The sequence below is a fragment of the Neovison vison genome, chromosome 3 (genome assembly GCF_020171115.1).
Source record: "Neovison vison isolate M4711 chromosome 3, ASM_NN_V1, whole genome shotgun sequence".
In the NCBI taxonomy this organism is placed as follows: domain Eukaryota; kingdom Metazoa; phylum Chordata; class Mammalia; order Carnivora; family Mustelidae; genus Neogale; species Neogale vison.
In genome coordinates, this window is record NC_058093.1 from 155,193,443 (window position 1) to 155,265,531 (window position 72,089).

Below are 72,089 nucleotides of genomic sequence, written 5' to 3' on the forward strand. Positions count from 1 at the left end.
AATTTAGGCACATGGTATACGCTTTAAGAAAACTTTTAAGTCATTGAAAATCTGATTCAAAACCTCTCATAAAAACCAAAGACATATTCTCACTAATATTGTTTCTTATGAATATATACTCTGGCCTGTGGCCATGCCACTTCTGGCTAAAATCTCATCAGGTTTTATAAACAAAACAAAATTAACTTGGTCAATATGAATGAAGACGTTTAATGGAAAAAGAAAAACAAAACAATTAGAACCAGGATAAGAAAATGGATGGTTGACTGTTTATCACTTTGATAAATATATTGTATTATATATGAAGTCACATTCCCAGAAGGTAAAAATATGTTCTTGCAAGACTTGATACTTTTGTAGGTTTGACTGAAGCTCTCCTGGTTCATAGAACTACCTCTAGTTATTTTGTGCAGGGATCCTGTGTAATATACTGGTTTGATATGATGAAATAAGACTTTAATTCTAAGTAACAGTTCTTGTTATTATCTTGGGGGCAAGTGTGTGCCGTAGGGAGGAGAGAACAGGGTAGTTCTGCCAATAGGCATGTCACTCATCCATCCATTCATCCATTCAGCCTTCCAACATGGATTCAAGTTAGTTAAATATTTATCTTGCACTTACTATGTGCCATGCTCCATAAGTAGCTTTCAAGTTCTACCAACCAGTGAACAAGAAAGATGGGTTCTATCCATGGGAAACATAGTTTTGCAAAATGGATCTTCCTACTTGATGGGTAATATAATCAGGCATAAACATGTCAAGGTTATAAGAGTTCTTTCCAGTCATGACATGATCACACTCCATAGCTGGAGGTATGAAAGCTAGAATCTCTGAAGATTTGGCGCTCAAATTTTGATACATCATAAGAAAACCATAGCTGTGCCCAGGGCTACTAATCAGAGCAGGATGGGTAAGGGATAGCTAGGAGAGAGGGAGGCAGCAGTTTTGTGGATGGTTCTGATGCATGATGTGAGAAGCACTGCCCTATTTGGAGGGCTAGTGAGAGCAAGGCAGACATATTTACCCTAGCTGAAGCTCCTGGCATGGCCTCAAGAGAAGAAGAGAGAATGGAGAGAATGATGAAATGGGATTCAGGGCAGGGCTGAGGGTGCTACTTTAATCAGGATATGGTGCTGGCAGTGGAAGGAGTAGCAAAGGGGATCCAGAGGGAGAACGGCTGCAGCTGTAAGTTCTTCCAACAAAATCCAGATGCTGTGTGTATTTGTGGAGGGGTCATTAAACCTCACCTTGTGGCTGAACTTGGTGACCAGTTCCTCTGGAACTGGACAATGGCCTGAGAACTGAGGTAGTGATTTAGATGTACCTAAGTTTGCTCCCAGTTGATATAGTTCATGTGAAAACAGGCACTGGAAGGACAAAGCTACAGCAGACCGCTGATCATTTCTGCATCTTAACCATTTCAGAGATGTTTAAAGACTTTGATCTAAGGCAGCAGGAAGAGAGCTATTTAGAGGGAGACTGTAGTAATGTCAATACTAGCTTTAGGGTCTGAGACCTGGCTTGAATTCCTGCTCTGACTATGTAACCATGTGACTTTGGTGAAAGTTACTCAATCTCACTAAGCCCCAGTCTCCTCATTATTAAAGGAAATTCTTTTTGAAATAATTTGCATTTTATATGGTTGCCGAGATTCTTTTTTTTTTTTTTTTTTTTAATGGTTGCTGAGATTCTTAAGATTCTTTCTAAAGTTCTTGGAACAAAGTAAAGGGTAACTACCATTAAGCCCTCCTTCCTTCCATTCGCAATAAAATGTATCTTTTAGGTCAGTGCTTTGCACAAATTAGTCCAATAAATTACTGGTGAACAGAATGATTATGCTAATTTCTTTGCTTTTACATACTTTTGCCAACATATACAAATACAGTCACTCTTCTTGTTGGCTGACAAGTAATAGAGACATGTAATTCAACCACCTTGAAAGTGGTTGTATTTTGATGATAGCTGGAAAGAAGTGTTCTCTGGCAGAGTAGGTATGATCACTTTGTAAATCATCAAAGAATGGAGGAGAATAAAATGTTTGATGGGATTTTCATGGCATTATCATATAGATTACAACATAAAGAAGAGTTTGAATATATCTGAAGAAGTGTTTCAGGATTTACATAATGAATTAAAATAAAAAGGCAGACTTAGATCTGAATCCTTTAACCAATACTCATCCATAGCAGAGTCAATGGTCTTCATTGAATTCCATCAGCAGTAAAGGGATCTGATGTGTCTTGTTAGTGGTGTTAATGGCGGAAGAGTATGTTAAATCTAGAAATGACACAATGCTCTTAACCTTTAGAAGGGCAGATAAATGGAAGGAGTTCAGTTACTGAACTGTCTCTAAACAGTATAAAATTTCAGCTATCTCAGGTAAACTGCATAGGCAGGCCATTGGCCAGATTGTGAAGTTTAAAAAACAAATAAATAAATAAGTCATTACAGTATTAAACGCTTTCTTTTAAAAACGCCTCCTTTCCCAAATACCCATAAGATAGCTTGTGAACCTTTTTGAATTTCCAGTATTGATCTCCCAAATAAATACTTTCTGTCTCAACTACATCTTTTTTAATTCTTCAGCCTCATTAAAAAATGTGTCTAACTTAAAGGAGAACTCTAACTGTAGGTTTTATATCAACCAAAACCTGAAGTTGCTGATGCACATGGATATCATTCTACAGGAAGAGCAGTTACATTTGCGTGTATATCTCACACAGAGGTGACTGATGCAGGTTTTTTTTTTTTTTTTTTAAGATTTTATTTATTTATTTGACAGAGAGAGATCACAAGTAGACGGAGAGGCAGACAGAGAGAGAGAGAGAGAGGGAAGCAGGCTCCCGGCTGAGCAGAGAGCCCGATGCGGGACTCGATCCCAGGACCCTGAGATCATGACCTGAGCCGAAGGCAGCGGCTTAACCCACTGAGCCACCCAGGCGCCCGATGCAGGGGGTTTTAATTGCAGGGAATGACACTTTTGCAAATCATTTAGGAATTGGGGTGTATCTCTAATACCTCATATTACACAGCCACCTTCTCATCCAATATGTAGAGCTAGACCTAGGTTTGAGTTAGGGCCTGAGTTGGATAACCTGCTTATTTGTTTCTTTTGTTGATATATACTTATATGTTTGCATTATATGGAGGAAGTGACCAGGAGTGGTGTCTTCATTGATGAGATGTTTCTATTGGTAAAGTGATTGCTCCACCATGAGAACATGGATAACCTTCTTGCCAGATGGAGAACAAACTGGTTTACATTGTATTTGTTACATGATACACCTGAGAACCAGAAAGGGGTGGTTTCCATCAATATGGTTACACTGAACTTGGAGGGGAAACCAAAAACCGCTACTTGGAGTTCATCTGTGGCTGTGAAATAGGTGAAAATATCACTAGGAGGATCTTATAACAAATAAGAAAAACACAAGCCTTGAAAAAATGCAAAGGTAGGGACAGAAAGAATAGTAAGAGGTGCCCCAGAAGAAGCCATGAGGTTGGCTGTACCTATTACATTTGCTCTTGATTTAGGGTGTGGTTGCCAGATTATGGGGGTAGAAGTAGGTCATCTTTTTGGCTTCCATGATTCATTTCCTTTGTGACCTGATGGTTATAGTCAGTGCCTAAATAAAAATGTAACATTCTTTTCACTTGAAGCTCACCAAGCTGATTTATATTTGTCAGATTTGGTTTTGTGCCATTGTAATACACTGATAAAAACAAAAACAAAAAACAAACAAAAATAACCCACTCTAAGCACCCAATTCACAAATAAATCCTCACAGCTTATACATTTAACGTTTTAACATTCTAATAGGTGTGCTGAAACTTGTCTTTAAATTTGGGAGGCAGTTTGTTATAGGAATTGAAGTACTTATTAGCTAAGGCATTACCTGCTACATACTTATGTATTTCCTTATATTTTTACTCGTGAACTTCTATTGCTTTTTTATTATTAATAAAGCTTTCAAATGATTAAGTCTAATCTCTATAGCAGGATTTTAAGTATTTTGAAAGGGAGGCATTATTATAAATTTCTTGGTGTCTACAAAGCACCAAATTGGTTCTTTTTATAGCATGGGTTCAATATATATTTGCTGTGAATAGCATGTGCTCAATAGATATTTGTTGCAGGTAGCCAGTACTTAATATGTAATTGTTCAGTAAGTGTCCAGATGAGATAGGAGCTTGGGTTTGAATCCTCCCTCTGACATCAAAATTGATCAATGACATCTAGCTCATGAATAGAAGTGATTGTGGCTCTTGATTTAATTTTTAATTAGTTCAATAAGTAGATTCATAACTGAATTTCATTTATTTTATTAAAAAATTATTGAATAATACCTGTTATATTCTGGCTCTGTGTAGGAGCCTATATACCAAAAATGAAAGTTAGAGTGAAAATGCTACATTCATTAGGATGTCAGTGGTGCTTATACCCTGCCCCTTCTTGGATGGCTGTCTGTAGCTTCATTATGAATACAGTTCAATCTTCCCCTCTGGTATTTGAAGTTCTGCTCACCTATTCTGCATTATAGATACTCAGTCAAACCACCATAGAGTGCTTAGCATTCTTTAAACACCCATGTTTACTTTCAGTGCCGTATAATTGACCACACATAAGTATGGTGCATTGGAATAGAGCCAACTTTGAAGAAAGATGGGTCACTTCCAAGGTGTGTCACATGTTTTGTAACCTAGATTGATGAATATTAACTTTCAGCTTTGTGAATGAAGATCAGAGATAAGATACAATATGTCTAGCACAGGATCCAGACAAAACATAATCTGCTAAATACAAATCTGTTTATGAGGACAGCAGGTAAGAAATAAGGTCATACCCAGATAATTTAGGGAGGTGAGTACATAAGCTAAAGGAAAGGACTACACACACATACACATCCTCCCCAGACTTGATTTTCTCATACCAGTTTATTCCCAGTTGTGCTCAAATCTCAAATTTTCTGAACCCAGTGCCTTACATTGTACGTGCTTTTATTTTTTATTTCCATTGCTTTAGCTACTAAAGTTAAGTAAGAATTCAAAAATGCTAATAGATTCAGCATAATTTTTATTTATTTGACTGTTGACAAGAAAGATGATCCAAAAGACACACTTTGGTGGTTTCAAGAATCTGATTCACAAAGTTTCTATTAAAATGAAGGAGTTTGTCAAATTGTATAAATCAGGGGTAGGGGGGAGGAAATAGAGTGAAAAAGAAAAAGCTCATTTAGAGACCTTGATAATTTTAATCCCATTTATCTAGCATCTAGTATTTGTCAGATTTTTCTTCATTTCCTGCTGCTTAGTTTCAGATGTTTGGTTTCTTTAATAAAGTAGGAAGATTGTGGTCTGATCAATTGTAGCAAAGCAGAATGGAGTCCTAAGGTAATTTTCAGGTAAGTTGAAGCAAGAAATAAAAAGTAAAACTCTCTAAACTGAAGTACATAACTCTCTAAATAAAGCATTTTTAGGGTCTAAAGTCTCTGGGTGATGCCCTCAATTCCCAAGTAGACTGTATATAGAGACCTGTCCTGAGCACAGAAATTCTAAAGAAGAAAATGAGACTGTGTGTAACTCCTGACCTTGACCTCATCCCCTTCCCTTTTAAAGATAGGGATGAGGCTCCTCAAATAGACTCAGATGAGAAAGAACAATCAATGTCCCAGCTACAAGAGGTTTCTCTGGGGTTAATCTTGCTAGTTATTGAAAGCCACCCAGGACAATTGCTATTCACTCTTTTCTTAAGGGACAGAGGACTGACTCCATATCTTACTGTTGTCTTGGGAAAAAGCTGTGGTCAGTCACAGTACCATTTCACTGCCATCTAACTTCGGGGGGCAGGGTGCAGTGGGATACAAAGATAAGTGAACAGGCAAACAAACAGAAAACTGCAAGGCAATCAAGGTCTCCCCCTTGGGACACTTTGTGGCAAAATGATGCTAGGTCACGTCACCCGGGACTCTTGCTTGCCATACTGTCCACCTGCTCATTTCTCTCTTTTTAAAATCACTCTTCTAAGTTTTAATAATCACTGAAGACCTAGAAGTTCATATATTCCTTTAATTATTCATCTGCGATCCAGATTTTTATATAGATAGGTTCCAGTTAACAGCCAGGACAGGACTAGAGATGTCAGTGTATGTGCATTGTAGATTTTATTGTTTTTTATTTTTATAGTTTCCTATATTTGGTGAATGCAGTTAACATTATAAAGGGAGAAAGAGAGAACCCAGACAGACACACCTCTGTGATCAAAGACATTTAAAATGAGCATAATTCCAACCCCATCCTTTTAGAGCGGAGAGTATTGTCCCACTCCTCAGCCAGGGCATTTGGCTGTGAAGTCAAAGACAGGAATATTTAATGACTATCAGCAAACAGAAACCCAGTGAAGAGTATTTGTGTCAGTTAGATGCCAATGAAACTAAGCCTCTCTGAGATGGAGAGGATCGATTTAATTTTTTTCTCCTTCTCCAGATTTTTGCTATGACAGAATGACATACTCTTCATTCAGCCACTCAAGCAAAAGAGTGACTGATGATTCCATGAAGGTCAAATAGTTTTCCAGCCAGCTAATGCTGTTTCAAACAGACTGAATCGTCTTCACAAAACGGCTGGACCAAGAGGTTGTCTCTGAAGACCCTATGGGCTACCTTTCCATAGACAATCTCCCCTTACTTCCTCTATCCTCAAAATACACACCCAAAGAGAATTTTCCAGTAGATGGCTTTACTTCCTCCAAAGGTTCTGCCCTTTCCTTTGTGTGCAGTTGAAACGTCTTGTGACTTTCATTCTACTTTGCTGGCCTTTTCCTGGTCTCACACCATTGTTGGGCTTTGGCTTTATTTCTTATCAATGTCAGTGCGCCCCAGGGAATTAGTTTTTTCTCTTTCCCTGAATGAACAAATGCTTTCCCTAAATGAAATCTGGAAATATACAGCCTTTCTAACAAAGTCATAAGGGAGGACTCTCCAGGAGGTGGGAACATTTACGTAAAGCAAAATCTCAAAGGGATGAGCCAGTCCTTCAGTTCAGAGCTCTGTTAGGAGGCCAGAAGGGATTCTTGCCTCTGACCTCTGATTCCTTAGACTCCACATTTGTCAAAACAGCTTCACATTCTTGAGAGATACACTGAAGTCAGGGAGGATTTTGCCAAGTATCATCAGGTGTGCAAAAAATGTGACAAAGGCAGGTAAATATAGAGGGCCTTTGCATTTTGGGATATTTAATTATAGATATTATTAGCTGAAGTTTGTGGAACCTTGAAGTTTTACTTTTATTGTCTTGGAAATTCAGTGCCAGCCACCATCGGCTTGCCTCAGCACAAATCCCACTTGGCTATTTGGCCCCTAGGACCTTCTGATTCCTCTACCAATCTCTTGGAAGTTATATCTTTTATATCTTCCATTTTTACCTTCCCATTTCCTGATTTTTGCACTTTATAAACGTGACGGATTAATGGTTTCTTTTAAAATGTCTATCAAAGTAAGCCATAGCAATGTGTAACAGTGTGTTTTATATTTAGCTAAAGCACAGACATTCACTCAAGCCTTTGCTCTGTTTTTTAAAGATTAGAACACATGTTGTAACTGATAGATGAGAAAAAAGAACACCTGAGTGGCTGCATTATTTGTACAGTTTCAACTTACAAGTCACTGGTAAGCCAACAATGTGGGTAGAGCTTCCTAACTCCTTGGATAAGATTTCTTCTACTCTGTGTTGGTGGTGCCTCTTTGTTTTCAAGCCTAGTTAAGTATTACTGCATTCAAGAAATGACTCTTCATGTGAGTTTTTATTAACTGTAATTGTACCCAACACTAAAACAAGGAATATGGCACCCCACTGAAGGAGAAAGAGACTCATGGAAAATAACGACAGGTGTGCTGGACAAAAGCTACCAATGGCAGAAGCTCTACCACTTAAAAAACAATGTAATGTTTAGTAATTGAGCTTGCCAAATAACCTCAGTTTCCCTAACCTAAAATTTCTCTTCTCAATTTTAATAAGTTGGAATTGATTGAATATCAATATTATAATATACCCTTGAAGTGAAAGAAACGTTGAGGTTGAAAGGAGGTGATTGTGCCAGGTGGTGAGTGTGCCGCACGTGCCAGTACATGTGGAATGCCCTACTGCTTCTGGTCAAGACATAGAGTCTCGATCAGTGACCAGATGTCTTTTCAGGGGCACCTGAAATAGAAGGGTGTCAATACAAATGTGGGCACTAGTTCCACCTGTGCCATTTTCTAACCGTGTAACTATAAGTAAATCACTTATCAACCTCCACTTGTTTTCACATTTGTAAAATAAGGAAAAGGCCTGGGTGTCACTGGGAGGATTAGGTAAAATAATCTGCATATAGGACTTCGTGTTTAATACGTACCTAGTGGTATAATACTATTATATTATTTTCTCTGTGCATTCTCCCTTTTCCACAAAGACAAAGGAGGCAAAGCACCTGAGATATATCAACACCATTCCTGTGAGCAAACAGCATTTTTCTAGACTTGCCTTTGAATATAGTGCTCTAATCTTGAATCTTTCACCAACTGATTCAAATCATGGGCTACTCAGTTTATTAATTATGCAGCTCATCATACCACGATGCAAAATAGCTGAGAATGTGAATGTCAGTACAATTCCACATAATGTCTTGAGTTGGGGGAAAACGTACTGTATTTTAACCCAGGTGAAATCAGTCTCAAATAGTTTTTACTTTAACAAAAATGAAATTACTGAAAAAATGGGACCTTCTTTTCAGAAGTGCTACAATGTATAGGAATACAAGCAGGGACTAAGAGAGATGGCCTGATGCTATTTTTAGATGATATAAAATACGCGAGACTCATTTATAGGTGAGAATTCTGCGTTTTATCCTTGCAGCATAATACCTGTTGTATTGCTTTGCTTTGTTTCTGTTTGAATCTTCCCTTTCCTGGGGCTCCTGGGTGGCTCAGTGGGTTAAGCCTCTGCCTTCGGCTCAGGTCATAATCTCAGGGTCCTGGGATGGAGCCCTGCATCGGGCTCTCTGCTCAGCAGGGATTCTACTTCCCTCCCCACCCCACCCCTGTCTCTGCCTGCCTCTTTGCCTACTTGTGATCTCTGTAAAATAAATAAACAAAATCTTTAAAAAATTTTTTTTCTTTTGGAAATTGCCCCATTCCACCAGTAACATGACAGCCATTGGAGCTGCCCTGTGAGTATAAACATTGTGTTAACTCCAGGTGATGTCTTCCGCAATGTTTATGAATAGTTTATTGTGTAAATGGTAACCCATATGACGATACAAGTGGTGGCCTCTCTGCAGTATGACCCTGTCCTTGACCATAATTGATTGATCCAGGGATTTACACATGATCCTAGAATTAAAGACTGCCAAGAGAGAAGGCCCATTATCTCTAACTGCTAAAACCCATTAATCTGACATAGTTCCTCTCTTTTTGAGGTTTGGATATTCAATACCTGCTTGGATACTCTAAGAAATCCTTGTATGTTTCTGGTAAGTTCTGTTTCTGCATAAAGCAGCAAAATTTGGCACACATACCAGACATGTGGAGAGATGCAATGCCTACTCGTGTTTCAGGACCCAGATCATTGTGATAGAGGATGAAGGTTCTGGGTTCAAGTTTCATGTACCTGAATCCAGATCTCACCATTATCTGTAATGGCCTTTTGCAAAATATGTAAATTTAGCACCTCAGTTTCTTCATTTATAAAATAGGAGTAAGAGTAGTACCTCCTGGGGTTGTTGAAAGGATTAAAGGATTTGAACAGAGCCTAGTTTTCTCTTTATAGAGTCAGTTGTTATATTATTACCATGTGAAAGTCATCTGAAATTTCTTTCATAAATTCTCCAAACCACCATTTGATACAATTACTTTTTTCTTTGTGCTGCCACTCTCTTCTGAACACTTTTTTATTAGATCTCCTGATACATTGTTTTACATATTATTTACTTATGTATCCATCTCCCTTTCCTATTTGTGATCTTCTTGAGGGACAAGATCTAATTCATCTTTTGCCCAAATGCCCAGCTAGAGCAATGTCTAATGATTATGCTCAAAAAATACATTTGAAAAAAATGATAATTACAAAGTTATGGAAAGACTAATATATAAAAATCACATTCTGCTATTATGAGTTTCTCTCTCCATTGATCCAAACTTTCTCTATTCTTCTGTTTATTCATGCAATTATTTGGTAATATTTAGATAGACAACTGAAGTGTGGTATTTCTCTGAAAGTATAAAATAACAGAACAATCTCTCTCCTCTAAAGCAGTTTGCAATCCAGGAGGGGATAAAGCAGGTATCCAAATTGCTGTAATATAAAGTAAAAGGTGATGGGTTTTATAATAGAGGCACTAGGAAATTGCCATAAGATCTAGAAGATGTAGAGATCATTTCAGGCTGCAAAGCTTGAAAAAGACTTCAAGGAGGAAGTGCATCTGAGGCCATTCTTAGAGAAATGAATATGCTGTCAATAGACTGAGAGAATATTGCCCCAAATGGGAAAGGTCTGCAGGTTAATGAATTTCTGCTAAGTATGACTGTTACTGACATTTCCTGTCTGTCAAACGGACTTTGAGGAATGTAATCACAGTCTGTGGCTTGGGTTTGATAAAGGTAGAGGTCAAGCCTAAAGATCTGTGTTTGCTTAGGCTTCTGCTTTCCCAAAGAGCCACTTTAGTACCACCTACATCCCTCTGCAGATTGAATTGAGCAAATTGGTCTGTTTTAGTTTCACTCAGAACAGAAATCAATATTAGAAAAATAATTCTGATATCCATTATGAACAAAAATGATGCAACTGACATTCTTTTTGAGTTGTTTCCTGACTATTGGCTGTAGTTCTTCGGAGGGAAAAAACAATCTCTCTCTGGAAATCTTCCTGGGAATATCATCCCACACAAATTTATTGAGTATTTACTATATACCAAACATATGCTCTCCATTGGACTTTTTTGGTCTGGAATATTTGATTGAGGTATGATTTATGTACTATGAAATGGACAAACTTAAAGAATTCAGTTTTGTAAGTTTTGACAAATGTATATATCTGTGTATCCCATGCCTCTATCAAGATGGAGGACATTTCTATCACCCCAGAAAGTTGTGCTTCCCGGTAAATATCCATCCCACCTCAAATACGACGACTCATCTGATTCTTTTAGCATAGATTCATTCTGCCTGTTTAAACATTTCTTGGAAATGGAATCATACTGTATTCTTTTGTATCATACTCTTTCACTCAATATACCTTTTTTGAGATTCATCTATGTTGCTTCATGTAGCTCCTTTTTATTGCTACATATTATTCCCTTGTGTGAGTAAACTATAGTGTATTTTAATCTGTTTTTTTGCTAATGAGCACTTGGATTGTTTTTAGTGTTTAGCTATTATGACTGAAGTTGCTGTTCACATTCTTATACAAGTTTTTTTGTGGTATTATTATTATTATTATTGTTATTTTGAGTTAAGTACCTAAAAGTACAGTTGTTAGGTCATGGAATATATGCATAATTAACTTTATGAGAAATTGACAGACCTATTTCCAAAGTGTTTGAACAATTTTACACTTCCACCAGCAGTGTTTGAGAGATCTGTTTGCTCAATATTCTTACCAACTACCATCTGGTGTTGTCCGTATTTTTAATATTAGCCATTTTGGTGGGTGTACTGTAGTGTCTCATTGGGATTTTACTTTACAGTTCCCTGATTAGAAATAATCCTGAGTGCTTTTGTCATGCTTTTTATACAGATGTATCTCTTCATTTGTAAAGTGCCTGTTAAAGATTTTTACACATTTTCAAAGTCAGGTTGTTTTTTTATATTGACTTTTCTAAGTGGTTTATTCTAGAGAAATCCTTTGTCACAAACATATATTGCAAATATTTCCCCCCCGATATGTAGCTTACCTTTTAATGTTCTGAACACTGTTTCTTAATGAGAAGTTTTTTTGTTTTGTTTTGAAGATTTTACTTATTTATTTGACAGAGACAGAGATCACAAGTAGGCAGAGAGGCAGGCTCCCTGCTGAGCAGAGAGCCTGATGCGGGGCTTGATCCCAGGACCCTGAGATCATGACCTGAGCTGAAGGCAGAGGCTTTAACCCATTGAGCCACCCAGGTGCCCCTCTTAATGAGAAGTTTTAAATTTTAATAAAATGTATCCATTTTTAATTATGCTTGGAATGTTCTAAGAAGTAATTGCATACCCTGTGACTAACTATGTTTTTTCTAGAGCTTTAATAGATTTAACTTTAGGCTTAAGGTTATGAGCCACCTAGCATTTAATCTTTGTATGGTGTGAGGTAGAGGTTGAGGTTCTCTCTATCTTCTATATATTTATGCAGTTGTTCCCGAATATCTTTGGAATGTTTTATTTTCCTACATTGCATTACCTTAAAATTTGAAATCAATTGAACAAATACAAGTGGGTCTATCTTTGAAATCACCATTCTCTGCCATTAATCTGTGTTTCTTTATGCAGTACCACATTGCCTGAATCAATATGGATTTATATTTGATCTGAATGCCAGCTACTATAAATCCCCCAAATTTTTCTCTCTCTAGATTACTTTGGTCACATTAGGTCTTTTGCATTTTTGTACAAATTTTAGATAATAACTTACCAATTTCTACAAGAGGCTTACTGCAATTTTTGTTTGAGAGTACACCAAACCCATAGAATAATTTGTGGCATAGAATTACAATTGAATTTTGTAATTAATTTGGTGTCCTGCATCTTTGCTATATTAACTTATTAGTTCCAGTGGTGTTTTTTACATGTTATTTAGAGTTTTCTACATACATTATCAATTATCTGCAAACAAAACACTATTTTCATCTTTCGTTCAAATCTATAAGCCTTTTATTTGTGTTCCTATCTTATTGAATATGCATATACCTCTAGTACCATGTTGAATAGAAGTGGCAAGAAGTGAACTCTTTTCTTTATTCTTAATCTTAATTGGAAAGTATTCATTCTTTCACCATTAAATATGAAAGTAGCTTCAGGTTTTGCATACATGTCCTTTATCAGCTTGAAGAAGTCCCCCTCTATTATAGTCCACTGATAGTTTATTTAGTTTTTTAATCATAAATAGATGTTGAATTTTTTTCCCATTGTTTTTCTGCATCTATTGTTATGGCCTATACGTTTTCTCTTATTTTTGTTAATGCGGTGTAAAACACTGGTGTGTTTTTGAATGCTAATCAAATCTTGCATTTCTAGGGTCAACTTCACTTGGTCATTATATGTTACTCTTTATACATGTTACTGAATTGAATTGGAAATTTATCATTAGTAATTTTTATATAGATTCATGAAGACTGTTGGTTTGTAATTTTGTTTCCTTGAAATGATCTTCTCTGGATTTAGTGTCAGGGTTATGTTGACCACATAAAATGAATTTGGAAGTATTTCCTTTTTCCTCTATAGTCTCTGAAATTTGAATAGTTTCTACTACCCTGTCTTCAAATTCACAGATCTTTTTCCTTATAGTTTCTATTAACTTTTAAATGTGTGTGTGTGTGTTCCTCCATATATATTTTGCCTTAAACAAAATTGTAATATCCTTTATAAAACCCTAGTGTGCCAGTTCCATTATTCCATGGTTTATTTCTTCTGGCTTTTATTATTATTGTTTCTTTTTCTGGTTCTTCTCTTGCTACTTCACATATCTAGTAAGTTTTGGTATTGTGTCAGGTATTACAGTTTCTTTGTTGTTGAGTATCTATATTTTGTTATTTTTCTTTGAAGAATGCTAAGTTTCTTTCAAGCAGGAAGTTAATTTGCAGAAGTTACTTTGCAGGTAGGTCAGTTGTTTCTTTAAAGGCTTTGTTTTAAGTTTGAATAGGCTGAGTCTAGGTAAATGTTTACTCTAGGATCAGATAAGCTTGCACTTATGATTTGGTCTTTCTAGGATCTTGACTGATTGCTTGAGCTATTCAATACTTTCTCTTTGGCTGTCAGAACTCAAATCTCTTAGTCCTGTGTGAACCCCATCAATTATTTGGGTCATAGTTCCCCCATAGTTATTCTTTCTATACTAATGCTTCTGCTGGGCCTTGTAGAATTTCATCCTTGGCATACTCTGATTAGCCTTTATTTCAAAGACCCTAAGGGGCCCTACACAGGTTTCTGGAATTCTTTCCTCTTTGGAGCCATGACCTGCAAATTTCAGCTAGCATCATAGCCCCCAAAGTCTTATCTTTGTCCCTTGTCTTATGATGTAAGATCATCATGGTCTGTTTGAGCTCTCCACACATGCTGTGGCCTGGAAAATGTGTCCAAGCAGAAATTATATACAGTTCTAAAACTCTTTCATTGTTTACCTCCTTTTGGGATTGTAGTCATGTATTACATCTTATCCTTTATCTGAAAATAGTATGTTTCATATATTTTGCCCAATTTTGTAACTGGAGAGGCTAACCTGTTACCAATTATTCTATTACAGCATAAGCAAAAGTCTCTGGTGGGTTTTTTAAAATGTTTTGTCAAGCTAGTGATATGGTCTGGACGTAGGGAATTATGGTAAATAATATAACCAAACATAAATTGCCTGGTGAACTCAAAAGTGAACTTGTAGTTTGATGGAAAATGTGGTTACTAGAATCCTTATCACATAAGAACCATGTGCTTTTGGAATTTTTTTTTTTAACACTACTGTGGAAGAACAATAAAAACTCTAAAGGACAACAAAAATTTGCGTCTCATTAAGTGCTTTTTGGATGGCCCTTCACTTCAAAATTTGTAAGGTAGCCAGGTCAATTGTATAGTTTGTCATATTATGACCTAACATTATAATAATTTTATTAGAACATATGTGTTTAACTGTGCTTTCAAAAGGGGGGCCTGAATTAGACCTAACCCAGAAGTTGTTTAGAAAAATGAAAGTTGAACACTCTGGTATTGGGAATCCAGAGAAGAATAGTGGTTTTGTGTTCATGTGTTTATAATTCAGTATGCCCCATTCCAAGAATTATACTCAGAAATTCCTCTTAACTACTATTCCTCTGCATGTACAGAGGGTTAAATAGTGATATTTTTAATGATATTTTCTTGAAGACTGGCTTCTAAGGCAGAAATATTATTCTGCAAAACAGGACTATTTTATTTAAATCTTCAGATTCTGCATATAATGCAGATTTTCTGGGCGTCATGATTTTAGGTATGCTGTACAAAATAGATAGATCTGGATTTCTAGTCTTGGCATGTGAGTTACAAGTTCTATGACTTGGGGAGATGTATTTTACCTGGTTCAGACTTTGTTTCTACATCTGTAAAATTGGAGTCATGAGAAGACCCATATTCTGCTGGATGTTTTGAGCAATAAATGAGGTCATGTATGTAAAACGCTTAGTAGAGTGCTAGGAACCTAATGAAGACTAAGCAGGTGTTTACCTGTATTTTTAGTGCATTAATACAAATACATACAATGAGATAACAAGTGGTTAAATGTTTTTAAAAGATTTTATTTATTTATTTTAGAGAGAGAGAGCATATGTGCAAGTAGGGGGATGGGCAGAGGGAGAGGAAGAGAATCTCAGGCAGACTCTGTGTTAAGTACTGAGCATAGAACCTGGAGCCTAGAACCCAACATAGGGCTCAGTCTCAAAACCCTGATATAATCACCTGAGCTGGAACCAAGAGTTGTTCGCTTAACTGACTGAGCCACCCAGGCACCTCTTGAGTGCTTAAATTGAGAATTTTTACACATACATACACACATGCACACATACATTTATTCAGGAGTCAATTATGTTCTTAAGCAAACCAACTGGGTTGGTTAATTTTGTGTGTCAACTTGACTGAGTCACTGGGTCAACATTATTCTGGGTGTGTCTGTGAAGGCATTTCTTGATGAAATTAACATTTGAACTGGCAGACCGAGTAAAGCAGATTACCCTCCCTAATGTGGTAGACCCCATCCAGTCAATTGAAGACCTGAGCAGAATAAAAAGCCTGAGAAATAAGGAGCTCCTCTTGCCTAAATTGATTGCGCTGGGACATCCGTAATTTCCTGCCTTTAGACTTGAACTGAAAAATATACTCTTCTTGGGTCTCAAGCTTTCTGACTTTCAAAATGGAACTATAGCATTGGCTCTTCTGGGTCTCCAGTTTGCTGACAGCAGATCTGGGGACTTCATTGCCTCCAGATTACATGAACCAATTCCTTATAATAAATCTGTCTGTCTTTGTCTCTGTGTTTCTCACTCCATATGTGTATATCCCATTGGTTCTACTTCTGGAGAATCCTCTTATACCAAGCCTCTAATTTTGTCCATCCAGCCCTATTCTCATAGATCATAGGGAAAGAGGGAATTTCTGATTTTCCAAAACTCCTCAATATCCACACCTATGTCCTGATATTTACTTCAGTTCTTCCCTATTGCTGTTACTCTGAAAATAGAAAGAGATAATGACATATTTATTTACATGTACTGAGCAGTCACGGAGTAAATAGCCTAGAGGGGGGAAATAAAAGTACACCAAGAAACAACTGTTTTTCTTACTCCAGAGACCCACAAGATGAATTTATAATGTGAACTATAGGGAGCAAGCCCCATTTCTGACTTGGAATGCATTTGCCCTGAATACTTATTCAGCCCTTTCTGATAAGAACAGATACTACACTTGATCTTAGCCAAAAGGCCGAGAAGCGATTATTCAGCCCTTTCTGATATCAGACTGTCTTAGTCACTTTTAAAAAACAAAGCAGAGGTCATTTTAAAGGCATTAAGGTGAAAGGCTAGGAGCAATTATTCCTCAGACACATTTAAACTGCCCCATCGACACACAGTTAGCACTTATTAGAGTGGTACAATAACTTGAGACACAGTGCAGTCCTGAATCTGAGGCTGAGAAAAAAAAAACCCGGAAACAAGTATGAAATGCCATGATCGTAAATGACAACTTCATTCTTTAAGAGAAATTTTTTGGAATACACTATTCTGATGAAGGGAAAGATAAATGCATGTTATCTAATGTATTTCTCATATCAACTAATGGCCTGGGCTCTGTATCTGAACCCCAAACCTGGAAATTAGATGTGCTCTGCTGTGACTTAGCTTTCATCTCTCAGAGTTTAGCTCATGTGTTTCTTCCTTGACTTTGAAGCAACAAATAGCCATTGATTTCCATCTATTTACAAAACATTGTTATAAACATGTTAAGGATGTAGATGTGATCACAATATAATCCCCTCTCTTAAAGCAGCTTACAATTCACTGGAACATTTTAACAAGTATTTATTGATCACTCTTATGTGCCTGGTTGTGTTCTAGGTAAAGAGGATACATAGGTATATATGACATATTCTTCGCTCTTGATAAATGTTTATCTACTGAGGGACAGACACACAAAATGAATAATTACTGTAAAATAGAGGTATATACATGGAGCCTAGAATGAAGAGTGAATAATTCAGTCTGGAAGAGGGGATGGGCTTGGTTACAAATAAAATGGTAAGATGAGAGTGGGGAGATGTGTATTTATGAATCCAGCATCTTTCTAGAATTCATATTTTAAAAAAAGAAGAGCATAGAGTATGCATGGGGAAAAAACTTGGGGGAAAAAAAGTATTTATTTATTTATTTGAGAGCGAGAGAGTGAGAGAGAGAGAGTGCACATGTGCACATGAGCTGGGGAGGGGCAGAGGGAGAGGGAGAGAATCTCAAGCAGACTCTGAGTTGAGCATGGAGCCTGACTCAGGGCTCGATCTTATGACCCTGAGATCATGACCTGAGTGAAAATCAGTAGTCAGTTGTTTAATAGACTGAGCCACCCAGGCATCCCACCATGTTGCTTAAATCCAATCCCAGCAAGGGGGATATTGGGAATCCTCCATGGGCCTGGAATACCCCTTCTAATTCTGGATCTGGAAAATGTTCTCTAGGCTTTTTCAGCATGTAACCTTTTTTTTTTTTTCTTTTCTTTTCTTTTTTTTTTTAAGATTTTATTTATTTATTTGAGACAGGGATCACAAGTAGGCAGAGAGAGAAGGGGGAGGGGGGAAGCAGGCTCAATTCCAGGACCCTGGGATAATGACCTGAGCCAAAGGCAGAGGCTTTAACCCACTGAGCCACCCAGGCGCCCCAGTGTGTAACCTTTTTTTTTTTTTTTTCAATTTATTTATTTTCAGAAAAACATTATTCATTATTTTTTCTCCACACCCAGTGCTCCATGCAATCCGTGCCCTCTATAATACCCACCACCTGGTACCCCAACCTCCCACCCCCCCGCCACTTCAAACCCCTCAGATTGTTTTTCAGAGTCCATAGTCTCTCATGGTTCACTTCCCCTTCCAATTAAGATTTTATTTATTTATTCGACAGACAGAGATCACAAGTAGGCAGAGAGGCAGGCAGAGAGAGAGGGGGAAGCAGGCTTCCCGCTGAGCAGAGAGCCTGATACGGGGCTTGATCCCAGGACTCTGGGACCATGACCTGAGCTGAAGGCAGAGGCTTTAACCCACTGAGCCACCCAGGCACCCCAGTGTGTATCCTTCTATATACAATTTACCTCTTACAAATTACTCTTGCCTTATAGGTGCTTAGTCTTAAGATTCTATAGCTTTGCTCAGAATTTGAGGGCAAAAGCTGTGACTTTCTTTTTTTCTTTTACAAGAAACACAATGTTTTGTACAAAACAAATAGGTATAATCAGTTGACTGATAAAGATCGTTTTCCTCCATGACACAAACATTCAAAGTCCACCTTCCTCAGCAGTGATGAGAAGACTTCTCAGGATCCTTCCCTTACTCTTACCCTCTTTGCTATGCAGTGCCCTCAGAGCATTATTCACCATGATTCAAGGGTTTCTGCAGTTACTACATTGGATCATATGTGGGACCAATGGAAACATAAGTGCCCTAGTTAAGAAATAATTCACTGTTCAGGAGCTAAGGAAAGAATATTTTCTTGGAACATAAAGGAAGCATAGAATGCCTTCTAAATGGAGAATATATAAATGATGATTTTTGAGTACCCATTATTCTTTGGCCAAATTAAAAAATAATAAAATGTGGATAAGCATAATAGGGAGAGATAGGGATATATTGGATACATTCCTGGCCTAAGTGATAGTTAAGAGTCACAAGAGTTCTTGGAGCTTAGTTTGCTTCCAGTAAAATAGGGTATATGAAAAATTATGCACCAAAAAAAAGAAGACTTCTATTTCCTCGTTTCAGCTTATGTAAGATTTATAGATACTTAAAATAAATGTAAAAAGCATGTAAATATAGCTGGAAGGTATAAGAGATAATATGAAGATCCTACTTATTTCAGCAGTAGGGACTGGCTAAATATTAAATAGTAAAGATTTAGAAGCAAAAGTGCCTGCTTTTCTGCAGGTCAGATTTATTCAATGACTGGCTCCTTAAGCCATCAAAAAAGATACCAGTGTGAAGTATTTGAGTGCACAAAAACTGGAACACTCATTTTACTCGAAAACTCAATGCAGAAAATCCATAAGTTTTTAAGATTTAAGACCTCATATATACAAAAACACTGTTCTGTCTGTTGGAAGAAGATTCAAATAGGCATGGGATATGCCCTCAAAGAGCTTAGAACCCAGCCGAATTAAAAATATCAGGAATACACACATATATACTAAGATAAGACAGCATCATCCTCTCTAAAGTATATACCTCAGTGAGTGCTTATATAATCAGAACCACAGATTTATAAGAGGGAGTGGATGCTTTACGGAATGGGTTTATCAGGGACGCCCCAGTGGTCTTGGGGATGAAGCATAGAATGCCTACTCTGACTAGAAAGGAATGTTCCTGTATGGGATTATCGGGAGAGAGTTTTAGGAGCAGTTCTGCAAAGACCCTGGTATTAGGGCTGAGAAATATGAAGTTGAATCTGTGAACAATGCAAAGAACTCAGAGGATTTTGAGCAGGGAGTTATTTATTGAAGGAGGCACTTTTGGATTTTGGATCTGGATGAACTATGCAAGGTGATTTTCAGAGAAGAGATAGCAACCCAAATTCGAAGCTATGAAGGTCAGAATTAAAAGCTCCACAGCAGAGTGCATGGAATTGCCTAGATTCTGGAGTTAATCTGAGGTGTCAGAGTGTCCTTTCCACTCTATTTGCAACACTTTTTTTCCCCCTCATAACTTCATAGATTTGGTTATAAAAAATCTAAATTCATTGAAGACACATAATTTTGGGTTTATATTTTTCTCTGATCCTTTCATACTAAAAGACCCAAACTAATCTCCCCAGACAAAGATTTGCTTAGCTTGCCAGCCTTGCCAACTGGCTATGGATTGTGTTCCCAGGATACTTACTGACTCATCCTCATACATCTAAAGATTGGGATTGAGTGGACAGTGGAATTTAAGAAGTCACTCTGTGTCATCCCCCCAGCCCCCACTGTGTCCATCCCTAGTTAGCCAGGGTCATGCTTCCTGGGAGTGAAGCCGTACCTGTCCGGAAAGAATCCAAGACTATTTCACATTCAGAAAGAAATAGTAAGAGCCTTACCAAAGTGCAAACATTATATTTAATTCTCATTTTTTAAAAAACAGACTTCACAGAAACCCACAATTTTTCCCAGTCTCTCATTCATGAAACTGGTGCTATGGTTTATAAACAACCAATAGGAAAATGGCATAGCTGAGGAAGTCTGGAACAGGAATCTGGGACCCTGGGTCAGTGTCAGCCTTCCAGAAGTCCAGGCAGGAAAGCACCAAAGAATGATTCCACGACCTGCTGCATCTTCCTCTGGTCAAGAAAGGATGCTTTCCCCTTGTTTTCCTGATTTCCTTCCCTCTTCTCTTTCCCTCTTTTCTCTCTTGCTCTCTCCTATCTCCTGTGTCAGTCTTCTTTTCTTTTCCCTTTTTTTCTTTGTGTCTCTCTTTCTGAGGGGGGAAATGAATTTATGTTTTAGTTTCATGAACAAAAGGTTTTGAGGATGGAGTACATATTTCTAGTTGTTATGGGTTTTTATATCCTTTAGCAAAAAAGACCTTTCCCTTTAGAAGCCCAAAGGTGGAGCTGTTGCAAAAGGAGAAAGGCAGACAGGCCAGCCGCGCCTGGGAGGCCACCAACACACACAAGGCAAACAGTTACGTGCGGGGTCTGCACGGAGGAGCCACAGATCCTGGAGGCTTTGCTTCCAAAACATAAACATTTCCTTTTTTTTTTTTTTTTTTTTCCCAAAGAGAAATAAAAACCCTGATTACAGCAGATGCATTACTGCCAAACTGTGCAAAATAGAACAAGTATTAAGTGTCTGCTTAACCCCCTTTAATTGTTAATTCCATGCACTTTAGTAGATTCCAGTATTATCAAAATAACTGCAGGGAGAAAAGATTCAAATTCATTTGGGTTCATTAACACCACCATTTATCAGTGTAATGTCCTATAGATAATGATTGGAGGGTCATTCTATTTTCTCCATTTCTACACTTCTGTGTAGTGTGCTGAAATGCTATCGGATGGTTACATTTCTGTGGGAAATACCTGGAAAAAGGCTCATTTCAGCAGCTGAAAAAGAGGCTTCCTGCCTCTGGATTTGATCATTTCTCAAAATATTTCCCACAGAAGCAGCATTTTTTTTCTTCCAGGACCCTAACTTGATATTTTACTTTCATCATGCTAAGATGCAGCAGCAAATTTTGAAAACCCATTTTATGGAGAGAAATGCGCAGAGCTCGCTGCATTATTCTAGTTCCTTCCAGAAATGGGATGAATTGTCACCATCCATTTCCACAGATTTTTAGCTCTTGGCTTTGTCTAATAGTTTTGACTGTTCTGCTTGAAAAACAGAAAGCCCACCTACCCCCTTCCTCTTCCACTTACCTCTTCCTTTGTCCCTATCCCTAGAGCAAAGTGCTCCAGAATGATGTCTCGAAAGCTATCGAAGCCAACAATTTAGCTAATTTCAGAGTGTCCTCATTTACTTTCAGAATATGACTTCACACTCATCACTTTAATGTTTACTTTCAACTCTGAGTTGCTGGTAAAATCAGGGACAAAGTAATCTGGGATGTTTTATGCCGCCGAGACAAAAAGGTATTGATCCTTTTTGCCTCTGGAAAAAAAAATAAAGTTTCTAATAATTTCCAGATATATTGTAAATTGCATTGCTATCTTTAATTAAAACATGACACAAGACAGAAACCAATTATTTACTCTTTTAAACCATAGGGCCACCTTTGTCCTAATGGATTCTGATGTCTCATTTGCAAATGGGCAAGTTTGTTTTTAGTGTGTGTATGTGTGCACTTGTGCTCTCGTGCTTGAATGCAAGCGTGCTTGTGAATTTATTCTTGGCTTTGCTACTGGTGACATTTAAATGTGGGTTTATGTCAGGTAGTTAAGAATATATAAAAGGCTGAGTTATACCAACACTGCCTATCATGCATGCCCCCAAGATGACTGAGGGGGGGAGTTTCCGAAGTGGTTTTATTTATGTAGTGTGGGTGCCCTGTGAAACAGAACTTAAGAGGCAGGGGCTAAAGCAAAGTGGAATAAAAAGAAATGCCTTGAAAGGGAACTGATTTCAGATACAGAAATAAAGCAACCTCATCCTATTACAAGAATAGTTGAACTGGCTCAGTCCCTTCCTTATTTCTTATTCTCTCCCAGCTGTTTCAAAAGGCACATCTCATCTCACGTCTCTGGGGCTTTTCCTCTGATCCAGACCTGGCCTGTGTTCTGTTCTTTCCTTTCAGACACTGCTGGTCTCCAAGACATCTCCTCGGCAGCTTTTGCCATCTGGAGCTGTCTGCTTTCAACTCTGCCGTGCAGACTCAGGCTCCTTGAAACTGTCATCTCGAAACATATTTATTACTTCCTCACGCCCGGGCTTCTTGGTGCCACGTTCCTTCTGCTCTTTGATTATGCAGGGCAGAGGCAGTGTTATTTTACCATCTGAATTAGTGCTGAGGGGGGCTGTTAGTGTGAAGAGCATGGCCTCTGAAGGAGAGAGAGGCATCGCATGAGGCTGCCTTCCCACAGCCCGGGCTGCTGTTGTTAGGGGGCACTTCCTGCAGCTCTGAGGCTGGCAAGCAGGACCACCTTCTCCTCACTTTGCTGCTGCTGTCTATGCTGTGAGATACAGCTGATGTGCAATGAATCTTACGTGGCTGCTCCTCCCTCTCACTAGGCTGATAATGTACCTGGATACCTCAGGTGGCAATACTTTTTAGGTCATTGCCCTTATCGACTCCATCCTGTGAAAGAGGCACACTCACTCACAAAATAGAGGGGAAGTTGTTTTAGAGATCAGAAAACATGGATGTTTTGAAAAGCCCTTTCCCAACAAAATGGCAGACCTGCTAAAGCCTTACAGATGAAGTTAATGTAATCTTCCATGAATGGAGAAATCCATTTGCACATTTGTATTTGCAAAACTATCCTTGGGGTCCATGCCTTATGACCTAGTTATACTTCATCGCCTGGTAAAATCACATTTCGGAGACCCAGGTTAGATACACTCAGTCACAAATTTGAGCGCACCCTGTAATGGCAAGAGTCCTGTATCACAGACATTTTACTTCTTTTTTTTTTCTTTTAATTTTAAACTTCACTTGGCTCAGTATCTTCATTTATACCATGGGTTCTTCGATTATGGTTGCCCCTTAATTGATAACATTAAATGAATGAGCGGGAAAGTAACTGCCAAATGTGTCCCACTGCAATTTTTGACAGATGCTCTGATATGAGCTGCTGTAATAATGGATAAGGAGGGGGGAAAGTTCCAGAAGGATTTTAGAGTTTAGCTTTGGTTCAAGGGGTCTCATTAGTCACGTGTGAGAAATATTAACATTTTCCATGAATTCCAAAGAACTCCCCAATTTTATGTGGGTTTCCATGGCTCGTATTGTGGTGGAGATGTAACAGGAGTCTGAGGAAGAGAAGGAAACTAGTCTTTGAGGGTCTACTAAATGTAGGGACAATCATGTGTCTTGCATTTATAAGGCTGTTGAATCTCATATCATCTTATCAGAACCACAAAACGCAGGCATTTTTAATCACAGTTTTATACATGAAGAAACTGAGGCTTAGAGTACCAAGGTCAAGGTGACCTCCTGATTAAAAAAATCTTGCCCCCAGGGTGTTAGTCTATTATGAAAGGAGCTTTCCTAGTCTCTCCTTTCGGAGATCCTGGCAAAAAAATCGCAATTATATAATTAAGATCCCAAGAGAGCAAATGATGCTAATAGAGACCATGGAGGACAATGAGGCACAGATCTGTTTGGTAAAGTCTGGAGTCCTCAGGTAGCAGGATTAGAGAGCACATAACCTGCTTCATCTGTCACTGTGCTCACACCTCCCTGCCAAGGACCAGGCTGAGGACTAGAGCCATCTGGAAGAAAGTTCTCACAGAGCACTCTCCAGGGGCCATTTCTAAGTGGAATAAAATTGTTTTGCCCAATTGCTGGCTAATCTTCTTTTAGAAAAGAAAGAATTTGTATTGGATGGGGAAATAAAAGGGCAAGTTACTAACACCCTCCTGGACATGAAGGATAGAATCAGGTTTCAAATGTTATTAAATTTTCACTGAAGACTGAAGGGAAGTGAAGAGCCTAATGTGGAGTTATTATTATTTTTTAATCTCTGTTCTCATTCTTTATGCTCTTAAGAAAGAGATGGGTCAATGCCCTCAAAAGTAAAGGAAATATAGAAAAGTGCATTGAAACACTCCAACAAATAAATAAAACATAGGGGAAATATAAATGGTGCTTTGTGAGCAATGGGAAACCCAAATGACCCTTGTTGTCTTGAGATTTATAAGTCTGCATATCACAGATGCCCTGTTGCTTTATTCATACTGTTCGGGGAGAAGGCAACCCCTAACTATCAGCACCCATCATTAAATCATTACAGAAATGCTATTGTTAAAGAGACAAGGCTTTAAAAAAGACACACACACACACACGCACGCACACACACTCATTGTGCAGATTTATTTTACCAGAACTCAGGGTGTGTAGATACTTTTTGTATTGCCTGGGCAACGCATAGAGCCTTCAAAGCCATGATTTTAGAAAAATAAGTACACTCAAAATTTTTATTTGTTTCTTTTTCCAGTATGATCATTGTTTGGAGACCTGGATCAAGGGCAGGTTTAAAATGGGTTGAGGAGAGATAGATGGACTTGGAGTACGATGAATTTATTTTACACCAGTACTACATTTAAAAATGTTAAACTGATCACTGTGCATGTGTCTATTGATTAGGCCAATTCTAAGAAGACTACGGCATACGTGCTTATTGACTACACCAATTTTTAGAAGAATTCTAATCAGGAATACTCCCATCTTCCTTGAGTCCTGACATCATTTCTGACATTTCCTCTCTGCTAATTAGATTACACATACTTTAAAGTTGTCTGGAAAGCCTGATAATATTCGGCACCAATTTCTACTTTCCATCATGTGTCCTGAATCAAAACAAGGATAAATGGTGAAAGTATAATCTATCTTCAGAGAACTGCAGTTGTGATTTCAGAGAGTTGCTTCACTCTAAAAAAAAAGAAAATGCATCTTCATATGTCTTATATTTGTAAAGCAAAGACTGCGCTCATGTTGGTAAATATTATGGTGACATATAAAAATCCTTGGGTTTTTGGCCCTTTTTAAATGAACATTCCTCAGTCAGTAAGATCAAACTCTTTTTAAACGTATATATGGATTTATAGCAAATTTTACACATTCATCAAATGGTAGCTAAGACTTCTCTTCCTGGGAGAGCTTCATGATCTTTCGGCCCCCCATGATTTCTGCATCTTGTATTCTTATAGCATCATTATGCCTACTGTCTACTTTGTTGTCTATGTGGAATTTGGCATAGGTTCAGATATCAATTTAACTGGGTATGGTTTTGAAATCTCAATTATATGTTTAACTTTTCAATAATTAAACCTTTGTCTTAAATTTTCCTTCAGGAAACTCCTGCTGCAATGAATTTCTAGCACAGTGTTTCACAATCTCATTTATTCAAACATCTTTGAGTACCTATTCTCATTGCTTATTGAAAATGGAGCAAGTTGCTACACCCATGTAAATGAGATATTTAAGATAATATAATCTCTATAAAAAATAAAAAGAATACATTTACAGAATGAATTCAGATGTACCCCAATCAGTGTAGAAAGAGGAGAAATTTGATCATCAACTTCATCTGTGGTGGATATCTGCAGAGTCCTCCAAACACCACCGGAAGTTCCACATGAAATTTATAACTGGCGAGACAGTCTTGTTTGCAGATTTATGCCATAGTCTGAGATTTGCAGAAGCTCAAGACACTTACCTTGTTTACCAGATATATCTTTTTTATTCACTGGTCATTCTACCATTTTTATAGGATTTCAAAGGTGAATATACCAAACAAAAGAGAAGCCAAAGTGTTCAAATATTACTTTTCTCCCTCCCTTCCTCTCTCTCTCTCTCTTTCTCTCTTTCTCTTGCTCACTCTTTTGGATGTCCTAGAGGAGAGCCAGCTTAGATAAAAAACTGAAAGTACATTTTAGGTGGCCTTGACCAAAAGAAGAAATGGGCAGAAAAGAGATATACTATGAAATTTTATATCATTTCACCCAATTTAGATCTAGTTGTGGTAAGGATGGGAGGGTGGGAGGAGGTGGAATGTCAGACTGAGGTGTTAGCACTTTTCTGATGAAAGAGAAGACTGTTACTGACGAGGAAGCCTAGGTGCCAATGACCGTGCCATACAACCTGGAGAGATGCCATTTATACTGGAGTCCATGTGGGCAGTGCTTCCTGGGGATGTGCTGCGAGGACATGTCTGCAAGGCCACCCTGTTTCCTCGCCTGGGTCTGATCCTTAGGGTTGATATCTGGGTGTCACCATGACTACTGTTTCAATGCCCTATGTGTGCAAATTTCTATCCAGCGCAGTGATGTTATTAATGCCTAGAATTTAGAGCAAATATCTCTAGAAAAATCCATTCACCTATCATTGCTCCACGAAATTATGTTTCTTTTTTGAAAAATGTTACTGTTCATGTGCATATTCTTTGCTTTTCTATCCCGTGGGTGCCACATACTTGATGTGAAGCTTTTTTTCCTTCCTTTTTGGCAATTAGAGTGCAAAGGTGCCCATGAGGACAGGGTTTGGCGGAATTTTACTAGTGAACACAGGGGTGCCTACTGCTGGCAGACAGAACCACAACTTATTTTGAAAACATACATTTGGGCTAAAAATGATAAATCTGTATTTATCTTCTTAAAATGCTCTCAAAGGGGAAGGAAAGGGGAAAAAAAGCTTGGATTTGGAAAGCGTAGAGACCAGAGAAAAGAAGAAGGCAAAATCTGCTTTTCCCAATAATTTATCTTCTTGGATGCTTCCCAGTGGGCATCGGGTGCATTTCCAGTCTGTATTTTGAATGATAAAATGAATATTTCATTTAACCAACTGTATTCCAGAATATGTAACTATCCGAAGCCTTCGTATGAAGGGCCAGAAAAGGCTGCTTTATCTCATCATATATATGACAGAAAAAAAGTGTTTTCTAAGTAAGAAATGGTAGATGTCTAGAGGGGAAGCTAGGCAGTAACCTCTTCAACATCTGCCACAGCAACTTCTTTCAAGAGATGTCTCCAAAGGCAAAGGAAACAAAAGCAAAAATGAACTTTTGGGACTTCATCAAGATATAAAGCTTCTGCACAGCACAGGAAACAGTCAACAAAACAAAGAGGCAACCCACGGAATGGGAGAAGATATTAGCAAATGACACTACAGATGAAGGGCTGATAGCCAAGATCTATAAAGAACTCCTCAAACTCAACACACACAAAAGAGATAGTCATGTCAAAAAATGGGCAGAACACATGAACAGACACTTCTCCAAAGAAGACATACAAATGGCTAACAGACACATGAAAAAATGTTCATCATCATTAGCCATCAGGGAGATTCAAATCAAAACCACATTGAGATATCACCTTACACCAGTCAGAAAGGCCAAAATTAACAAGACAGCAAACAACATGTGTTAGAGAGGATGTGGAGAAAGGGGAACCCTCTTACACTGTTGGTGGGGGTGCAAGTTGGTGCAGCCACTTTGGAAAACAGTGTGGAGATTCCTTAAGAAATTAAGAATTTAAGAAATTAAAAATAGAACTTCCCTATGACACTGCAATTGCACTGCTGGGTATTTACCCCAAAATTACAGACATAGTGGAAAGGAGGGCCATCTGTACCCCAACGTTCATAGCAGTAATGGCCATTGTCGCCACACTGTGGAAAAAACCAAGATGCCCTTCAACAGACAAATGGATAAAGAAGATAGGGTCCCTATATAAAGTGGAGTATTATGCCTCCATCAGAAAGGATGAATACCCAACTTTTGTATCAACATGCACAGGACTGGAAGAGATTATGCTGAGTGAAATAAGTCAGGCAGAGAGTCTATTATCATATGGTTTCACTTACTTGTGGAGCATAAGGAATAACACGGAGGACATTGGGAGATGGAGAGGAGAAGTGAGTTGGGGGAAATTGGAGAGGAAGAAAAACCATGAGAGTGTGTGGACTCTGAGAAACAAACTGAGGGTTTTGGAGGGGAGGGGGTGGGGGGTTGGGTCAGCCTGGTGGTGGGTATTATGGAGGGCACATATTGCATGGAGCACTTCTTGTGGTGCATAAACAACAAATTCTGGAACACTGAAAAGAAATAAAATAAAATAAAATAAAAAGAAGAAATGGTAGGTGTCATCCCTGGACACCATAAGAGTGACACTTTTTTTTTTTTAAAGATTTATTTATTTATTTATTTGTCAGAGAGAGTGAGCACAGTCAGACAGAATGGTAGACAGAGGCAGAGGGAGAAACAGGCTCCATGCTGAGCAAGGAGCCCGATGTGGGACTCAATCCCAGGACGCTGGGATCATGACCTGAGCCAAAGGCAGCTGCTTAACCAACTGAGCCACCCAGGTGTCCCAACAGTGGCACTTTTGATAGCTCTGCAGTGCTTTCCAGCAATTCATTCTGGTTAAGTTAGTCATGGTTTCCAAGATGCTACTATAAATGTTACCTAGGACCATTTTCCCCCATTGTTTAAATCTTTGTAATCAAGAAGTAATTAAATATTTTATTTATTTATTTATTTATTAAGATTTTATTTATTTATTTGACAGGCAGAGATCACAAGTAGGCAGAGAGGCAGCCAGAGAGAGAGGGGGAAGCAGGCTCCCAGCCTAGCAGAGAGCCCAACTCAGGGCTTGATCCCAGGTCCCTGAGATCATGACCTGAGCTGAAGGCAGAGGCGTAACCCACTGAGCCACCCAGGTGCCCCAAGAAGTAATTATATATTTTAAAACATCTGTTGAATGAACATGAGAATTGGGAATGTTCATGATTCTTACCAACAGCTCAGCTTCCCCCTGAAATGGATAATCCAGTGTTGAGAATTAGTCCAATTATAATACAATCATATCATCATAACAGATTAATAAATATATAATTAAGTACTTTTGTCTTTTTTACCTAAACAAAAGACTGGCTATATTTTTTCTTAATTTTCTTTTTTTTCCCCCTAATTAAAGGCCAGTGACTATCTTTTTTACTTTACAGTGCGCATCCAACTTTAATATACATATGAATCAACTGAAGGTTTTATTTAAAATGTGTATTCTGCGCCTGAGTGGCTCAGTTGGTTGGACGACTGCCTTCGGCTCAGGGCGTGATCCTGGAGTCCCGGGATCGAGTCCCGCATCGGGCTCCCAGCTCCATGGGGAGTCTGCTTCGCTCTCTGACCTTCTCCTCACTCGTGCTCTCTCTCACTGTCTCTCTCTCTCAAATAAATAAATAAAATCTTAAAAAAAAAAAAATGTGTATTCTGATTTTTGAGGCTTGGGTTGTGTCTTAAGTTTCTGCATTTCTAATACCCTCCCAAGAGGTGACAGTGGCATTGGTCCACAGATCAAAGTTGTAGCAAATACTTAAGAATATTATTTGATAAGTAAAAGACCCTTAATAAACACTTGCCTATAGCTGAATGAAGGGGTAAATAAATCTCAGACACATTCTTATTTTCAGATTCCTTTTTGTCTTTTCTCCTAGTTGGGTTAATTTCTGAGTTTAATTAATAAAAACAAAATTGGTATTTATACTAGACCAACAAGTGCTAAAATGTATAGCTTTTCAGATGAAAAATAAGACCTTCTTGCTACAGGGAAAATAAAATTATAACATGTAATGTCATCACATTGTTCAACAGATTAGGAAAAGAGCCAGTAAAGTAAACTACAAATAGCCATATGATATAGTTAAAAATAAAAGTTAGTTGAGGATCGTGGTTATGCCAGACACACTTGGAGTCAAACCTTACTTACTGGGGTGCCTGGATAGCTCAGTTGTTAAGCATCTGCCTTTGGCTCAGGTCATGATCACAGGGTCTGGGATCTTGCCCTGCATTGGGCTCCCTGCTCAGCAGGAAGCCTGCTTCTCCCTCTCCCTCGGCTTCTGCCTGCCACTCTCCCTGCTTGTGCTTTCTCTGTCAAATAAATAAATAAATAAAATCTCTTTAAAAAACAAAAACAAAAACAAAACCTTACTTACTCATCTTGTCTACTATCTGGTCTTGGGAAGTCACTTCCCTAAGCCCCAAGGTCCTCCTCTAAAAAAATGGGAAAGATCCTTCCTATATAAAATGATGAGGGGAGAGACTGAAATAAATTATATAAATGCTAGGTTTCTTTTTCTTTTCCTTCACCCTTGCCCAAAGTAATATCATAAGGAAGTGTCACAGCAAGATGGTAATTCCAAATCACTTTGTTGCCAACCCTCTGCTCACAGAAAGAAAAAAAAAAATCAGATTTTTGTAGACATGCTCCTCCAGTTTTGGAGATCAGATGGAGGCAAATGTTAAAGAATCTTAGGATTATTTATTTCTCCAGCATTAGTTATCTTTTTACTAGCTTTAGCAGAAATGGCCACTAGCTTTATGAAGCCTGAGAGTCTGAGAAAGTTTTCTATTCTCTCTACTTCAGAAAGCTTTTTCCAAGATGAAAATAGAACATTGGCCCTAAAATGTCAGCTCTTTTCCTTATATTTTCTTCTTCCTTTAAAAATTTCTACCAACTTTCCTCAATAGCACATTCTTGGTTTTGTTGTCATGATGGCAAGAAATTCTCATGTTGCAAATGCAGCGATTTAAATATATTTCCTTCCTCCAGGGGCTCCTGGGTGGCTCAATGGTTTAAGTGTGGGGCTCTTGGTTTCTGCTCATGTCATGATCTCAGTGTTGTGAGATAGAGCTCCGTGTCAGGTTCTGGACTCAGCGCAGTCGTCTTAAGATTCTCTCTCTCCCTCTCCCTCTGCCTCTCCCCTTGCTTTGCCACTCTCTCTCTCTCAAATAAATAAATAAATAAAATCTTTAAATATATTTCCTTTTCCCTTTGTAGATGGAACTAGAAGATACTAAGCAACCTCTTCCTTGAGGAGAGGAGAAAAAAGATAAAGCAATATTTAATATTCCATTTATTTTATATTTTCTCATTTAATCCTCTGAATAGTCTTAGAGAGTGAGAGAGATAGAGAGAGCACAAGCAGGAAGAGCAGCAGGCAGAGGGAGAAGCAGACTTCCTGCTGAGCAGGGAGTCCGATGCAGGGCTTGATCCCAGGACTCTGGAGTTATGACCTGAGCCAAAGGCAGACACTTAACCGACTGAGCCACTCAGACACCCCAATCCTCTGAACAGTCTTAAACTGAGTGTTATTTAATTCCTCTTGTAAATCATGGAATTGAGCTTTAAGAAATTAAATATCTTTCCCAAGGTTGTAGCTAGTAAATAGAAATTAGGATTTGATTCAAAATTTCATTCATCTGAAACATTCACAAGGGCCCCTGGGTGGCTCAGCGGTTTGGGCCTCTGCCCTCAGCTCCGGTTGTGATCTCAGGGTCCTGGGATGAAGGCCCGCTTTGGGCTCTCTGCTCAGCAGGGAGTCTGCTTCTTACTATCTCTCTGCCTGCCTCTCTGCCTACTTGTGATCTCTTTCTCTGTCAAATAGATAAATAAATAAATAAATAAATAAACAAATAAATAAAAGAAAAATGCACAAAGATGAAGAATGGCCAGTTTGATGTTCTATACATTGGATATGATAGTACAGGGTGAAAAAGGCACCTCTTCCCATGGAGATTATAGAACTGAGAAGTAGAATGCCAAGCAACAATTTTGGCTTAGCATGATAAGTGTTCTTGTCTCATTGCCCTGAGTTGTGCAATGGGAGCTCATGACCAAGGAATTATGGGCTCTTTGAATCCCAAAGCCTCACTTTCCCCACACAATGTATCATGTCTGAATGTTGATAATAAAAAGAGAATCATTATAATACACCAGAGTACATGAATTCAGTCCCCTCCACCACATAGTTGAGGCTTACATTAAAAATAATACAAATACTTTGATTTGCTAGTCAGCCCCTGAGTCTAGGACTTTATTTTTTTAGCCTTTTCCCTGAAGCAATGAACGGAATTTTCAATAAAGTCACAGACTTAAGTAAGACCAAAAGGGGGAGGCGTGGTGAGAAAGATCATAATCTAGGAGTCAAGCATTCCATTTTGTTCCTCTTTGGTAGGCAATGAGTATTAATATCAGGTCTTGATTATGGCATCTCTCTCCAAAAGGACACTGAAGATATGACTTCCCTGATAGCCCAAGGAGAAAGCGCTGTTTTTGTTCTTATTTTAGATAAAGGCCTGACTTGATCCATGGGTGTTGTAGTCCACAGAACTTTTCTCCTGAATTTCAAATAAGTTACAGTTCGAGCCACATAGTTGTTTAGTCTTTGAGTCTGTCCTCTATGATATTTCTCTCATTGTTTCAGGCCTGATGGATTTATCTTCTCAGTAAACTTATAAATTATGTTAAATCAAGTGTTGTGACTCCTTCCTCCCCCTCTTCTTCTTCTCCTTCTCTGTCTTCTTGTTCTTGTGGAAATAAATGAAGACCAAACAAATGAAAAAAGGAAAGGCTATTAGTTTTGTGCTTTCTATAGCGAGGGAGTCAGCTGCTTCACTTGGCGTTTGGTCAGAGACTCAAAGGAAGGCAGAGGACTTTTGAAAACTTTATGGTGGAAGAAAAGGGGATGGCTTCAGCTATGCCCTGATTGGAGGCTATTGGCATAGGGAGGCTGGGGTTGGGCGACCTAGAAGCAGGACATCTGTGTGATTGGCTAACAGTGCATATTTAATTTTCTCTGGTTGATTTTAAGTTAGAAACAGGGACAGAAGAGGACACCTGGGCAGCTCAATCAGTTAAGCATTTGCCTTTGGCTCTGGTCGTGATTCTGGGGTCCTGGAATGGAGTCCCACATTAGGCTCCTTGCTCAGCAGAGAACCCACTTCTCCTTTTGTCTGCAGCTCCCTGGTTGTGTGCGCGCGCTCGCGCGCGCGCGCGCTCTCTCTCTCTCTGACAAATAAAATAATAAAATCTAAGGAAAAAAAAAAAAAGAAAGAAAGAAACAGAGACAAAAGTTAGGGAAGCTGTCAGAAACAAATTGCCATTTGGGGCCAGTTATCACAGAAAATATTGTTCAGATTCCTAGACTGTCAATAGAGATAGCAATCTGGCTTCCTGTAAGTCTGGTTATAAAGCTGACTTCCTGGCTTGTTTGCTGTAGGTAAGGGGGCTGGTTTCCTATGCAGGTGGCTGCAGGTGCAGGTCAAAGTTCTGTTTTTTATATATGATCCAGCCATTGTTCATTTATATACTCAATCGCTTCTCCTCCTACTACCCCCCTTTTCCTCTACCTTCTTCTTCCTACTTTGGTGCTCTCTATACCAAAGTCAGTACCAGTATGACTGATTGGATATTTTTCTTTCCTTTTAGAGACTTTCGTATTACAAAATTTCTGCGTACCTATTGAAAAAATGTCAACCAATACAAAGTGGATACAGGGCAAGAAAAAATTCACCCTTTACCATTGTAGAATAACCCTTGGTTAGCAGTTTGGTGCTCATTTTTGTAAATTAGTTTTAGATACTCATGTACCACTCATTTAAAAACTAAAATTATAGCATATTATATTTTGAAACTTGCCTATTATCACTTATCAAAATACTACAGACATTCTTCTAAGTCAGAACCCACAAATCTATTTTACTATGTATTCAGTCACAGACTCTAAGCTCACTAGATTATAAACTCCATGAAGGCCAAGATAGTAGCTCTGTTGTTAACTCTCTTTTCCCAGGCCTAAGCAGTGCTAGCACATTGTAGGTACTCAGTGATGCTTATTAAATGAATGAATTTAGGTTTCATTTAATTTTTTAAATTAATATATCAAGTAAAAAGAAAATCACCTATAGTCTTGAACTTAAATGTCTGCACACTTGTATTTCTGTCAGGCAGAGATCGCTAGGAATAGAATTGTGGCAAAATGAATAAACATCTAAAATCCTGATACAGATACCAAACTTTCCTCCCAAATAAATTAGTTATTATTGTTTTGTTATCTTGTTATTATTTCCATTAATAACAACATTGATAAGAGTAGATATCGTTGGCTGCTTACCCAGAATCAATCACTTCCCCTACTCTCACCAACCACTTCTTCTGAAAATAAACCAAATTTTATTTGGGGTGTTTACCCCTCCCCCTTCCTCTTGGACCCTATTCTTTAAAGAGCTCTGACTCTACCTCTGCCCCTATTTAGAGACCTGGTTGTTAAAAACCGATCAGCACATTCTGTTCTCCTGGCCACACTCATTAAGCATCTGTTTTAAGCAATCTAAACAGAGTTAATTTCAGAACACTTACTAGGGATACTAGAGGGGGAAAAGTTCTCTTTATCTCATTGAGGATGATGGTGGTTCTGCAGATCCGAAACCTGGAACTGTAGCAACAAATCTGTCCTCATTGGAGAATCTGGTCATAGGATCATGTTGGCACCATGAAAGCAAGTGGGACGGTGGGAGTGAGCCAGGTCTGAATCAGTCCAACCCTGAAGGCTCATCCACTGCAGGACTTGTACTTACAGTAAGGCAGTTGAATTATGTTTTCTGACATACAGCTCTATGGTTCTTCTTTTAATTATTTTATTCTTATGTTTTTCCAAATCATTTTGGACCTAAGGCTACTCAGGAAGAAAAGTATCTTCTAAACAACTCACCTACTAAATACTTCTAAGAGAATCTGGTCACCTGAAGAGTTTCTCCCTGTGCCTTACATCTCATTGTGTTCTGTTGTGTTTGGTGTTTCCTTAAAATGCTTATCAGTTGCTCAGGTATGGGGGACACTGTGCCAAATCCCATTTTAATTTCATTTTCCTTCATCCCCTCTAGAGGAGAGGCATCCCCTTTCTCGCTGTTGGCATCTACACACTATGAGCTTGGTCACAGTCTGGCTCAAGACCCAATTTTGAGCTCTAGCCAAGGGAAAACTTCCTTTGTGTTGAGGTGCTTCACATGCTGTTGCTGATAAAGTTGTGCCTGAAAATGGCTTAGCTTCTGAGACATCATGGAGCCAGCCAGGTCTCTTACTAGATTTGTCCTATCAACATAAGGAGAAACATTAGTAAGTTCCAGGCAGTAGGGAGACACTTAAGATGAAGAAGGAATGGAAAAATTCTGTGAGAAAGTGTCATCTCAGTTTCTTGATATGGGTGTGGCTCACGCTAGCTACTGCTCAGGGAAGACTAGCATGTCTAATACCTACCAATGAGAGCACAGCTTAGGCTCAGACACTGGGGGATGATACTTGGCCTGGGAAGCAGAACCGTGAAGGCCTTGAGGTATATACGTGCTCTGGCACCGGTAAGCAGCCCATTGTTAAGTGGCAGCTCTGCAGGGCTCGCCCTGCTATAGGACTGATCTTGGTGCACCTGCTATTCTTTCTTCTTTTCCTCTTCCTGCCATCTTCCCCCATCCAAGGTGTATTCAGACACGAGGCAGGGACAACATGACACCAAAGAAATATTTTAGCTGCATCTGAGAACATACTGTGGTGCAAACTTTGTAATACCAAGCCTCTCTGCTTGTTTAAAAAACAGACACATTTTTTTTTCAGATCTCCGAAAAAAATCTCCTTAAATACTTCTTAAATCTATTAATCCCTTTCAATATACATGTTTTTTTACCCTTAGGTTGTGGCAGTTAGCATCCCAAATGGATTCAGTAATTCTCATCACCTAGTCACACTTGTGTAGTGCCCTCCCACATTGTTGGAGGGTGGATGGGATAGGGGTGATGACTATTGATGGCTGACCTTTGGTTTCTCTAGAGGTGGTGAGCCATGAGATTTACAACCAACAAAGTAGGGCCAGAGTCATTAGACATGAAATGATGGAAGGAAGGGGGGATCTTTTTACTGAGGCCAAGTAGAAAGAGAATTTCTAGCCCCTTCTGAGGTGTAGATCATGCAGCAGAGTCTTAGAAAGCTGAGAGATGGACACAAAATTAATGTCATCACAAGGTTTTATATTTTAGCTTAAAAAGGAGTAAAATGTGAAAGAAAAAGAAGAATGGCTCTTGTGATTGAGGTCACTTGGTTTTTCTCAGTTTGTAAATGCATGCAATCTCTTCACATAATGGTGGTAAATGTATGGTAGAGCCCTTATGTAGATCTAACTTCTTCAGTAGTTTGCAGAAGGAAGGAATACTTCTCCATCATTTCATGACATTTCCAGTAGGGCAGGAAAAGGTGATACCTGCCATCTAGCAAGATTTCATGGCTCAAATTATCTGTAGGAATTTATAAACATGTGCAGAAATGGGCATGTTACTCATATTATAATACAAAGGTTGTCTCTTATACTGTAGAAAGGATACTTTAACCGGATACTGTTTCCAGTGTTTATTTTACGAATCATAGAAGTGTGCCTTTTGGTATACCTCTAAGTCTGTTTGAGACTGAGAATTTATGTAAGTAAAATGGAACTCTTTAAAGAGGTGCTCTGGAAGTTCTTGACTAGTTCTAACACTCTGAGAGTCTATCTCCATTATGCTATGGATCTTTCAGTCATAGAGCTTCTGTATATAATTTTAACAGGAGAAATACCCACCTCCACCCTTGACCATTAGATCTGTAGCACATTGGTCTAATGGAGTGAAACAGCCCAGTGCAAGAAAGGTTCCAGGGTGATCAAAGGGGCCAAAAATACAATGTTTTTTTCCTTAAGTCAATAGCATAAGTTTGTGTCAAGAGTTCCTGTGTTACTAAGGACAGTCTGAAATTTTAAGTGACTTGCACTTAAAAGCATATATGGCTGTTTTATCCAAGTAAGTGAAATGGATCCAAAGATGAAAGTCCCATTTTTTAGTACTGCCACAAATCCAAATTAAGGAGAGGTGTCTGCAAAAGCCTTTGATTATAGATCATAAAATCTCCAGCTTATATCAGACACTGTAAAATTGCTCAGTGACAAATGAAATGCCTATGCACTAAATATATCTTTTAAGCACCTTGCAGTTCAGGTACGTTTATCGCTGAGATACAATAGTACTTCTGCAGGTCACAGGTACAAGGTCAGAAATGCTGGTTCTGCTGGTTTGGAATGTAACACTTAATGGCCCATTATTTGAGGACATAGAGCAGAGGCTTCAAGCAAATACACAGACTATATTTCATGTGGAAACTTCAGAAGCCAATAGACAGCCATATTTAGAAATAATGATAGACCAGACCCAGCATGCGCATGTATGGCTCAAAAAATACAGGAACCCACCGGGATTCAGCTTTGTAACAATAGCTTGCATCTGTGTAGTGTTTTGTAGTGTTTCAAAGAATTCTCACATACAGTATCTCATTTGATCTTCACAGCAACATTGTGAAGTTGGCAAGGCAGGAATTATTATCCTCATTTTATAGAACAGGAAACTAGACTCAGGGAGGTTAAGTGACTTGGCCAAGGTCACCTAGATGACATGCAGCAGAATCACAGGATTTGAATATACACCTTCTGACTTCAAGTTCAATATTTGTTCCATTACAACAAGCAAACAAAAGCTGATAATGTCTATTCAACTACATTGTTGGTCATTTCTGGTTCTAAAAGTCTACACTACGGAGTCGGGTATAAAAATGTAGTAGGCATTTGACAAAATTGTTTTTCACCTCTCTTGCCATTTCCAAATGCCTAGAGATGAAACAGGTATATTTTGACAATGACAGTAGCAAAATATCTCAGTTGGGTGGCCAATGCGAGAGGTTTCCGTAAGAGCACATTGGGATATATGAAAAGGAAAGAAAGCCAAGAACCACTGGATACTGAAATATGAGAATGACAACAAGAGAAAAAGACAGCAAGCTGATAGCAAATGGAAACCGAAATACTGAAAACCTGCTTCTCAACATTATATTCTAATCTGGTGAACACCTGCCTCACCCTTCAGTCCTTTCTACAGCCATTTCTCATTTAGTGATACCTTGGTCTACCTTCTTGCTGTTTCTTGACTGTTGAGGAGCCCAAAGTTCTGTTTCTCTCTCTTCAGGTATATGAGTTTAGTTTTGCCCCTTTCCCCTCCCCACTGAAGTGTTCTATCCTGTCCTGTCCTGTCCTGTCCTGTCCTCCTTTGCATCCTGTGCAGATGAGCCAATCCACTCTAAATGTGATAAACAAAACATAATTCTAGGTCATGCGTCTGCATCCAAGGAAGAAATGCCAAATCTAGACCCACTATGGCTGATCAATCTCATGGAGACAGACGTTCCTTATTCCCACTCCAGTGGTACGTACTATCCATAGATCTCAGATCTTTTTTCCCCAGTTGAGCTCGGTTCAGGTTGAGCAGGTTATCAGGTTCCTTCATTATCCAGTGTTTTGGACAGTTGCTAATTCCTAATCAGAAGGGGCAAGACAGATGGGATCTATTTAACGTCCTTGTTTACACAAGTATCTTTTGAATGGGGTAGGTGGGGGATTTTCCATCACCCCTTTCCCGCCCAGATAAAACCACCATTTGACGTAGGTAGCAGCAGCTGTTGAAGGCTTGACTCTGCTTTTCTTCATCTCGCTGTAGTCCCTCTCCCATGTGTCCTGCATACTCGGAAGCACTTACAGTGTACCTCGCAACCCAGAGTGAGCAACTGTGAGAGTTCCAAATCCTCCCTGTAAAATGACTCAAATGAGCATTTTGTTTTCAACACTTCTCTCTGTCCCGTGATTCTGATTCTTGTGACCAAAATCAAAACTCTACGCAGGATAGCAAGAAGGATCACTGAGTGTATCAGTCAGTGACTTGAGCTTTAATATCTCCTACTTGAATTTTTCAGAGACTGAGAGAAAAATTGTTCTCTCAAATTTTTGTTGTTGTTGAAAACTGGAGAGGATATGGACGTGAGCGTTTGGTAATTCTTGCCTTCTCTGTAGAGTGGACGGCATGCGTACTCCCGCTCTGACTGCACGGTGAACCTCTGGCTCCCACCCTTCTCACCGAGGGAGCTCAGAGACCCAGAGAGTGAGGAAGTTTCGTTGAGATGATCAGGAAGGGACTCCTGATTCCCCCTTGCATCTAGCATGGAAGTATCTAAGTGCATTCTCAAAGGGTATTGGAAATAGAATCAGGCCTGCTTACAGGAAGTGGAGATGCCTATGCTGCTGCCAGGACTGCTTGCATTACATCTCCAAAGGGACTTCACTAGTGAGAGGCTTGCTCCTCTGAGGTGCTTTGTATTAAGACACGAGCAGGTGTGCAGGGAGGCAGGGAACAGGAACATGGAAGGCAGCACATTTATTTCAAAAAGTGAACATATTCAACTGGAGAAGAACCTTGTAAGAACTCTGCATTCTGTGTTTGAGGATGAGTTTCAGGGAGCAGTGGGAAGAAAGAGGGGTGCTGCGATCCGTAAGGCTGTGCACGGAAACCAGGGTTTCAACTTAGGCTGTGAATGAGCAAGAGAGGGCAGTGTTGGCACATCGAAAGCAAGGCGTGGAGGTTTACAGGCTGAGCTGTGAGAGACATTTTTTTGTTCTTGTTTAAAATTTATGAATTCCTATTGTTGTTTGTCTCACCCCGCAAACTATACCTCCCCGCACACACATTTCTCTTGGAAGTTTTGCCTGACCCTCGTCAAATAAGAAACCCCAAAGTAACATCTAGCTGAAGCCTTCGCGAAGATTTACCTGTGATGATGGAGTCGAGAATGGAAAATAAAGTAAACCTGGGAAGGGAAAGAATAACATGATAAATTACTTGTAACTAAATGGAATCATTTCAATCAAAAGCATTTTTTTTTTTAAATGGATGAACTTGCTTCTTTGCTTGAATCTAGCTTTAGCAAGAAGATCAAAGAGATTTATGACCTGTGTCTCTTTAAGCCTGATGCCAGAAATGAACATGTTCTCATTAATAGTCATTTTCTCGTCAAAAGAAGGCTTTTATGCAGACAATGTGCATTGCTTTCATAGCTTGCTCGTTGGCAGAAATTTTTATTTGAAGTTGGATGGCTCATCTTGGGGATGATGTGTTGTATGTGTGTTTGCGTGTGTGTTGGGCACATTTAATTGCTTTTATGTTTCAAATGTTCCAAACTTCTATGGCCCATAGACGTTTCAACTTTGAGAAGCCTGCCTATTTTGTTGAAGAGGGCGATTCACGGACATAGTGAGAGGTCCAACAGACAAAGGTAAATCTCCAGTCTTTTGGGTGTTTTGAGTCTGATGACATGAAGAGATGAAATTTCCTTGGGAGTTCAAATTTTGCACATTTTGGTATAGCCAACTTCATGCTGAGACTTCACAGCGTGACTCTTGTAGAGACTTAAACAATTATCTGCTGAATTTGAGCAACAAAATTTAAAAAGCTGAGTAATAGAAAAATAAAATAAATAAATACAAATCCTTCTTCTCCATTCAGAAACAAGATGTTTTGTTCCCCTTCATTGAATGGTTTCTGTTTGCTTATTTGTTGAATACATTGGCCCCAGTCTGTGTTTGAGTATATATTTAGACACACAAAGAATTTATCAAGTAGGAATAACCGAAAAGTTTAATTGAACAACCGGTTTGAATCTTTGTCACCATGTTAAGCAACAGACCAGTTCTAGAACATTATATAACCACATGTAAAGGAATGACATATGCTTGGGGAAATTTTCCAGGTTTGACTTTAAAACTAGGAGATGCCAAGGCAAAATACTGCCTGTGGGCCTCGAGTCACAGCAGCTGGCTTATGTCCGCACCCCTACACCAAGAGTGGCCTCTGCCCCCTGGAATTTTTTAACCTTATCTTGCTATACAGAACATTCTTCCAAACTGAATGTTTTTTTTCTTCTCAAACATTACATGTTTTGGCTTTATGATAGTACATATTCTTAATTTTCTTTCTACTTCTCTGGCCACTTTTCCTCAGCGTCTTTCAATTTCTGCCTATTTACCCAGCATCTAAATATTAGAATTCCCTCAGTCCTAGGACCTTCTATTCTGCATTTTTTCCCTAGGGGATCTTGTTCATTGCCATGCTATTAAATGGCATTGATGGGGTTCAGGACACACTATCCCAAAATACGGCACCTTAGCCGTAAGGAAGGAATTTGAGAGCCAGCAGGTGTAAAAAGGACTCTCTGACCTTCATCATATTCCCTGAGGCAGGTCAGAGGACCCTCATGTGAGAGGTACACTCCTATACTTGGAGTAAAGAAGCATCTTTACAGCAGAAGATGGAGTGATGCAGAGAGGAATCTGAAGCAGCCGCCATTCACTTTCCTCCGGTTTACTATCCTTAGCTCATACCCTTTCGTCTTAGCACATTTTCCATGACTTTCCACTCTTCATCAAACCTAGTATAACAGCACTCAGATTTACCCATTTCTTTGGGTCTTCATTTCCTTATGAAGGTTTCTGTATCATTAAACCCATATTAAATAAATGTGTCTGCTTTTCTCCAACTAATTTGTCTTTCATCAGTCCAGTTTATAGGGCTCCAGCTGGAGAACCTAGAAGGGCAGAAAGAGAAGGAAGTTTTCCTTTCCTGTAGCATCTCTGTGTTGGTGACTCCCATGTTTCAATCCACCTTAACCACTCTTTGAGGTCTGATTTGCACAGCACCTGCTCACAAGGTTGCCACTTGGATGGCTCAGAGAATCTCGAAGTTGAGAGGATCCCTGTGGCATTCTCAACTTTCTTTTTCCCAATGCAGTTTCCTCCCAACCCTTATCCAGAAAGGCTTCCATCATTTACCCATCTGCCCAGTTTGATTCTTCTCTCTCCCTCTCATACTTTCTCTCTCATTCATTCACAGCTCTGTTGATCTGCATGTCCTGGAATGTGCATGTACATGTGTATTTTCCATGCATATATTTCTCTGCATCCCCACTGCTCTAACCCAATTTCAAGCTACCACTGTCCTCTCTCACCCAGACTATCACATGTTTCCTAACTATTCCCCCATTAACATTCTTAGCCTGTGTATTGCCTTCATTGTGTAACAATCAGAGTAATCTTTTAAAATAGTTGTGTGATCATTTTGCATCCCTAAATTCTTCACATCCTTAAAATTCTTCAGCATTTCCCCTTTCACTTTGATTTCTATTTTATCTACCATGCCTTGCCATGAGACCCTTGCTTTCCTTTCCAACTTCATCTCATGCCTTTCTGTGCCCCCTTCACTCTGTTTCAGCGCCTTCCTTGGACTTCCTTTGGGCACACTTGCTCAACTATTTTCTAATTCAGGGTTTCTGCACATCCTGTTCCCTTTGCTCTTCCCAGGAGAGCCTTCATGTGTAAGCTCAATGTCTACTCTTCACAGACTCCCTCTGACCCCCTACATGACAAGTTTCCTCTCTCTGCATCTCTAGATCACTGTGCCCTGTTGTGCTCCCATAGTACAATGCAGGAGAGCAGAGAAGATACTTGTTTTATTCACCCAGTGAATACACTCAACGTTAACAGTGCCTGCTACATATTAGTCCCTCAATAAATATATAGTGAAGGAAGAGCTTTAAAAAAGAAGGAAGAGATGGATAAACCTTTCATAGGTAGTGAAATAGTTACTTTGGAAGGCAGACTTCAAAAGAGTAAATTTTCTTAATAGACTAGAAAACCTTCTCTCCAAGCCACACGTAGAGCTTTATTTATAGAATAAAGTAGCTTTTGTGGTTTGTCGCCACTTTAATATATAAACTGGTCTCTCTTTGTCAGGCTGGGGACTATGTGCTTATGATATGCAGAAAGCAGAGGTCACTTGAAGATTTTCTCTGCCCCAAAGATCATAGCCCTTTTTCTCTAATGAGCTTGAACATTCCTGCTTGGAAACATTTAATGTGTCAGTGCGAGTATTATAATTAGTTAATTCTGAAATGATATTGATTCAGAACCACGTGTCCAATGTGACTGGAACAATCATTCCAAACAGAATTTATTTGGCTGGACATGTATTATAGGGGTTGCTCCCTCAAGACTGAGACAGTGCCTATATGGGCAGTACCTGCCTCCTAGTGGGATGGTGTCTTGCTCACTTATGTGGCCAGAACATTTTTTAAATAAATGCTCCACTGGTTTAACTGGAGAGAGAAAATGGTAAGAGCTGGATAAATTTAAAATAAATAAATAAATAAATAAATAAAAAGCAACAAAGAATAAAGCCTAGACTTGGTCCAAAACAGTGAACACTTCAAAACGAGTTAGGCCATTTCACGAGGAAAATGAGGGAGGAGGATGTTCTATTTTGTGATCTGCCTGGTACCCCTCTTGTCAGCAGTGTTTCCATTGTTCTCCGGGGTGCACTGTAGTTTCTTTGGCAACCTGTAAACCTTGGCCCCTGTACATAGCTCTAAGGGGAAAGATGAGTTATGTTAGGAATAGATCTTAAATAGCCTCTAACTAGAAAATGAACATAAGAGAGTACAGAATGAAGACAATTATGATGCTCAAGTTCCTAATCAAGCCAATTCAAAAAATATGCATTATTTCAGCACTATACACACACATTAAATAGTCTACATTGAGTGAACTTTTTCACAAATTTAAAATACCTTTCCCCCCCCCACATCAAAACAATATGGGTCTCTGAAACAAACAGAGACAAGAACATGTTTCATTCCAAAGAAAAAATTGTGCCAATCTCTGAATACTGGAATGTGCAATTATTGAACACATTGAAAGCTGAAGTGTTGAGATGGGATTTAGTGGAGTTTTGGGAATCTGGGCCAGACCTTACTCTCCAGGAGGAAGTGGGTAACAACATGTAGTGTCAGAGATATGTGAGGGGCAGAAAGCAAGGAACCAGTGCGTATTCTACTTGTATGGAACACTTCAGATCCACGGAATTCTTCCATGTTAATGCACAATCCTAGAATTGCTGCCTAGGGTCCACTGTCCCTAATCAGAACCCTTCACACTTGCCCATTATGTTTTCCTCCACACTCTTACACACGTTGTGTTCTGCCACTTCCTGAAGGCAGTCGTGACTCTAGTCTGCTGTCACTCACACTTTCCCTGCCCTCTTGAACAACATTCTTCCGCTTCTCCATGTTTATCCACATCAAAGCCAACATCTGGAAGCCCAGAGGGTAGCTCATATGCTTTAATCCAACCTTTTCTGGCCATTTTGTTTAAGGGGTAAAATCTTTCTCTTTCGAATTCCTATAAAACACTTCTATGTACAGTGCAAGTCACACTTAATCACATGCTGCCTTTTGACATGTCTTCTGTTATCTTGAACTCACATTTGCCATTTGAACAATTATTTTCATTTGCTTTTTATAAATTTAAGTTAGGATATTAAAATTGGATCATAAGTCTTGAGGCCAAGGTCCATGACTAATATATTTACTTTGTAATTTTCACAGAAGTCAGAACAGTGTTTTGCAAACATCCGTTTACAACTACTAGCTTCCTTTTTCAGAGCCTCCTGGGCCTGCTAAATTTCCTGCACAGAAATGCTATAGGGAGGGTTTGGCTTCAGGCTCTCTAGACTCTTTTGCATCAGGTAGAGAGACACATCTAATTAATTAATTAATTAATTAATTTCTTTTTTAAAATTTTGGTTTGTCAAGTTACTCTAGGATTCCTCCATCTCTCCTTAGTTTCTAGCAGTGTAGTTTTTTCTCCAGGGTGAAAACCAGGTATGATGGGACAAGGAAAGGTGGGCACTCGAGCTGAGAGTGTCCTGACCCCTTGGCCTGCCATGGACAGTGTTTCATGGTTCTCAACTCCCTTTTGTCCCATTTGTTTACTTTTTACCATCCCTCGTTATCTTTATTTGCTCGTAGCACAAAGCATGGAATCTAATCGGCAGGAACAGATTTCCGGTTTTGCTCCTGTGATGCGCTGTGTGCTCTAGATACAGTGGAGCCCTCAATGGGCACAAACTCCCAGTCAGGTGTGTTTTATTGTCTCACTTAATAGATGAGACTGTGGGGCTCAGAGAGGGTGTTACTTGCAACGTCAAAACTAACATTGCGGGATTGGTGGTGTTCTGTTTTGTTTTAAAAGAATGTGACATTTGTTGCAAATTGAACACAAAAATAAGCTCCTCTAAATAGGGACCAAGAGCTGTCCTTTTATCCCACTCCAGGTGCCCCCAGGCCTTCCCACTCCAGTGCCAGTAAAAACACCATTTCCAGTATCCTGCAGTTTTAGGCATGTATGCATAAAAAGAAAAAAAAGGTGCCAGTTGGTGAGGCTTTATGAAACACAAGAAGAACCCTGGGGGATGAGTTGGGGCTATCATCATTTTGAAACTACGTACCCTGGCCATATTTTCTTTCTCCCTGGTTTTCAAGCCCTCCTGCCACTGTTAGGCTCCTGTGTTTAGAATTTGTGCGAGTAGTCGAATTTGACAGGTGTTGATCATCTGCGTTGCAGAAAGGGAGCACGTGAAAGGGTTTGCTATAATGACAAGAAATTACGGAGCAGCAACATTCAGTGTGATGCAGCACAAAATCCTTTCTGCGAGAGCTGAGACTATGCATCAAGCCACAGCAGTGCGGGGCTGTGTGGAGCGGTCACCAGCTACCTTTAGTGATAACGTTGCTAGGATATGAAACTCCAAACGTACTGTTAGTGTGAAAGTGGGATTTTGTATTTGGGGGGGGGGGAGAAGAAGAAAGAAAAATGAAAAAAAAAAAAAAAAAGAAGAGAGAAAAGAAAAGTCAGGAAAACAGTCAGTCCCTGGTGCTTTTCCTGGGCATTAGAGGCACAGGGATGACATCATCAGCAGCCTATCAGAGCTCTCCAGCTTTGTTCAGGTTCCGAAGCCATGTCATCATCACCGATGTAGCCCAGAAATGAAAATAGAACCATCTCTAAATATACAACAATGAGAGTCAAGCATTGCTTTAAAAGGATGAGAGAACCAAGAAAAACTCCTTAAATCATAGCATCTTCCTTTCATTAAGTGTACATAAATCTAGAGTTTGGATCCCGGAGCTACTAACCTTGATATTTAATTTAGTGTGCTTGAGAGTTTCTAAACTAGCAGTCAAAACTAATTAATACACAACTGAGACCACCACCCAGTCATTCCGGTTTAGCCCCCGGATATGGGAGAGAGGCAGGCCGATTCTTCCCTAAAAGGCAGCTGTGGAGTGGGATCATGTCTGCAGCGTCAAGGGGACAGTCTGCCTGGTTTGGGGCCGACACGGGAATATAGGGCTCCCCAGCAAGGTGGGTAAGTGGCTGTCATTGTCAATACGTTTCACTTAGCTAAAAGCACAGTTTACAGTTGTTGAAGTTTGATTGATCTGTTGATAAACACTAATGTTTTCCAGTTGACAATTTCTCCATGTTAATTTCTTTAACGCTGGCAGACCTGCCTGGCAGGGCCCTATAAATAGTATCAGTGTCATCATCCTTTTTAAGTTATTAATGAGCCATCGTGTTTCAAGGGGCTGGGATTTGGGGACAGGTTGTGCTTCACTGCAGTTTCTGACATTGATACGTTAGCATTTGGAACTTGGTTGAGACGAGAACATGTTTCTTAAAAAAATCACAGCACTGGCCAAATGCATCCATAATAAAAGAGAGTTGTTTATAATTAGTGACTAATTAAACTTTGGAGAAAGGACGAAACCGTCAGACCCCTACATGCAGCATGACCTTGATACTGGGGCATTAGTATCGTCCCCACCTCAACTGCAGCCGCCCTCTGCTTTCTTTGCTACCTCTCTCTGCACATACCCTGTTATCACTGAGAGAAATGAAAGCCTGACTTTGGAAATCAGCTTCAGCCCAGACTGTCCTGTCTGCCAACTGGTGACAGGGGACCAGAGCAGACTTCTCCAATTAGCAGAGTCCCCCATCAGGCAGCTGGACGCACTGTGTTTATGTTTTCGGACAGCACGCTGCAGCAGCTGAGCCTCTGGCTGAGGTCTCCTGCCCTGATAAACATGAGTCTAAAAGACAGACAGACGAATGGACAAGGGAGTATTATCTTTTGATGTCTTTCTCTCAGTCCAACTCTTCTGACTCCTTTGGGGTGATTCAGATGAACACCAAAAGCATGCACAGTAATGATGGTAGAGATGGCTTGCTTTCTGGTGGCACGATGCTGGATAGGTCATTGCTTCTAAAGTGCACGAATACAAACATGACACTTGACTAAGCTAGGTTTCTTATCACAATAACTCAGGTATTTCTCTAGTCTTGAATTCTCTCATTGCACAGAGGTGACCCTTTGCTGGGCCAGGATTTTCGGTTTGAATGCTTATCCCCACATCTTTCACGATTACCCTATTTCCTTCACTTTAAATACCTATTTTCTAATTACATCGATCTGTTTTCTTCAGAGTTGATCTTGGATTCCTGACTCATGAGTAAACACATTACTATTCTAGTTTTAAAAGTTCCTATATGTATTTTCAAAATGATTTAATAAATTTGTTCCCATTCAACATACTGTATTCAGAAGATCCTACTCAGATATCCTAACTTAAGGAAATACAAGAGCTTATGGTCTGGTGTTTCAGTCCCAACAAATGAGGCCTGACACTGTAGAAGCATGGAAATACAGAGAAAACTGTACACATTCAGTGTCCACTAAGGAGATTTAACTCAGCCGAACCAAGTAAAAACAAGCTTTTAGTTTCTCTCCTGGGTCTATTTCTCATTTCTTAGCAAGGGAACTCAGCAAAAATAACTTGGGAAAAATGGCAAAGCTGATAAAACTTTTTTTTCCCCTCTAAACAATAATCTAGTTAAATTACCTACTGTCCAAAGATTATTATAGAAAAATTAGGTTGGTACCTTTCTGTAAACCAGCAAGTTCCAGCATATAATGTTTAACCAGAAACTGGCACCAAAGAAATAAATATCTGAATTTGACAATATTAATTAAGTTTAGAAGCATTGAAAGGTATTTTTGAAAATTGAAATTACTAATCTGTTCAGTTTTAATGAGAAATGGTTTTATAATACTGAAATTTGCTTCCGTATACAGGAAGATAATTTGAGGTATTTATGGAATAAATTCAAAATAATGAAAATTAGCAGATCCAAACATCATATTGCAGGAGGCTTGATTAAAGTTGAGATATGATTATAAAACAACAGCAGTTAGAAGGAAGAGAAGAAGTAGAGGAGAGCAGTGGTCTTCATTTTTCTTGGGTGGATTCTGAGGTGGCTGTCAGAGTAACTCAACAATTAGAATTGCCAGAAGATCTGAGTGATGACAGCCTTACTGGGACAGCTATGTCCTCACCAGGAAACTAATGTGAAGAAGACATACAGTCCACTAAGCTTGTTTAAAGGAAAAACAGAAATAGTCTCAGATGGCCACTGTCCATTCCTTAAGCATTACTACCAGAAAATTGTCCAGAGCAATCATTGGTAGCTAAGAGGCTATGGGATAGCAAAAGAAACTGTGAAAGACTAAAGAGGCGTCAAGTGGTTATATTTACTTGGTCCAAAAAACTAACACTGTGATTGTACATTTGAATTTAATAAAAATCCCCAAATGGGAAAGGAAAAGTTGCCATAATTCAGAATAACATAGAATGATGTGGATATCACACGGAGTGTGTGACTGCAAATTCAAAGATACGGTGACTACAGAAGTCAAATTTCTGGACTTTCTTCTTGCTCATCTTCAAAATGAGAGATGAGATAAATGATCTATATTAACATTGATGGCCATGATACTATATTATTTTGTGTTTAAGTATCTGAGATATATCTATATATCTGTTAATATGTGTACATATATATATATACATACACATATATAATTTTTATATAGCCATCTAAATTATACCATATATAATATAGACATATTTGCGCATTACATATGTATAAAAAATGCATGGCCATGGGATGCCTGGGTGGCTCAGTGGGTTAAGCCTCTGCCTCTGGCTCAGGTCATGGTCTCAGGGTACTGGGGTTGAGCCCTGCATCGGGCTCTCTGCTCAGCAGGGAGCCTGCTTCTCCCCCATCTCTCTGTGCCTGCCCCTCTGCCTACTTGTGATCTCTCTCTCTCTCTGTGTCAAATAAATAAATAAAATCTTAAAAAAAAAATGCATGTCCAATCTGGTAGAAAACACTTTCTTTAAAACTTAAAGTATAGGTAACCAGTTATAAGGAGCCTCTTTATAGCTATAGTTTTAATGTATCTTATGACAATATCCAAAGGAAGTCCATCTTTCTACGTTTCAGAATACATTTATCTTCTCTCAAATTCTGTCCAGATTTGATTAAAATGTCTTTTCTCAGATGTAGAACAATTTAAAACAATTGAAACAGGCAAGGGAAAAATCTGTCTTAGGGAGCTTTATTCCATCAACTAAGGTTTTATGATTTAAGGTAACACTCTAGGTAAAACAGGACTTAGCCAGGTGGGTTTTTTGAGAGGTAGGGAAGGAGGTATACTCTCTATGCTAATCTCTCTTGACCTTGATCAGAAGAAGACCTTCTTTTGCTCAACAGGACCACAGATAGTGTTATAGGGCCTGAGGTTTTCCTTTCTTTTCACTGGAGCACTCATCAGCAACTTTAAATCAACAGTAATTTATTCCTGGTACCATGGAAAGAAACCCCCAATAGGTTTCTTCTAATAGTTCAGATTTTAAGATAAAAAGGGACAGATTGCAAAGAAAGAAATGTCATTAAAGATTTAAATTTTGTTTTGTTAAGTACAATCTCTGGCTGTAGGATTTGGTCACTACTTATCTAGACCATTATCTATGCCAGCATTTTGGAAAGAAATGTCATACATGCCTGAGAGAAGAGATATATATGTTGACTGATGCTTACACTGCCTGCTGTCACAATGTCCTCTTTTTGGTGAGTGCAGTAGCCATCCCTTCTGCTGCCTTTTGCATTGGTGGTTCAGTGGTAGAATTCTCCTCTGCCCTTTTGCTACCTTTCTGGGAGGGCAGGGCATGGCCTCTGACATAGGCATCCCTGTCCATGAAAGCAGATATGTTCTTGTGTCCCCACCTTGTAGTGGTGTACTGCTCATAGATCCCCTCTCACCTGGCAAAGACACTACATGATCATCTCAATTCCCCTTGTCTAAAATACCACTCACACATGAACATTTCCCTTCATATTCCTCATGTGGTCTTATTACCCACTTTTAAGTTGATAATGACAAAAGTTGGCAATGATACACACAATGAATCCATGATCACACCATCCTCAAAGAATTCAAAGAATGATAGAGTTGTAGTCACCCAGCTGGCTTGACTGAAGCAGAAATAAGGCCTACCAGAGTGCTTAGAGTAGTTGCTCAATAAAGATTAGGGGTGTGTGTGTTGTGTGTGTATGTGTGTGTATGTGTGTGTAAAATTGTAAAGTGGGTCAGTATTTCTAATATTTTCATTTTCTAAAGAAGAAGTGAAAGGAAAAATGGATTTCAGTTTAATATTTTATTGTGCGGAAACTCAATAAATCCCATTTAATCCAAGTTTGTAGCATTTGCTATTTAATTCTGATCTGAATTAATGTCTATTATTATTATAAATATTTGTTAAATACCAGATCAATTTGTTTTGGAAATTACAAGTGTTGACAAGATATATACTAGTCTGCGTGGTATTCTTTGTGTAGCAAAGAGAATGTCTCCGGAAATTTTACCTAAATCTAGAAAAAGATTCATGGTGAGTTCAGTTGTAGAATGACTGGCTAATTCCTATCACTTGTTTTATCTATTAAGTACTCTATGCAGACTTTAGAGGTGTTCTAATAAATACCCTGCCAGGATTTCAGTGTAATGTGATTTGTATTAGAACCATTTAAGGAGAGTCCTGCAAAGGAAGGTTGCTACCATTTGTTCTTATTATGTGTATAGAAGGACACAAAGAAGATTTGTTATCTAGTAATTTTTCTATGATTTTGGTACATTGGCTCTCGTGGATGCTAGTTGGGAAATTCCCCAACAGTGTCGACATTGTGTATTATGGGAAATGGACGGCTAGTAGACACTGTTGTGTGTTATGGCCTCTTCCATCCTGTGAGTGGCATATATTTAGAGAGACACTGCCAATGCCTCAGGATAAACACAGCCTTAAAACCTTCCACTCCAAAATATAAACTGCGTGCTCCCTCAAGCTAAAGCCTTCCTGGAATACTCTATGCTTTATTGATTTCCCTCTTCTCTGAGCTCCCAAAGCTCTTAAAGTCTGTATCGCCCCATTAGGAATGCTTTCATATACCATCCTATACTATTAACTAATTGTTTCACGTGTATTGGTCTCATCCAACTTGATTGTTAGTAACCCTTCAGTAAAAACCCTTCTTCCTCTTTTTACCATCCATCACCAAGAAAATCCTCGGAATGTAATTGACACAAATAACTCATTGAATTCTGGCTAATTGATTAAAATACCTGAGTTAACAAGTTATATCTTAAATTTGAACTATGCTTCTGATTTTGACTGGGTTTCAATAGGAGGATGATATAATGAAGGGTCAGGAATCAGAAATTAAAATAATACCTCAGATGTCGTCCAGCTGCCAGGTAGTCTTTACCCAAAGAACACTAAATTGTTATTTTAAAAAAAAAAAAAAAAAAAAAGACTTGTCTTCCCACGGGCAATTTTGAGAATATGAACATAATTACAGAAATAATCAAACTCGGAAAATTGCTGTTGAAGAAAATTAAGAAGATTTCAACCCAAGTTACTAGGTTCAGTATTTACCTCCATGCAAAAACACCCCTGTGTGTGTTCTTCAGTGTCAGGCGTGATAGAGTATCTTTAATAAGTCACATAAATGATATTATGTAGTTCTACTATAGAAGCATAATGTTATATATGAGGTGCTGTGCAAACAGAGAGAGTCAAGGGAAGGAGAAATCAACCAAATTGAACTCAAAGAAAAAGAGTGGAATAAAGGGGGTGCTTACAGAAGAAGTATAGCCAAGGTTAAGGGGACCAACAAGGCCATCTTGAAGCATGCAGGGGCTAGCCATTATTAGAGGCTGATTTCATTTCTAGACTTGGAGAACCAGGGAGAGGAAATAGTGTTATGGGAATTCAATGAGAGCTGCCACCACAGAGGATGAGTGGTGGCCTATAAACTTCATGAGTTTGGACTAACTAGAAACACTGCCACTGCCCAGAAGGGACTGCAGTCAGGGGTAGAGGCAGCCTCTGTCAGAGATGTGATTTGAAACAGAAGGAAGAGGGAAAGAACTTTTTCCTCCTCTTGCTTTTTGATTTCTTCTTTGTGCCTCCCATAGCTTAATTTGAAACCTGTTCTAATCACATTTAAGTGGCCAGAGTAAGTCATATGACCAAGCATGCTATAAATAGGGCAAAAAGGCATCATCCTTGCCCAAGGCAGGAAAAATAATATTGCAGATGATAATATAATCTACAAAGCTCACTGAGTCCAAAGTTACTGGAATTGTAAGCAAGTTCTTGAGTCATCTGGCTCCTGGGGTCAATGATATTATGTATTGGTTGCCTATTTAAGGTCAGGTTCACAGCCTGTAGGACAGCATCTTGATGTCACAGGATACTATTTCCCAAAAAGATTTCTCTGACCTTCCTAAATATATGAGTTGCTAAGAGGTGGGTTGCTTTGGTCTCCTACTCCTGCAGTATCCCAGCCCTATTTTACCTTCCAGATTCATTTTCAGTACTTCTCTCTCTTGTTTTTGGCCCAAGAGACTGACTTTTATGGCTTTCTTTGTCTTGCTCCCTTCTGAGTGAATTTACTTAGTGGGAAGTACCAGCAGAAAATCAGAGGGCAAGAACATAGGGAGAACTGGGGCTATTTTTTTGAAGACTTACTTCCCTCTTTGACATTTGGCAGTGGTTGTCTTCTCCCCAAATAGATAGAAAGCCCTTTCAGTGCAATGACTGTGCTGTCTTCACCTTCAACATCGTTTTCATAACTGTCTGCATCCTGATGGCAGTGTTTCTAGTCAGTCCAAACTCATGAAGTTTATAGGCCACTGCTGAAAAATTGCTTGTAGAACTTGTTTGCCTATGGAGGATAGAAGAGTGTTTTTATGTTTTTGGTGAAGTATCATTTTTCCATATTTATAACCTGCATGGTATTCTTTTTATATCCTAAGCTGCCTATTGGTATATTTGAATTTTTATTCCTTGAAAATTCTTATCTATACATGATGGAATTCCCAGGGATATAACCTTACCTTTATTTGCCTTTGAAAAGCTATATACCTCTTCTCGCCACCCCAGTAAGTAAATCTCAGTCTGCCTTTCACTGATCAGGGCACTATTTCATTAGTCTTATTTTATTATTCAGTAAAATTTCTGCACATGATTTAGGGCATCTTGTTCTTAGGTGGATTCATCATATTTCCTTATTTTTGTATACCTACCTTTGCTTTTGGCATACTACCTAAATGAAAGAATAAGTATTTTCTTTCCTTATTTCTATCGTATAATGGCATATAATTGAGTTCTTGCAAAATATTTCTTATGAGGTGTGTTTGCTTTAGGGTCTCCTTTAAAAGCTGTCAGTGTTTTAGCATTTTTATAGAAAACCTGTGAATCTTTTAGAGCGTGGAAAGACCCAACCTTTTGCTATTATTAGTTGCCACCAAGATTAAGTTAATTTTCCACTGAAACAAGGATCCTTTGAAGGAATAAGACTACCATAGTTGCTTGGAAGGGGAATAGATTGGAGCAGGTCTTTGAAGAAGGAAAAGCAAAGTCATCCAGAAATGGTAGGAGGTGCTGTTCGCCACGCCACTTTGGTGAGATGGCCCTAATTAGAAATATCTGATGTCCAGGTAGTAGTATTCATCCACAGAGGAGAGCCCTCAACATTTATAAAGATACTCCTGTCAAGTTGTCCTTATGAAAGAAGAGGACAGATTTGAGGCTGCATTTCTGACAGCTTCTTCTTCTCTCTTTTTGAAGTAGGTTCCGTACCTACTGTGGGGCTTGAATTATGACCCTGAGGTCAAGAGTCACATGTTCTACCAACTGAGCCAGTCAGGCACTCCTTTTTTGTTTGTTTGACGTGTGTGTTTTTTTAAAGTAATCTCTATGCCCAACTTGGACCTCAAACTCAAAGCCCCAGGATCAGGAGTCACACGCTCTACCAACTGAACCAGCCCGGCACCCCTGAGCCCCTGATAGCTTCTTTTACAAGTGACTCTGCAGCCTCTAAACAGGTTTTTTTTTTTTTTTTTTTTCTCTATGAATGTCTCCAGCTCTTCTCTCCCAGAATGCTTCCCTTCTGCCTTTCCACCTATAACAATTCTCACCATCGTTCAAGATCTAACCATGTAGTACTGTACTAATGAGCCTCTCCAGTTCACCCCTGTTCTGATTAATCTCTCCTCTAAACTATAAGACTCACTGTTTATAGGGCTTGCTGGCTAATTAATCATATACAACTTACATTGCTCATACTGTTTCCTTGTATTATTATTTAACTTTTCACGCGTACATATTATCTTCCTCCCTAAGAAAAGTGTTGAAAAAGTAATTTTATAAGGCCAATTCAGTTTAGTGCACTGAAGACTGTCGGCTGCTGTGCTGGTCATACACTCTTTGTAGCCCCACCTGCAAAAAGAATCGCTTGTAGCTCTTTGTGATTTGAGGAATAGTTAATGAGGATAGCCTTGTAATTTGATTTTCAATTGTGGAAAATGCTTTTGATGTAATAACTTACTCTGTTTTCTCATATTGATGGAAAGAAAGAGAACCTTTTCATCTAACAAGGAGTATCAAAACTATGGGAGGGGATTCAGTGATGCTATGGAAAGGAGGTTATCGAGACAGGACCCAGCATTTTGAAGAATGCTGGAATCAATAAGGGTATGACCTAGGTGCCTGGGCAGTGCTCAACAAGGCTCTCTTTCTAGGGCTTTCTATAGCTATATTTTTTTAAATGAGTTGGTTTACTAGGCTTTCAATGCAGAACCATTCAGGGAGTAAAACCAGGTATAGACTGGGAAGAAGCTAAGGTTTCTAATCAATTGACATCCTAAATTAGAAAGGTTAGAGCACGTGGGAATTGGTATGAAGTGTAAAAACAGAGTGAGAAAACACCCTGCAGTGTGGAGAGGTATGAAGCAGTTTGGGACCAGTCCCAGGAATTTGATTTTTGATTGGCAGGTAAGCCTGAATGGGAGAATTACTACAGACAAAACATGCAAATTAATCAAGGTTCTTGAATTTTTAAATTATCATCATAATATTTTTCTGCATGGGACACATAGATGAATCCATTGGTAAATTACTTAGAAAAAGTACAATAATGTGCCTTCTATTTATAATGAGCGTTTGCCCTATAATAAGGTCTCTTCCTTAAGTACACATTATGTGTTTGCTACGACCTGCATGGTTTCTGCACATCTTCACCCTTATACCAGGGCCACACACCAGGCACTTCATAAAAGGTGAACTCCAATGCTCTCTTGCTGTTCACAGCCTTAATTCTGAACTATTGGTCTTGACCCATTTTTTGTGCCACATTCCAGACTGCCTTTGATCATCTCAGCCTCAGCCCCCATTGCCCATTGTCTCCTTTCTAGCATCACCTTGTCTCACCCTTTATCCTTGATGTGTTGCACTTAAAGTCCTTGTTTTTCCCCCAGTGATGCTAACTCCACTGCCATAGGTAAATGTTCCTCCTCTTATGACCAGGTCCTAGAACACCCTAGATCAGTGCTGTTCCCTTCAGTTGCCTGTAACTTCTGCTCCCTCGCTCCAGGTAGCACACCCTTTCTGTTCGTCTTCAAAATAGGCACCAGGAATATTGTCAAGCAGCCTACAGCTCTCCATTTCCCCGTGATGAAGGGAATGCCCCATTCTTACCTGTATCCCATTAGTACCTATCAAAAGTTTGAACACATGTTGAGAGCCTGAGACATGTTTCATAATTTATTAATACTCTAAAGAAACATATAGAATACAGGGGCATACAGAGTTATAGAAATGGAAGGTAGATGAAAGAGCAAACTGCTGATTTTGCAGCTTCACGTCAGCATAGACTTTTTGTTGATTGTTAGCGAACTGGCTTTTATTTTTTTATTTTTTAAAGATTTTTATTTATTTATTTGGCAAAGAGAGATCACAAGTAGGCAGGGAGGCAGGCAGAGAGAGAGGAAGGGAAGCAGGTTCCCTGCTGAGCAGAGAGCCGGACGCGGGGCTCGATCCCAGGACCCCGGGATCATGACCTGAGCTGAAGGCAGAGGCTTAACCCACTGAGCCACCCAGGTGCCCCACAAACTGGCTTTTAGATGTGGAAATGTATCAGTGGCAGTAGATGATGGAGAGGAGAAGCAGCAGCAGGTTCCCCTAGGACCAACATGTCCCAAGGTAGGCTTGGACCATGGTCCTGCATCCTCCTCCCCTCATCTTGAGTGGTGGAGCCTATGCCCAGCTCAGCTCTTCCTTCACCAAACCAACTTCCTGACTGAGCCTATATAGATCTCTTCTAAGTTCCCAGCACTGGGTTGTTCTAAACAGTTTTGTTCAGCAGCTAGGTTGAATGAGAAATGATCAGTTACTCTACCATTTTATTATTTTCTCATCTCAGATGGAGTTGCAACTCTCACAACAGTCTTCATAGTTAGCCTCTGCAACATTATTTAATATTTAAGCAATAAGAGGAAAAAGAAAAGCCATGGAACTTTTTTACATGGGAGTTTGGGCTGGAGATAATTAAAAGACCCAGCCACATTGAAATAGGAGTACTCTACTGTCAAGAGCAGCATTACAATTTGCCACTTACCGAGATTTTGAGAGATACTTAGGTAAGTGGTGTAATCTTAGTCCACAAACTGAGAAATACAGAAATAGTACATTCTGCTCCCTGCCCCCCACCCCAAAATTCAACTTAGTAAGAAGTCCAAGCCACTGTTTGGTCATAATGGTGGGAAAATTAACCTTATTCATTCTGGATTCTTTTTTGTCCTAGGGACTCATTATATGTTGCACATCATAAAGATGATTTCTGGTCTTTGGTCACCTGCCCATTCGTATTCTTACCTAAGAGATAATGCCACATTAAATTGAGAAAGGATATTAAGAAATAAGTAACAGAGATGAACAAGGTATGCCTCCAAATGTATTGGGGTCATTTGGGCAATCTATTCAAATATATTGACATTTTTTTGTGCTCCTGCCTATACCAAAAGGTAGAAAGACTTTAGAAGGAAATTTACAGTCAGAACCATTTCTGAGACTTGTGATTTGGTTTTCTTTGCTAGTTTAACAGGGTGAAATAATTATGAATCAAGAAGATTCAGCCATTGAGGGTATAGTGATAAAACAACTTAGTCATATATTTATATGTAGTTCAGGAATTTGCTGAAATTGAACTTAGTACATCAATGCCACTGGAAGTTTTGTTTTGTTTTTGCTTAAACAACAGAAATGTATTGTCTCCCGGTGCTGGAGACTTCAAGTCCAAGACCAAACGAAATATTGGCATGGTTTGCTTCTTATGAAGGCTTTAAGGAAGGATCTTTTCCATGCCTCTCCTCTTTGGTTTGGTGGTTTACTAGCAATTGTTGGCATTCCTTGGCATCACCCTGACCTCTGCTGTCTTCATATAGCGTTTTCTCTGTGTGCTAATTGTCTCTCTGTGTCCTCATTGGAAGTAATTTTAATTCTTGGAGAAGGACACATCTTAGCCATTAACTTATATAGTTTTTTTTCTTCTTTTTTTTTCTCTAAGTAAAGAGATAACTCGTAGAGGAGAAGATTCACTGTGTCTGCAGATTTTGAAATTCTTTTAGCATTCCAGAGTGGTCAGTAAATACTTCAGAAATAGATTGGGGACAAAAAAGCAAACAAACCCTTCACCACCACCACCACCAAAACAAAAACAAAAACAAAAACAAAAATCCCTCAAGACATTGTATAGAATATGTTTCAGTCAATTTGATTATTTTCTTACAACTTGTGCCAAACTTGTATATTTACCCTAATTCAAACAAATCCTATGAGAAGACATATAAACCCAATAGTATTATCTCACCATAAACATGTTACTCTCTTTATCTTCTTCTTAAGTGTAAACTTGCCCATATTTAAAATGGCTCTCTGTCACCTGGTGTGGAAAGATGCCTTTTAAGGGAAAAATGACTATGAATACCACAAGCCATAATACTAAGGTGCTCAGACGAATCTTGGAACCCCTGCCAGGCAATGGCTGGAGAGAGGTAAATATGGTAGGAATGTTAATAGAAATAGTGCTTGAAGTTTAGATGACTATAATTGTCATAGGTTAAAGCAAGTACTCATCCTCCTAGAGATTGTCTTTTTCTCTAAAACGTATCATTCTTAACCACAAGTTTTGATAAAAGCAAGTATGAATTGTGGTTCTATGTCACAACCAAAGAGGCCCTGGAGAACTTAGGATGCTTGGACTTGAGGGTCTAGGGAGTAGTTAGTCTATTGGATTGATAAAGGGCATTGTGTACATTTGACCATGGGATGCAGAACAGCACATGCTGCTGGAATGTTATGTATTCTTCCTAGTGGCAGTGTGAAAGTTGCTCAGCCTTTCATGAGACCTGAAATTCTCAGACCTGGAAGCTGGTGAGGTTGTGAGAACTAGTGGTAAAAGGAGGACTAGGTGTGAAGAAGGGCAACTAAACCTCCCATCTAAGTTTAGGACACATTTTGCAAACTTTACTTTGTCTCTGCTTTCATGTTTTATAGTCTAAGACTGTGTTCCACATTCACTGATCCTCAAAGGAGCAGTTCAGGTGTTTAAAAGCCTTGTGAAAGAGCCTTCCTGAGAACTGGGATTTGCCACTCTAGGAGGAAAGAGAGATAGAACTTATTAGCATAATGCATCCACTCCCTCCCCCACCCTAGACCCTCAGAAAGTCAGTGTTAACCTAGAGGGAGGCCAAGTAAAGGATGAACATCAGAACTGTGAGAAAAAAAGCAATTTTGGAGTGCATTAGCCCAGGCGGATAGGAGAAGAATGAGAGCTTATAGTCCAGGGGAAAATCAGAAATGAGGTTTTCTTTTCCTAAAACAAGGAGGGGAGACAATTACTGTGGACCTGGTTGGCAGGCTTGCTTTGAGATACTAATTCACGCTGAGCCTTACTCCTCACCCTGAAGGGCTGGTAGGGAAACAGGATTGTTGCTAGAGGGAAAATCAGAGCCCTGTTTCCTTAATTCCTCCCCAGGGCCACTCCCTGTGGAACTCCTTAATTCTGGATTTGCTTTAGGCATTCCACCCCACCAGTACATAGCCTGGGGCACAGCTCTACTGATAAGCTTTGGGCAGTTGACCTGCTTGGGAGGAAGACTCCCCATAGGAAGAATGGGGGCCTGGAAAAAGAACATTTTTGCCTAGACAGCTATAGAAATCTCTTGTAAAAGACCTGGACAGGCATTCCCTGATATAACAGCTTAAATTCACTAAGAAATAAGGATAGAGTTTGGAAGAAAATTGGAATCTTTTTTTTTCAATCTATTTTTCTGCCTATTGACCCACCCTCACCCCTGTATGCAATGGCTGGCTTTGGCAATATCCTCCTAGGCTCAGTATGAATGTTCTTAATGTCCTAGGAAGTCACAGACTCCTTTGAGAATCGGTTTGAAGCTGTAAATTCTTGTGGGTGGGAAGAACAATGGATAAGGGACACAACCAAATGCACACAACATTTTGCATTGAATTTTAAATGCGTTCATAAGACCTTTGAAACCTATTCTTCAGTACCCCTTAAGATTCTTGGATGTAAGGGGGCCTGGGTGGCTCGGTCAGTTAAGCCACTAACTCAAGATTTCGGCTCAGGTCATGATCTCAGCCTGGGATCAAGCTGCTGGGGAATGCTCAGCAGGGAGTCTGCTTTTTTCCCCTCTCCCTCTCTCCCTCCCCTCTCCCCCAAATAAATACATAAATCTTGGTTTAAAAAAAAAAGACTCTTGGATGTGATGTTAAAACCCCTGCTATAGACATGTACAAGCCCAGTGAGTCTGTGGAAATGTTTAAAATAGACTCAGCAATAGATCATTCTGCTCTAATGGGTGTGGAGCCAGCCTGCAAAGCAAGTGCTTCCCAAGTGTTGATGGTTATACTTTATTGCACACTAATAAGTGTCTAGATTCTTGTGCCTATCTCTGCCCATCTCCATGAGGCCTATAAGACAAGAGAAAATACTATTCCAAATAAACTGACCTCACAGAAATTACAGAATAAGGTGAGGGAGGCAATACCAATGGACAAATTAGCTAATGTCTTAAGACAGTAGGTGACATTACTGAATGTTGTAAAACTAATGTGTGTGGAGAGAGGACACCTCAACGATGTGGGAAAGACCAGGACTTCAACAGTACCCTAGGTGGGGAGTCAGATTTTAAGAGATGAGAGGACATTAAAGAAGCAAACAGAAAGATGTGAAAACATGCTAGGGTGGGGATGAGACAGAGAAGAATAATCCCAAATAAACTAATAGGATAATGGCAAATAGACATGACCAGGTAGAGATATCCCTGGATATCCTAAGAGATTCTTACTGTTTTATTGAATGGAGTTATAAAGAACCATGAGAGCTAACCAGAGAATCATCAATTATATCCAAACAAATGGGAGAACTATTTCAGGTTTCCAAAAAGGACCAACCTACAGTTTAATCTACTATAGAACTCATTGCCATCGGTTGATCACAAGTCTAGGAAGAGACGGCCAAAGGAAATTAAAAAAAAAAAAAAGTCTTCACCAGTGAGGAGTAAAACCAAGTCTCATTTAATACAGGAGCCATAGATACTTGGAAAGTTCAAACAAGAGTAATCAACATATTTCTTGCACTTAAAATGATTAATCAGTAATGATATTAATAAGTCAGGTTGTCACTCTAAAAGCCCCCATGGAGAACTCCCACTGGAATGGAAGCTACATCCTGTAGCCTCACAATTGGGATGAAAATTGGACTCAATAATAGCAGAGGAAAGGAGAAATTAAATGTTATAAGCCTGATAGAAATGAGAGGGCATAGGCAATGAGAGTTGAAGAGCAAAAGGAAATTTAATAAGGGTAATGTAATAAGCTCTTCTGTCTGGCAGACACTGAAGGAGATGACTCCCCCACCGAAGGAGAAGGGATGGGGATGTCTAGAGAGACTGATTATTCAAGGGAAGCTCAGAATATGTCCTGAATGAGCTAGCTACGATGGCAAAGAATGCCAGGGTTGGGGTACTGATGATACTCCCTGATATACCTCTCCAGGATCCACATCATCTGCACTGCAACTCAGCCTCTTATTATATATTTTTAATATCGACTCTGATGGGCAGCCTGGCCTTTACCCTTGTCCCATCCATGTCATTGTGCAATAAAAGATTTGCCTGAGCTCCTCACACCTGCCTGTCACTACATACTTGGGGAAAAACAATGCTTTTGCTCTATAATAACTCTAGGAAGTCATTAAATCAGGAATTCTTATTAACACCATACAGCTGTGAAAATTGAAGTATAATAGGGTAAATGGGTTTTCCAAGGTTAATTGTGAGGCTGGAATCTGAGGCTCCTGGTTCAGAGTTCTGCTAGTTCACCTTCTTGTTTTCTCTAAGAGTAGCAAGGGGAGCAATAAGGATTCTTTCCCCTCATGTTTCTAGTACAGATCAGAGAGCAGCATCCTATGCTGCTAGCTATGTAGAATAAAGTGCTGTCATAGTAAAATCTGATTCTGGCATAAAGCTTTACAGGGAGTCATTTTGCATAACAAAGTCATTCTGGTATCCCAGGAGGAATGGTCACAGCAATGGCATTTTGTTGATCTGGTTGCAACAAATAATCTACAATTAATAACACTACATAATAATTTCTTTCTTGGCTGTTCATAAAACATGCATTCTCTAAAAGAGAATACTTGTTGGTTTATTGCTTAAGTATTGTTCAATTATGGCTTTTTTAAAAAAGCAGTTGATGAAAGAGTAGATATTGTTAGGACTCTAAGTGCTAAAGCACAATGTCCAGCTCTGTATCAGCCCAGCTCTTCCAAGTTTGGTTTCTGCTCTCAGGCATTCCTGGTCAGTTCTCCTCATCTTCCCCAGCTTTCATGTGTCACCATTCAGCTACCACCCTAGAAGAGCAATAAAATGCTATGCAAATGGCAGTTACAATAAACAAATCATCTTGGAGGAGGAAAGGAAATATGGAGTTAAGTATATCAGAAAACATCTTTTCATTTCTGAAGTTACTATAAATTTCTGAGTGCCCTATAAATATTTGATGGATTTTTTTGTTTTGTTTTGTTTTGCTTTTAGCTCCAGCTCATGCCAAGGGTAAATATGGTTCACAGAAAAAATCATTACAAGATGAAATACTATGAATTTTTTTGCAGCATTGCTATAATGAAATGCGATTGGTATCTCTTTTCGTGGTATACTCTTATGCAGAATTAGAAAACAGTCAGTTAATCCTACCCTTCTGCAATACTTGGGAATTTTTTTGAACAATGTCTGTTAACTTTTCCTTCCCTTTCCTTAACCTTTCTCCAAAGTGCTCTTTGGTCTTTGTCTGCCTTAAATATTTATCTGCATGTGCACCTAGACATACTTATACATTTATTTGTTGGTTTATTTTGTAATGTGTTTAGATTGAAATATTGTCAAAAAAGAACTGGGTGAGGGAGGGCCAGATTATAAAATGCAGTCACCTTTCATTCATTGGTTTCAATTGGGCTTCAAAAGCATGGTTGTTACAGACTTCAGTGGAAATAGCAATCCAAGACTAAAAATTAGAACAATCATAATACTCAAGGCCACAATCCCACTGAGTGCCCAATTGAGCTAAATGACTGACCTGTAGTACCTTAGTTAACTCCCCTTAGCATCCATATATGGTGGGTGCTACTGTTTCACCCTGCAGACTTAAAGAAAATACAGGCTAAGAGAGGTAAGTTCCATTGCATAGAATATGCAAGTAGAACTGAAAGTGGGAGTTAAACCTAGATGTGTTCTCCTGCAAACTGTTTTAAACATGGGAAAACTTAGTAAAGGGAGGTTAAGAACAAGCAAACTACTGCATGATGGAGGGTGTATTTAGGAGAAACAATGCTCTTTTTCTGAATTAAAATAGGGTAGTACAGATAAGATTTGGGCTTTGAAATTTTAGACAGGTATTTCTCAGTCTTTTTGGTTATCAGCCTTCCCTTCCATGGAGCCTTTAGAAAATGTTTCCTAATTGCTCTCTCCATGAAATGTTCATTTGATAATATACTGTTTTCTGTATAGGTACTATATGTCTATCTGCGCTTCGTACATAGAGAGAGTAAAAGTTTTTTCATCCTCAGGAGCCAATGTATATTTCTGTTGTGAATGCAAGTTCTAGAATTATATACATAGTGATAGAAAAGTCTTAGTATTCAAATATATAGATCTCAGAGTAGTAACAAAAATCTTTAATCTTTACATTTCTATTCTTTTAACTGTAATTAAAGGCTTTTTCTGGTGTTTATAAAAAGTGAATACAATTTAATCAATATATAGAATTTCCCTTAATAAATTTTTAAACATATTTAATTGACTATTTGTTCCTTTGGTTCATTATCAGCATGTTAAAACATAAGGAAAATACTGGTTAGAACTAAATTCACCTACACAGATGCTACTGTTACCTGAAATGAAGACACAATCTTTGTTAGCAAGTTTTCAAACATTAGGAGAAATGAAAAAATCAAAAGAAAAGCCTTCAGTATAAAACAATCACCATTCGCTAAACAAACTTTATATGCACTAATAGATTACACACATACATTCAATTTTTGCAGTGCAAAAGCATAAACTCTTTAGTACTGGCTTGCCTGAAATTTATATACTTTCTTTTCATGTTTGCATTGCTGTTGTTTTACTGGCTTGGGCCCCTTTTGCTCTCTTTCTAGTTTTAACTTACGTCTGAATTGCTTCATCTTGACTTCTCTAAAACTCTTAAAATTCCAAGAAAGCATCATCCTTTTCTGTCCTCAGAATCTAAAGTATTATTATTTTAGGTCCTCTGGTTGCAACTTCATAATTTATTTCATCCCTTACTCTTGATCCTTTGTGTGATCCTAAAGTTGCTATTCATTTCTTTGTAGTGAGAAACTTCTGCCATGTCACAGCACTATCCCAGACCTAGGAAGTGGCAAGTACACAAGCCAGGCATGGCTCCTAAATGTGGGAAAAGGATGGCAGAGTTGGGGAATGCCAAGACATGACATTTAGACATGAGTTTGAGATAAGTCATGGCTTTTGAAGTTAGGATGCTCTATCCCTTCTTGTTTTTATGACTTTAAAAAATTCACTGAATCTATGCTCACCTCGGTTTCCTCCTATAATAAATAGTACCACTCCTCCTCCTGCTGCTGCTGCTCCTACTACCTTTAATAACAATGGTTGTTATTATTAAATAATAACAACAACAACAACAACAACAACATTTATGAGATAATTGCCACATACCAGATGTTACACTCATTTAATCAACACAGGGATTCCTGAAATATTGACTATGATTATCTGCATTTTATAGATGAAGCCAAAGCAATGAAAATGTAGTCCTCCTGAAAGGGATGGCAGAGCTAGAAAATAACAGAAGATTTGAACACAGTCTTGAATCAAGAGCCCATAGTTGTAACTGTTATACAATGTGTACTAGATTAGATGTCTCCTAAAGTTCCTCCAAATTCTACTACTTTCCGGTTCTGTGATTTTCCATTATTCCATCCTGGTCTGGTTCAGGACTACAGAACACCTTCCTGCATTTAATGACGGTGAAAGCTAAGGCTTTCCTTCCATGAATACATGGTCTATAAAGGCACTAGGATATGGCCGCAGGACCACAGGGGAATCACACAGTGGCTACTTGAAAAAAAAAAAAAAAAAAAGTCCTCTTTAATGTCTTCTTTAATTTCTTTTTCCTAGGCATGTTTCTCATGTTATTAGCCCAACAATTACTGACTGACTGTTAACCATCACGAAAAATTGGGAGAAAGAGAAGTGGGGTGGAAGGAAGAAAAAGAGAGAAAAGGGGAGAGAAATAATCACCAAAATGGCATATATTCACAGAGAGACAAAGAAGCATTGTAGGGAAAAGAACCAGCTAAAAAGAATACAAAGATAAGGAGATAACCAGTGCATTTCCATGGATAAAATTTAGGAGAATTTTTATTTTGAACAATAATAAGTCTTTTTTTTTTTTTTTTTTTTTTTTAGATTTTTGAACAATAATAAGTCTTGATGGAATTGGTTACTTAAAAGCATGTAAGTTCCTCATCATATCTAACTCATGGCTGAAAAGTTAAGCTAATGATTTGAATAGCTCCAGTTGACTTCCATAATTTTATATAAATGGACTGGCTGCTTTTTTTCTGAATTAACTGAATCTAGTACTTGATTTGATATCAGAAAAACCCCAGGGTCTCTGCCTTAGAGCTTCTGGTCTAAAATGTATGCCATTGATATAAGAAAAACACATATAGGTACAAAGCAACTTTTCTGTCTCTGTGAAAGAAGTTCAGCATTACTCAATTTAACGAAGTAGGTTTATTGAGTGGCTACCATATTCCCTCTTCAAGACTCTTTGGGGGAATACTATAAAGCATTCTTTGCCTTTGAAGAGAAATCTTGCTCTCTTTTGGCAAAGTTTACTCTTTGCATATGGCAAATACTCCAAAGGTGTGGGCTGTGCCTTTTGTGCTAACTTGGGACAAAGCCAGAACATAACACATTTGGGTTTGTGTAAACTTCTTGGCGCCTGCTTCTTCGTTGAGGAGTGAGAGCCTCAGCTGGAATGAGCTACTCTAATTCCCAGCCCTTCAAACTAACCACCAGACGATAACCACTCACAACAGATATTGACTTTCCATGCATAAGGATTCATTTTATGTGCAAAACATTTCATAGCGTTCCAGTCACAGCTCACTGGTTGTTTTCCAGAAAGCATCTGTCTGAACCACTAATCGGGGTTTCTTAAACAAACTGCATTAGGCATATCTTACTTGGTTTTGCAAATTTCTTAGAGGAAGATAACAGATTTGAAATGGTTGTGTATCATTATCAACAATACGATCAAATATGCAAGGTATAGTAAGTCCTATGGTAGGGAACTATTTTCTTCTAAGATTAATAGTGATTTCATGGAGGGATAAAATTTTCTCAAAATGTGTTCTTTGGAATACCTAGAAAAAATGATTTTTAATAAAATAACTCTGGGAAATAATAAATACTGCATCACTCCTAGAAATTTATTAATATGCTAGCCTATTAGGACATACATGCACACACACAGAGTACCAACAAAAAAACTAGGGCCCCATAGAACTCTGGGGCAGGAGGACATCATGGGAACAACTGGGATTAGTAGATAAGAGACTAGCTCCTCCTTAAAACCAACTCTGTGACTTGGACTCGATTTTGCCTCTTTAACTTGGTTTACCTGTCTGCCAAATTCAGGTAAAACTATTTAACACATCAGATAAGCTACAGAATTTGTAGAAAGAACAGTTGTTAAATAGCTGTGAGAGCATATTGATGTGTAAGAGCAATGTGGACAAGTGATGTACTTCTGTAGTTCCAGATCTTGGCTTCAGCACAATTCTAAATGTATCACTGAGGTTCTTTCCATTGTTTGTAACTCTCATCTTTATAACAAAACATTTACTGAAACAACAGTGTACAGCTGGTTAGGTTCTGTAGACTGTGGTTAGCAGGATCTGCATGTACATTCAGATAAAACATTATACAAGTTTTACCCCCAGGTAGTAGTGATTGAATACAATCCTCAAATACTACATAATCTGACTGCTTTACTGCAAGACTTGATTTAATTATCTCTGTAAATTTGTAAAATTTCTATGGTTCCTTTATGGATTTATGATGCCCCGGCCTCTGGGGAGCCCAATTTAGAAACCCCGTTGTTTTTCAGATAAGTGAAACAGTATCTAGAAAAGTAACATTTTTTTAGGTTCCCCCTTGGAGTTTGTCCTTTAAAGTAGTGCCTGTTTCAGACCTTCTTGGTTCTGACCACTCTTTCTTTGGGGGGCCTCACCACTCATCATACCAAAAGCATCTACATCAAATATCACATTTGTATGTTGAGGTACAGCTGATTAGTGGAGGTGATGCTATGTTTTACAGGTGTAATGAAATACTTGTAATTTTGATTTTTAAATTTTCTTTTTAGATTTTGGGTCTGTATTTACTGTTTGAGGTTCCAAGCATCATTATTGTAGGCCCTTGGAGACCTCAGAGTAACTAGAGGACTTAAAGTATAAACAACTTGTTTCAAACACTCACATTTTTCTAAGTACAGAATCTGTCTTATCCAAGTGATCTCTCTCTGCCCTTCTCTCCCACTGTCAGCCAGTGTAGCTAACAGAATCTCTTGTAGCACCAAACTCAATCCCCATTCATCAAGATCTCCTTAGTGGATCTCCTCCATCTCTGTACTTCAAATTAGAGAATTTAATCCAGGATCATATTTTTCCATAATTGTTTTCTAGCTGGTAATCTTTGCCTTTCTATTAGACTGTGAATTTTCCATGAGGAAGAGCTGTACTTCATTATCTCCTTTTTCTCTCCCAAGATGGACATGTCCTCCAGTGTATAGTGAATAGAACTTGAAGGTGTTACTTTAGATTTAAAAATCTCTTCTGGTATGTTCTGGAGGTACAGTCAGTGCAGTGTGTGTCCAGAAAATATGTGAGGTCATGTTTGGCACTCTTGCCCCTGGAGTCCCCTCTTCATCCACGCACCACCCTGGGGACAAGCGATGAGAGAAGTTTTGCATGTAGCTCTATGTCTTGCATAGTTTTCCAGTTTGCTCTCCTGTAATGTAGGAAATGTAGGAACCAGGATACAGATATCTGCACAGTTAAGTAAAGGGGGATTATAGAAAACCTGAAGAATGCACTTGCTTCTTTTCTGTCATCACAACACCTGATTTCATTTTTTTTTTTTAATTTATTTTTAGTAATCTCTGTGCCCAGCATGGGGCTTGAACTCATGACCCTGAGATCAGAGTCTCATGCTCCACCAACTGGGCTGGCCAGATGCTGAGGCAGTAATTTCTATTTTTTTTTTTTTAAGATTTTATCTATTTATTTGACAGACAGAAATCACAAGTAAGCAGAGAGGCAAGCAGAGACAGAGAGAGGTAGCAGGCTCCCCGCTGAGCAGAGAGCCAGATGCGGGGCTCGATCCCAGGACCCCGGGATCATGACCTGAGCTGAAGGCAGAGGCTTTAACCCACTGAGCCACCCAGGCGCCCTACAACACCTGATTTCATGAATATAGTCTCCTCTCTCCAGCTTCTGGTGGCCCAAGGTTGGCCTGGAGAGCTCTTGCTACAACTGGAGGTTTGAGAGCATGCATCTGCCAATGGCCTTTCTCTCCTGGTACAGCCTTTTAGGCATCTGCAGTGTTTTAGGAGGCTGGCAGCAACCCCAAGCCTGGGCAGCACAGCCTCTGTTGCTTTCTAGAGGGTTCTGGTTTGACTCCTGCTGGACTATTAGGAAGCAAAGGCCTAGATTTATTTCAAAGCTTACAGTCTCTGGGATATGCCCAGGAATTGGAATGAAGTTGGATACTTCCAGATAATAGATTCCTGACTTCAACCCATGTGTTCCTCCCCACATCACACTTTCATGTTCCACACACAGAGACATACACACGTGCATGCAGGGATATGCATTCATACACACCACATATTTATGCCGGACACACACCACAGATGTGCCTGCATGCCACACATCCCACATAAGCCAAAACATGAACAGCACATGAATTCACCACATTCATTACACATTCAATCACACATACACACACACACGAGAGAGAGAGAGAGAACGAGAGCTTATTGTTCTGTACCAGGGATGTTGTGGTAAGAGTAAGCAGTGTGCAGGGGTTTAACCTGAATGCTAAATATACAAAAACCAGTCCTTAGCTCCATATCTGTGTCTGGGCATATCACTTTCTTTTAAAATTGTGCACACTACACATCATGTAAAACTTGAACTTTGTAAGGAGTGTTCCCAATGTATAGACAAGAATAGAAAATTCAGACATGGTCTGTGACATGTCCCAGTTCTAAAGGGGATGAACTAGATATCCAAATTGTCAAATGAAGTCTCCTTAGTGCTGTTTCCAAAAGCTATCATTTTGCCATTGGCAATAGAGTAAAGTTGGCAAATATATAGCCTTGGTACCTTGTCAGTCTTGATGTTGCTGTCCTACCTTCCACAAGGACCTCTCTTTCAGGTGACCCTGGCTGTCCAGATCCCTCACTGTGAGAGCCAGGGAAAGATTGGAAAAACTCATCATGTGGAAGGAGAAATGAATGATGAAATGTAGTGTGCTTCTACTCCCAAGAGCACCAACCACACAGACTCTCTTGCCATTTCTTTAAAATGCTGAAATGCTATAAGCTTTCACAAACACTATTTCTTCATCTAGGCCACTTTGTTCCTATTTTTCACCTCCATGTTACTACTCAGATTTTGGAGCTTGGCTGAAATTGCACTTCCGCAAATGGGCTTTCCTTCACCTCACAATCCAAGTTAGATGTCCTAGTTATGCCCCACATAGAACTCTAGGAATATTTTTCTTAATTCCAAAGATACTTCTGCATTCTATGCTTATTTGCTTGTTTTCTGAACATCCAGTTCCACTGGTGTGTATGCTCAGGAGAAGAGGAACAACACCTGGTCTTTGTCGTTGTTACTGAATCAGCTTCTAGCATAATGCCAGGTAAATGGTAGCCTTCCAACGAAGATTTTTGAATAAATGAATTTGTGGGTCAATAAAAGAGTTCATATCTCTTTTCCCAGCGTAAGCTCCTTTCTCTATTTCCCATTAACATGTGCTTGTTAGGCTCTGCTTTCAGGAGAGATATTCTTTCATGGGTTTCAGGGAATTATAAATAATGAGTTTGGCCCAGAACTTCATGTAAAAGATCTAAGTCACTTATGGTATAAACGTGGCTGTAAATGACAATTGAAACTCTAGATGGCCAGTGTGTCAGGGATTTTAGAAGGGGAAAGATCATACATGTGGTGTGGCTCAGGAGACACTGTGAAGAAGATATTCTTTCATATGGGTCTTAAGATGGATATGTGTTGGTTAACTGTTGGGCTCCTCTAACATAACCCATTTTCCTTGGAGGAACTGTTTCCCTACAAGCTTGATTGTGTAATTCTGGTGAGATTTTTCCAGTCCCATGGACCTTGCTTTCATGTTTGCCCTGTGACCCACGTTTGCTCTATGACCATACCCAGCCATTCATAGTACCCTACTCAGCAGGTTAAGCTGGCCTTATTAAGTTTCCTCTTCGGGGAAATTTTTAAAATTTAGAACTGGAAGATCAGGGGCTCCTGGGTGGCTCAGAGGGTTAAAGCCTCTGCCTTTGGCTCAGGTCATGATCCCAGGGTCCTAGGATTGAGCCCTTCGTAGGCCTCTGCTCAACAGGGAGCCCGTTTCCCTCCTCTCTCTCTCTCTGCCTGCCTCTCTGCCTACTTGTGATCTTTGTCTGTCAAATAAATAAATAAACTCTTTATTAAAAAAAAAAAAAAAAAAGAACTGGAAGATCAGAGGCCTTAACTTGAGGGTCAAGGAGTTGAGAGGAATTGAAGCCTGAGCTATTTCCATGCTGGACCTTGCTGTCTAAGAAATGCTTTCTTGTAATAAGAGATAAATAAATGAGGTAGAGATAAGTCAGGCAGAGAGATGGGTGAGGAAGTGAATCAGAGAGAGTGGAAAAGTGAACATGAGGCAGGACATGATGACACCATGGGAGCTGGTGGAACTAGTGACCCAGAAACTAATTCAAACTCTGTCCTTTAAGTTACGTAAGTCAGTAAATACCCTTCGTTGTGTGTTTGCCTTCACTGCAACCAGGTTCAGTGGTGGTTCTATTTACAACTGAGTAATAAAGCTGTTGAGGTATTTATCCATTGGATAATTAGATGATAGTCTTATAGGCAGCATAAAAAAACAGAGACACTGAAGTTAAAAAAGAGAGAGAGAGAGAGAAATATACATGGAGTGTACTCAGGAAATAGAATTAAGATCAAGATCACAATACCCTAGGGGTAGTTCTACTTCTCTGATCATGTAATTGTAATGATTATTTTCCATGTCTCTGTCTTCCACCTGTGTCTCAAAGCACTAGAACAATGCCTTGAGCGTGTAAGGAACTTAATATATGACTGCTGAGCAGAATGGATTCTGAAAATAAGTAAAGTAATAATCAGATAAAGGTTGGATTGTAGACTATTTTCAGATTCTGGTCTCTGAGAGCTGGTATGGAAGGAATAACAAGAACAAAAAATGTGAAGGATTTAGAATAAAACCGATATGAATTTACATACTGCCCCCTTAGTTCACTAGTTTTATAAACTTGGACAATTCATTTGCCTCTCCTGTAAAGTGAACATAATAAAATCCAGACTCAAAGGTTTGAGAATAGTGTGGATTATATGAGATAATCTATATAAAATGCTTCTAGAAATATCTGACTCGTATTAAGTATTCATAAAAAGTATTAATGAAAAAAGTCCATTAGAGTTCTAGAATTCTTTCTTCTTTTTTAAGATTTTTTAATTTTTTTTTTTTAATTTGACAGAGATCACAAGTAGGCAGAGAGGCAGGCAGAGAGAGAGAGGGGGAAGCAGGCTCCCTGCAGAGCACAGAGCTGGACATGGGGCTCCATCCCAGGACCCTGGGACCATGACTCGAGCTGAAAGCAGAGACTTCAACTCACTGAGGTACTGAGGTGCCCCGGAGTTGTAGAATTCTTTAGAAATGGTCTTCCCCATTCAAATCATCCTAAGATTTTTGT

At 39.1% G+C, this 72,089-nt stretch overlaps 1 non-coding gene across 1 annotated transcript; it reads right to left on the reverse strand.

Moving 5' to 3' along the window:
* Window positions 1–16,491: 16,491 nt before the first annotated feature.
* Window positions 16,492–16,676, reverse strand: LOC122903681. Its single transcript, XR_006383984.1, has one exon. It is a non-coding gene; the product is annotated as a U2 spliceosomal RNA (small nuclear RNA).
* Window positions 16,677–72,089: the final 55,413 nt, after the last annotated feature.